Genomic DNA, 72089 nt, shown 5'->3' on the forward strand with positions numbered 1-72089 from the left:
GAACAGGCAGAATTTGTCAAGAAATTAATTGAAAACAGCAGTAAGAGGTTCATGTATTTGTAATAAGATGGCAATTTGCTTTCTCAAGGACAGACTGGGACGGGATGCTCACTCCGTGCCATCTGGGGCCTGCTGACCCAGGGCCCCCAGGCTTCTGGGAAAAGACTTCCTGCCACCGCCAAACAGCTGTTCCTTGGCTAGCAAGGCAACAGAAATGTGCACCCTCACCCCTACACCACCTCTGCGCCAGCCCAGGAGCCAGACACGGACTTCGAGTAGTGTCTAGAAAAGCTAGAAAAAAATGCCTCTTGGTGTCGCGTGGGTCTCAGGCTCCTCATCTATTTATCATGCTTGGTTTGCGTGTTTGTGCGGATGGTTGAACCAAACCAGAGCATATGCACTAACTCACTTGGGGGAAGCACGGAGACTGACCTCAGACCCCAGAGCCTAGCAGGCATTTGGAACTTGGTGCAAGCTTGTCATTTGTTGCAGAGGAGAGTGGGACACTGGGCACTCACAGGACCAGTCAAGGTCACACAAAACAATGGGAACACAGGCCTGCAGTCCATGGCTCACAGCTCTGCTGCTCAGTCTTCTACTTAACAAACCTGTTATGAGTTGAAGAGACAAAGAAGAACAGAAGACACAGCTCCCAGCCTCAGGAGACTAGTGGGGAAAACGGAGCATAAATGACTATGATGTTAAAAAAATAATGCTAATAATCCAAGCCTTGAAAATGAGGCCGTGGGAGAACTGCGTGTGCTGCCAACCTCATCTGGGGCATTGTTTCACAAGCCTACCCAAGGGCTGCCTAATGACCTCGGGGACTGCTTCCCCCCCGTGAGGCCACAAAGCCTCCTCCTTATGAAGCTGCTTGCTACCTTGTAGATCTTGTCCCGCAAAAATGTAAAGTGTCCTGTGACTCGATGATAGAGCAGATAACACCAAAGACCATGTCTTTTCTGATGCTTCAGTTTTGTTTCACCTTTTGAATGTTTAATTGTGCTAAAATGCACATAACACACAAGTTCCCCCTGCAGCTACTTTTCAGCGTGCAGGTCAGCGGCATAAAATGCATTTACGGTCGCGCAACGGTAGCTACCAATCCTCATGGAACGCTTTCTTCTAGCAAAACTGAGACGCCATCCGCTGAATAATTGCTTCCCGTTCCATCCCTTTGGCCTTCTGTCTCTATGAATCTGGCTACTCTGGGTACCTCATATTAAGGGGAACTAGTTGGTGTTTGTTCTCTTTCACTAGTTTATCTTACATAGACCAATGTTCTTCTATGTGACGTATAATGTGAGAATTTCCTTCCACTTTAAAGGCTAAAATACATTCCACTGTGTGTTATTCTTCAATTTTGCTTTTTTCATTCATCCACTGTGGGACACCTGGAGTGCTCCTATTGCTATTCAGTTATTGTTCTGATTAGCATTTTGTCAACTTGACACAAGCTAGGGTCATCCTGGAAGAGGAAATCTTGGTTAAGTAGATGCCCCCATGGGATTAGCAATAGGCAAATCCGTGTGGCAATTTTTTAAACTAATGATTGATGCGGGAGAGCCCATTCCACTGGAGCCAGGCCAGCCCTGAGCAGGTGATCCTGGGTGTATAAGAAAGCAGAAAGAACAAGCCAGTGGGGCGGAAGGCAGCAAACAGAGTTCCTCCATGGCCTCTGCTTTAGTTCCTGCCTTGAGTTCTTGCTCTGCCTTCCATGAATGATGGACAATAAACTGTAAATTGAAATATACCCTGTCACGGGCGCCGACCCCCCTGGGGGGGGGGGACGCGTGCATTTATCAGATCAAAACCAACCTGGTGAGCTCCCTATGCGGCTTTGGTGACTCTAGATAACCTCGGGCCGATCGCACGCCCTCCGTAAAATCAGTTGCCTTCCTATACACTAAGGATAAGGAAGCAGAGAGGGAAATCAGAGAAGCATCACTGCATCACTTTTCAAGATAGCCACAAATAGCATAAAATATCTTGGGGTAACTTTGACCAAGGATATGAAAGATCTATTTGACAAGAACTTTAAGTCTTTGAAGAAAGAAATTGAAGAGGACACCAGTAAATGGAAGGACCTCCCTTGCTCTTGGATTGGGAGGATCAACATAGTAAAAATGGCAATTCTACCAAAAGCAATCTATAGATTCAATGCAATCCCCATCAAAATCCCATCAAAATTCTTCACAGATCTGGAGAAGACAATAATCAACTTTATATGGAAAAACAAAAACCCAGGATAGCCAAAACAATCTTATACAATAAAGGATTGTCTGGAGGCGTTACCATCCCTGACTTCAAACTCTATTACAGAGCTACAGTATTGAAAATAGCTTGGTATTGGCATAAAAACAGAGAAGTTGACCAATGGAATCGAATAGAAGACCCTGACTTTAACCCACAAACCTATGAACACCTGATCTTCGATAAAGGAGCTAAAAGTATACAATGGAAAAAAGACAGCATCTTCAACAAATTGTGCTGGCAAAACTGGATGTCAATCTGTAGAAGAATGAAAATAGATCCATATCTATCACCATGCACAAAACTCAAGTCCAAATGGATTAAAGACCTCAATATCAGCCCGAACACACTGAACCTGATAGAAGAGAAAGTGGGAAGTACTCTACAACACATGGGCACAGGAGACCACTTCCTACGTATAACCCCAGCAGCACAGACATTAAGGGCCTCATTGAATAAATGGGACCTCCTGAGACTGAGAAGCTTCTGTAAAGCAAAGGACACTGTCACTAAGACAAAAAGGCAACCCACTTACTGGGAGAAGATCTTCACCAACCCCGCAACTGCAAAGGTCTGATCTCCAAAATATATAAAGAACTCAAGAAACTAAACCGTAAAAGGCTAATCAACCCAATTATAAAATGGGGCACTGAGATGAACAGAGAATTCTCAACAGAAGAACTTCAAATGGCCAAAAGACACTTAAGGTCATGCTCAACTTCCTTAGCGATCAGGGAAATGCAAATCAAGACAACTTTAAGATACCATCTTACACCTGTCAGAATGGCTAAAATAAAAAACACCAATGATAGCCTTTGCTGGAGGGGTGGTGGAGAAAGGGGTACATTCATCCATTGCTGGTGGGAATGCAAACTTGTGCAACCACTCTGGAAAGCAGTGTTTCGGTTTCTCAGGAAATTCGGGATTAACCTACCCCTGGACCCAGCAATACCACTCTTGGGTATATACCCAAGAGAGGCCCTATCATACAACAAAAGTATATGCTCTACGATGTTCATAGCAGCATTGTTTGTAATAGCCAGAACCTGGAAACAACCTAGATGCCCTTCAATGGAAGAATGGATGAAGAAAGTATGGAATATATACATATTAGAGTATTACTCAGCAGTGAAAAACAAGGACTTCCTGAATTTTGCATACAAATGGATGGAAATAGAAAACACTATCCTGAGTGAGGTAAGCCAGACCCAAAAAGAGGAACATGGGATGTACTCACTCATATTTGGTTTCTAGCCATAAATAAAGGACATTGAACTTATAATTCGCGATCCTAGAGAAACTAAATAAGAAGGTGAATTCAAAGACAAACATATAGGCATCCTCCTGAATATTAACCTTCATCAGGCGATGAAAGGAGACAGAGACAGAGACCCACATTGGAGCACTGGACAGAAATCTCAAAGTTTAAATCAGAACCAGAAGGAGAGGGAGCACGAGCAAGGAACTCAGGACCGCGAGGGGTACACCCACACACTGAGACAATGGGGATGTTCTATCGGGAACTCACCAAGGCCAGCTGGCCTGGGTCTGAAAAAGCATGGGATAAAACCGGATTGGCTGAACATAGTGGACAATGAGGACTACTGAGAACTCAAGAACAACGGTAATGGGTTTTTTGATCCTACTGCACGTACTGGCTTTGGGGGAGCCTAGGCAGTTTGGATGCTCACCTTACTAGACCTGGATGGAGGTGGGTGGTCCTTGGACTTCCCCACAGGTCAGGAAACCCTGATTGCTCTTTGAGCTGATGAGGGAGGAGGACTTGATCGGGGGAGGGGGAGGGAAATGGGAGGCTGTGTCAGGGAAGAGGCAGAAATCCTTAATAAATAAATAAATTTAAAAAAAAAGAAATATACCCTGTCCTCTCCAAGTTGCTTTTGGTCATGTTTCTTATCATAGCAACAGAAAGCAAGCAAGGATACTATTATAAATAATGATTCTATGTACATGGATATATACAAGTATGTGTGCAAAACTGCTTTCAAGTCCCTTGTATATTTGCCCAGAAATGGAATTACAGAATCATAAAGTAATAACCTATGTTAGATTTTTTTGAGGAAGCATTGTATTATTCCCTATGAAGACTTACCATTTTACCAACAATTTTTCTTCCTCTTTGTTAACAATTATTTTCTGATTTTTTTTCATAGCATTATAATGATTCTGATGATTGTGGTCTTATTTACAATTCCCTAATGACTATTGATATTGAACATCTGTCCATAATTTTGGCTATCTGTATATCTTCTTGGAATAAATGCCTACCCAAGTTTTCTGTCCAATTTTCAAATTGAGTACGTTGTTAAATTTCAGGAGTTCTTTGCATATTTTGGACATTAAGCTATTATTAGATTTATGACTTGCAAATGCTTTCCCCTATTACTGGGTTGCCTTTTCACCCTGTTGACAGTGCCCTGTGGTGCACTAAAGTGTTTAATTTCGATGTGGTTCAACGTACCTACTTTCTCTTTTGCTGTTTACACATTGGATCTCACACATTAGCGCAGGCGATCCAACGCCATCACATTTTCATATTAAGGTGTTTTGTCATAGTTTCAGCACATATGTTAATCTTAGATTCATTTTGAGTTTGGTTTAATACCTGGCAAACAGGTCCAGCTGGATTCATTGCACATGGAGACAACTCCCCAACAATACGGTGAAAAGACTGGCTTTTCCACTGATCATCTCGGTATTCTTGTCAAAAACAATGAATTATATATGCGAGGGCAACAAGTTTTGTTTGGGGGCTGGAAATTAATGGCTATAATTTCCTTTTAAATGCCTATAGCTCCCTCAAATGCACTTCAAACCATCTTTACCATCTTACTGAGGCCTTCATCAGCTCCTCAGTCCTTGACAGGTCCTTTTATGTTTGTAGGAGAACCACGCTTTAAAAAACAAAAACCAACTCTCAAACCCTGCGCTTTATCAGTAAAGTCCAGTGTTGTGGGAGTTAGGGTAGGGTCACTTCTCCTTGGAGATTTACAAAGCTTGTCTCTTCTGAGATCAACCTTGTGAATTCGTAGGCTCCTGGAGGGAAAATGGAACACATATTTCAGATGCTGGGAACAGCAGGAAACAAATTTTCCATCTTCTATCTCCTTACCCAGTGGACACTAACAGCCAGCACAGATGAGCCCGTCTTCACGAGAAAGCCCAGGAAGGAGCCCCATGGCTCCCTCTCTGCAGGGCTGCCAGCCCCTCGCCCAGCTCCCAGGGCACACTTGCCCTTCCCCACAAGCTTAGAAGGCCTAGGCCCATCCATCACAGTTCCCTCCGACTCCCATTCAGCTTCAGCTAGGAGTCACATTTCCTGGCTGTTTCTACCCACCACACAGAGCATCTGTGAAATATTTCCTAACAGACTCTAAATGTTACCAGCATCAATCACAGGGTAAGCAGCAAACAAGCATAAGACAGAGCAACCATCTCTGTCAGATCCAAAGTGGTATTCATTAGGAAACGAGGAGACCTGCATCCAGCAGTGAACTGGGCTTTGGCCCCAGCCAGGCTCTTTCTTCAGGAGGCTGTTTCTCCCCACAGTTGGTATGAAATCTCAGGCATGCATATTGTTTAGGCTTTTGAATTTACAACATTGTAGTCCCCATAGTCACGGCATCTCCCGAGGTTCTCAGAGGTCACTTTGGTCAGACACTCATCGTGGCTGGATATGTTGGATGATCAGTTTCCCGTGGCCCATGGGTCTCTTCTCTTTCCCTAGAAAACCATTACAGGAACATCCAGGAGGAAGCTCAACTCATTAAGCCCTGAAAGCTGCTGAAACCCTTGACCTGTGGCTTTCCTGCTGTTACTGGCGCTTTAGCTGTCCAGACACCTGGCCAGGAGCCTCACCCACAGCTCAGCCTTGAAGCTAAAACAGGGTACCTCCTCCTTGATCTGACTGAGGCTGGCTAGAACTGGTCAAGGACAAACGTGTGGGGTGGAAAGAAGGCACAAGGCTCTTAACTTCGGGAGATGCACTCTTTGCATCTCCTGTGTGTGAGGAGTGGCCGGATTGCGGTCTACTATCTATGTCTGATTTTACCCTCTACTAGCTGACCTTGGGCAACTAGCTGCTGAAATTTTCCTATCACCCAGTGGCACCGGTCATCTTAACATTTTAGTATAGCATGCTCGTGCCTGTGGTGATGCTGGTGAAAACAGCCTGCTGTGTTGCCAATCATATAAACACAGCTATAGTTTTTTGTAGCGCTTATTGCTTGGTGAAAGTGATGACCGAGAGCGCCGCTACCTTGCGCTTATACTGCACCTTCTCTTATTAACTTGGCATGTGCTCCGTTTACTTATAAAGATAGCGTGTGTGTGGGGGGGGGATCTCCTGTCCTGCCTATACAGCCTCGTGCATCTGGTTTCCTCCTCACTTTTGAGCACATCACTGCCTCTCTTGCTTGATTCAGTCCCACCTCATGTTGTCCATCATGGCCCCCAAATAGACGAAACTCTGAATATGGCTGGTAAGAAGCCTTACTGTGACAAAATTAAAAGTGACTTAGGACAACAAAAGTGAAAGAGTCAATAGGAATAACTCACCCATCAGGCATATCCCACGGCACCTTAGCCTGAAGAGCAAGAGTGAGTACCACGAGCTGCGAAGAGCCTGCTTCACTGAAACAATGACACAAACAAAATTTAAGAAGGACCCATATCAGAGCTGGCAAAATGGAACAACAGGTAAAGACCTTTGCCACCAAGACTGACAACCTATGATCAGTTCCTGAGTCCCACAGGATGGAAGGAGTAAACTGATCTCTAGTTGTCTTCTGATCTACACACGTGCAATAGCATCTTCGTGTGAGTGTGCATGTTCAGTGCTTGGCAATAATCGACACTTAACAAATATTGGTTATTCCTTTAGTGCAACAGAGTAGTTTTTCTTCTATCTGTATGTGTATATACATTTTAAAAAATCAATGTCAGGCAGGCACGGTGGCTGGTGTAGTCCCAGCACTCTGAAGACTGAGACAATACAGAGAGAGAGAGAGAGAGAGAGAGAGAGAGAGAGAGAGAGAGAGAGCTGGAAAGAAGGGAGGAAGGAGGGTGAGAGGAAGGGAAGGATGGAAGGAAAGGAACAAGAAAAAGTAGCATAATGCCGGAACAAGCAAGTGGAGGAAGGGCCAGAGATCTTGCTGTACGTCTTTGATCAAGACTTTCCCCAGCTCATAAAAGAGGCTGCACTGTACTATTGGAACAGCCAGGCATGTGCTCAACAAAGGAAGCCTTGCTGAGAAACACAACAGTGGATGACTTTGTTCTGTGTTCACAGTGTGAGTATACAAACTGAGATAACACAACCCTGAGAGGATTGATTTATTCCATATTCCCTTGTCCAGAGAATGAAAAACTCTCCTTAAAGTGATTTACACTGTTCTCAAATCAGCCCTCTCCACCGTGACAGAGTATACTCATCTCCCTTCTCCTCTGGCAATGGAAATACCAATGAGACATCAGTCTCCCTGCTTCTGATTTTCTCCTGAAGTAGAATGCCAATGGCCCAGAATTAATGTGGCAGTTGATTTACTGTGTGGTGTCTGAAGGCACCTGCTCAAATCCTCGGGTACCTGGGAAGGAAAATGAGAAGGCAGTCCATGGCCACTTGATGGGACTGACTCACTGGCCTGGGCTATGGAAGCTGGCTGAGTAGACAGAGTGCAGAGAGGCTGACTCACTTGGGATAAACATCCTGATGCGTAGATGGCCCCAGCCTGGGAGTTCCACGGTCTCGAACTCTTTCACATTCTATGACCTTGATGAACCAGTTAACCTTTCCATACCTCAGTCACTTTATCCACAGCACAGAGGTGGAACTTGCTCCTGGGATGACTGTGGGCTTAAAATGAGATAAAAGGTATGAACAGGTCAGCTTTGCAAAAGCTGGCTCTCGTCTCTAAACACAACAGTGAACATCAAGTTTACAGATACTAAGACAGAGATCTGAAAGTGGAAATCTGTAGCAGTTATATGGTATGGGATTCCCCTCTGTGTGCTGTGAATATGTGTTATTACCATTGGTTAATAAAGAAGCTGCTTTGGCCTGTGGCAGGGCAGAATAAAGCTGGATGGGAAAACTAAACTGAATGCTGGGAGAAAGAAGGTAGAGTCTGGCAGACACCATGTAGCTGTTGAAGGAGAAAGACACCAGAAACTTACTGGTAGGTCACAACCTCGTGGTGATACATAGAGTAATAGAGATAGGTTAATTTAAGATGTAAGAGCTAGATAGAAATATGCCTGAGCCATCAGCCAAACAGTGGTGTAATGAATAAAGTTTCTGGGTCTGGGCAACTGGGAAACCAATGCACAGTCTCTGCTTACAGCTAAATACTTTAGGAACAATGTCTGTCTTGCCGGGCCTGTGGTACCCTCTGTAATCCCAACACTTGGGATGCAGAAGCAGGACTGTCAAAAGTCCTAGTTCACCCAGGTCATCCAGGGCTACCTAAGACCCTACCTCAAAAAAAAAAAAAAAAGACAAAAGAAAGAACATTTGTCACCTTCTCTGCTCTTGACCCTTATGGTGGCTTCCCTGTTTCTCCTGGTTCCTGAAAGCTTAGAGAAAAGACCAGGGATGCATGGAATTCTTGGTGTGAGTCAGGAGTTTGTCTAAGTGGCGTACAGGGCGTACTAGCTATTTTTCTCTTGGTTGGGACAAAATCTCAGAGAAAAGTGGCTTCAGAAAGAAAGGAAGGGCTTATTTGGGCTCACGGTTTGAAGGCTCACGGATTGAAGGTACAGTCTGCCATAGAGAAAGCACAGGAGCAGAAGTGTGAGGTGGCAGCTCACCTACATCCTCAGCCGGAGAAAGACGAATGCTGGTGTTTGGCCCTTCCCCTTTTTATTCAGTCTGAGACTTTAGTTCAAGGAATGGTACTGCCCACATTCAGGGTGGGCCCTTCCTGCCTCAGTTAAATCGATCCCTCACAGGTATACTGAGAGGTGTGTCTCCTAGATCGCCTTTAATTCCTGTCAGGTTGACAGTGAAGGTTCACCATCACAGAGAGTAGACAGAACACTCCAGTTCACAAAAGGTCTTGGCCATGATCTTTCTTCTCTTTCCTTTCCCCGTCCTATCCTCATGTCTCCCTCCCAGAAACAGCTCTGTCACTGAAAGGTGTAGAGACAGAGGCCTGTCCATCAAGGCTTCTCCCTAGAACCTGGTACCTGGAAGCAGGAGTGGGGGAGCCAGACTTTGGACAGGAGCACACATGGAGCCTGCTATTTGAACCGCTCTGCGAGGGTTGCTTACTCAGCACTCAGCGTGAGATTTGTTTTCATTCTCATGTGTGTGTGCGCGTGCACATATATGCAGCATGTTCGTGTATGTGCGGGCACATGGGTATGCGCACACATAGAGGCCAGCTGACCTCCTTGGGGTTGGCCCTCAGAAGTTGTGCGTCTTGCTTTCCAACAAAAGATCTGGAGCTTAGCAAGCAGGCTAGGCTGCCTGGGCATTGAGCCCTAGGCACCTGCTTGTCTCTGTGTCCCCAGCACTGTGATTACAAGTGTGCACCACCACTCCCAGCTTTGTGTACGTGCTGGGGGCTGAACTCAGGCCCTCCCATGAAGCGCTTTAGTGACTGAGCTAGCTCCCAGCCCATCTCTGACATATTTGCTGTACGGAATACAAGCTCCTTGAGGAAGAGATCCTTGCCTGCTTTCCTGTTACCCAGCACAGTACTTGGCAAACTAGGGGCAAAGATCCATAAAGTAATTGAATCCACAGTGAGGCCACAGCATGCTGCTGAACACGCCACTCAAAATGACCAGCCCTGCCGGGCGGTGGTGGCACACACCTTTAATCCCAGCACTCGGGAGGCAGAGGCAGGCGGATCTCTGTGAATTCGAGGCCAGCCTGGTCTACAAGAGCTAGTTCCAAAAAAACTACAGAGAAACCCTGTCTCGAAAATAAAAAAAAAAAGACCAGCCCTGCTGAACTTCCTGTACAACAGGCTTCCCCCAGCAGAGAGGGAACAGAGTACTCCTCCCTTTTGCCAGCTGCTGCCCAATAAAGTTGCTCCCCAAGTAGTGGGTGGGCTATGGTGCTGGAGCAGTGGGTGAGAGCTCTGCATCCTGATCCACAGTCCAAAAGCAGAGAGAGACAGAGACAGAATGAACCTGGCAGGAGCTTTTAAAACCTCAAAACCCACCCCCCACTGACACATTTCCTCCAACAAGGACACTTCCTAATCCTTCCCAAACAGTTCCATACCCTGGTGACTAACCATTAAAATATGAGCCTATGGGGGCCATTCTCATTGAAACCATTGTACTCACAGGGCCATGTAAAATGTCCAGGAGGAAGATCTCCTTCCCTACCTCCTTTGCAACCAAAGCTCAGGTTTACCTACACAGGACCTCAGCTCAGAGGCTCTGGTTTCATTCTACTTTGCTGGCAAGGGCAGTAGCCGTGGACATGTGGTGGGTTATGTCTTGGCTGCAGAGTGTTTCCAGTGCTGTGGGCAGACGTGGGCGCCTCCAAGCCTTCAGCGAGGGTATGTTCTTCATGTGTCGTTTGGAGTTTTGTGAGGAAGTGCTCAGGCTGAGCTCTTTAGCGCTTCCTATGCTGCCCAGGCTGCAAGCATCATTTTAGCACTCCTGTTCTGAAAGCCAGGGTCAGCTCTTACTGTGCGCAACCTGGCCTGATTCAGTTTACATCTGCTAGAATTTCTTGAGATCCTAACAACAAAACACAGCTTTCGTCTATTCTGAATTTGTAAAGTGCCTGAAACTGGGTATGAAGTCTCCTTTGGAATCCTAGGGCACCACCAAGGGGCACTGTGGTATCTCCACTTAGAGTGGAAACTCATCTGAGCTATCAAGGTTCTGCAGGACTTGCCCAAGGACTCACAAGAGGATAGTGAGGTGCTGTGGTCATACATAACTCCCTGAAGCAAAATATGGACTGTAGGCTAGGTGGTGGCGGCGCACACCTTTAATCCCAGCACTCGGAAGACAGAGGCAGGTGGATCTCTGTGAGCTCGAGACCAGCCTGGTCTACAAGAGCTAGTTCCACGACAGGCTTCAAAACTACAGAGAAAAAAAAATGTGGACTGTAGGGTAGACTTTGGCAGTCAGGAAGAAAAACATACTTTGTTCCATGATGGAGTGGACAGAAGTGAACAGATGGCAGTGGTGCTCAACCTCCCTAACGCTGCGACCCTTTAACCTCATGCTATAGTGAACCCCGACCATAAACTTATTTCCATTGCTATTAAATAACTGTAATTTTGCTACTGTTATGAATCATAATGTAAATACTTTTGGAAACAGGTTTGGCAGAGGCCTCTGGTTGAGAACCACTGCTCTACAGAATCTTCCTCTCTGCAGTAAGAATCAGTATTCCTCGCTGAAAGTGTAGGTGGCAAGATAAAGACATGGGGATATTTCTCTGTCCATCATGGATTCTGCTAGGGCAAGAGCAGGACTAGATGACAATGGTATCCTTTGCTACCCCATAGAGAGAGTCTCTGAAACCCACCTTGGACCCATGAGGCATTCACTGGGTAGAGTGACGCACAGCCAAAGCAAACATAAGCCCGCTTTTGGCTAAAAAGCCTCAGTGCACAGGCCTGCCCTGAAAATACATTTAACACAGGTAATTTCTTTTCCATTTATTTTCCAGAACTCATTTCACTTGGCCAATTCCAAGCCAATAAATCTTAACATTAAGTCTGATTTGATGTATGATGCAGACAGTCTAATTAAGGCCAGGGTATTTTATCAGCTGCTCTAAACCGTCTTCTCTCTGGTCTGCAATTTTTTTTATGCTGGTGTTGATCATCTTTTTATTCATAAGGGCTTCATTCCCATTTGTCATGGTTGCATTAACTGGGCATCTAATGAAGGCTTGGATATAGAAGTCTGTGTCTCATTTATCCTTGGTAGCAAAATTAATAAAGCAAGGGGAAGATAGCTTCCTGTTCTGAAATGCTTTTAGCCCACCTTGACTCATCTAAAATATATTTCACCGTATCTTCTAGAATCGGGACTTGGCTCAGCTTTAGGATACAGCTCCCACTTTCTCCTTCACTGACTGACAGCCCCATACCCTATTCCCTGCCCACTCCGTGGCTTTCAGAAGCTTGGAGAAGAGTGGCTATCAGCCTGTTTTTCCCGAATACACATTTACTGAGTGCCTTCTGTAGCTGAGGCTCAGATACAAAATGGTTCAAAGGGATGGGGAAATGGCTCACTGGTAAGCGTGAAGAACATGTAAAACTTCTGGGCATGGTGATACAAGCTTGTAATGAGAGACAGAGACAAGAGAACCCCTGGAACTTGCTGGCCAGACAATCTAGCCTAGTTGGTGAAACTTCAAACCAACAAGAGATGCTGTCTGAAAGGACATAGACAAGGTTCCTGAGGATGACACCACACACACACACACACACACACACACATACACCACACACCACCCCCTACCCACACACCACACACACACCTCACACATACACAACACATACACCACACACTCACACATACACAACATATACATAACACACACACCACCCCTACCCACACACCACACACATACACAACACACATACACCACAAATACATGCACAGAACTATACACACATAAGCACATGGCACATATGTCTATAAAAATTTAAGAAGATTCAAAGCCCAACACAGTTAAACAGGTTATGTCACCACTGTTGGCCAATATCCAATGGAAGAAAACTCTCTTAGCCAAAGGCTAACTGTGGGAGCAAGCTGCAAAGTTCATCTGCTCTCTCTCTCTCTTTTGGCCTCTGGGAGGGTGATCTTTCCAACTAAGCCTTCTGTTAAAAAGTCACCAAGTGTCTGTGATTGCTTTGACTTGTGGACTTCCTGAGACATGAATGTACTCATTCCCCAGGGACACCATAATAATGAACCACTAATTAGGTGATTTACCCACAAATCTGGAGGACAAAAACCTTAAATCAAGGCTTTGGTAGAGTTGTTTCCCTTCAAGGGCTGTGAGGAAGATCTATGTTCTAGGCTTCTCTCCTTGGCTTACAGCAGAACCCGTGTCTTTCCCCTGTACATGTCGCTTTATATAAGGATGCCAATTACATAAGGGTAAGACCCGCCCTAATGTCTTCATTTTAACTTGAATGCCCTCTATAAAGGCCCTGTCTCCAAACTAGGCCACATGCTAAGGTACTTGAAGGTGAGGATCCTCACATGTGAATTTGGGGGAGAGAAACACCAGCAATGCTCTGAAGCAGTTTAACTGTGTCTGCACAGCATCTGGCAGCATGCGGGGATGGAATACTGGAGGCCAAGTCAAAAGGAGGTTCAAGCAGGATGACGCTGAACTGGCCAGAGTTATGTTCTGGTTTTGACAAGTTTCTGTGTAGCCCTAGCTGACTGGGAACTCTCTATCTAGAACTGACTAGATTTGAACACGTGGCCTGTGCGTCCAGAGTTCCGGGACTACAGCTGCATGAGACCGTACCCAGCTCACACACTACCCTGATTTCTGAGCTTTGTGTTTCTGTAGCACATAGCTGTCAGCCCCACACACAAACCATGGCATTGATATCATGTTCAGGAGACGAGCTTGCTATTGAGTCTCAGGTCTCGGTGGTATCCACTGCTAGGTGGCACGACACTCTGTCCCCCAGCCCCCAGCTCTCACCAGGGCCCTGTGCTGCAGTTCGGAGTGAGATGCTTGAGCTGACAAGATTTTGCCGAACCTTGTGGCTTGCCTTCCCCATTTCCTGTCCGGTTCTACTTCACCCCTTATGAAAGTTGTTACAGTTAGGGCTGATTTTTCTTTCCTCATTGTATGTTATGATTTTATATAACATGTATAGTTTTAGATATAAAAAACTAACAATAAAATTGATAGAACTGTCTCCCTTGGTAGAGCTTTATACAGCCACGGGAAGCTACGTAGCTCAGCTCCCCGCGGCTGTAGACTGATGTCCACAGCTGTCATTCGGAGCTGGTGTCCCCTCACGTGCGGCACCAACTGGATCAAAATCAACCCAAGGAAACAGATTTTCTTATTCAAATTGACTCTCATAACGCACCAGCCCCTCCTACACAACTAACCATGTAACCATCGCCACACCATGATGAGGCATAAGACAGTGCCCCCTATGCCAAAGGCTCCAGGAGGCTCAGAGAGCCCTTGGGCAGCCAGTGCCCTGACCAGGATTCAAATATACACCTTTAGCACTTGGGAGGCAGAGGTAGGCGGATCTCTGTGAGTTCGAGACCAGCCTGGTCTACAAGAGCTAGTTCCAGGACAGGCTCCAAAACCACAGAGAAACCCTGTCTCGAAAAACCAAAAAAAAAAAAAAAAAAAATATATATATATATATATATATATATATATATATATATACACACACACCTTTGCCTCCAAGGCCACCCACCACATTTGATACTTGACACTCTCCTTACCAGCCTCAACCAACTCAGAAGCCTTATACAGACTCCTCCCATCCCTCACTGTACTATACACACACACACACACACACACACTCCTCTTAGGCTCTTCATTGTGCAGTTTTCTGTGTCCTTGGTGCCCCCTAGTGGCTGATTATGGCTCATTGCACCGGAGGCCTGTGACTAAGCACTTCAATGATAGGAAAGTCAATGTGGGTGGCCCTGGGAGCCTTTCTGCTCCCAGAGGACAGCTCCACCCACCATTGAAGATCTTTCTTTCTTTCTTTCTTTCTCTTCCTTCCTTCCTTTTCTTCTTTTTTTTTTCTGGCAGGATCTTTCTATGTAGCTCAAGCTGTCTTAAACTTATTAGGTCATCCAGGTAGGCCTCAAATTCACAGAAAACCTGAGGGCCCCCGTGGCCCACCTACACTGTATCTAAGTCAGTCCCTCAGGAAGACCTGCAGGGGTCAAGGCAGAGGAAACAGCACCAAGATAGTATGTAACCTCTGGGGCTCCAATTTGGTACCTCCTTCCCACTCTCAGTTTGGATATGTGGGCTTTTTGGAGTTCTCTGCTGTACCCGCCGGGGACTTTTATTTCTCAGAGCTTCTTTGGCAGGATGAGGAGACATCAAAGAAATTGAAGTGAAGAACTTAATAGTTTTTCATACCCAGCTCTCTTCCCCATAGGACACCATCTAGAATCTCGTCTATAAAGGAGAGCGTGGGGCTGGAAGGGATAGGAGTGAAGGGAGGTTGGTAGGGAGGGTGATAGACATGCGTGACACAGAGGAGGCATTGGAATATTGAGGGTAGAATTATACAGAAGATTAGAGCAGGGAGATGGGGGCAGGAACTTGGGAAAGAAGATCAACCAAAACAAAGTGTTGTGACAAGGACACAAGGAAGCCTGCTGTTTTGTGTGCAAACACAGACATTAAAAGTAAAAGGTCACCAGCAATGGTGACACACACCCTGGAGGCAGAGGCAGATGGATCTCTGTGAGTTCGAGACCAGCCTGGTGTACAGAGTGAGTTCCAGGACAGCCAGGGCTGTTACACAGAGAATCCCGGCGTGGGGTGGGGTCTCCCCAGGAAGTGATTAGCCAGCTTCTGCTTCTCTGTGAGCCTTGGGTGCAAAGATGAAGAAGGCATTCTCTCCACTTCTGCAAAGTAAACATGCGAAAAACTCCAACCCAATGAGGCCAGTGTTCAGACATGGGTGTTTGGGATTTTCCCACCATTCCAGAAATGGCTTCCAGCATTCAAAACTGAGACTAGCGCCATCAAGTTCCCTGAATGCTAAAGAGAGTAGAAAACAATCTGCAGTTAGACACCCTCTCTAAGCGGCACCCCAGTTCCCAACCCCAGACTCACGTCTATAGCTTTCCTGCCTCCCTCCCCTCACCCCACCACAGCCACCTGTGCAGGGCAAAAGGGATGCAAGACAGAGAAAGAGACTACAGCCTGTCCCCTGTCACTTCCCACATACCAAATACCCACTCTTCCTGTTTTCTTCTTTCCGCTGAAAAGCCCACCTAAGACCTTAAGAAGTGGCCTAATCTGTAGCCTTCCTGAAAATCCTTTAATATTTATCTGTCTTTGAGATCATCGGAGATACCCTGGAGATATATTCGCCAATACTGGAGCCTGCATTCACCCATGGCTACTGCCTGCTTGAAATGTGGTCAGTCTGAACTGCAATGTGCCACAGTGCAAAATGTACCTCATATTTTTAAGGATCCAAGACAGGAGAAAAATAATATTGTTTAAAAAAATCAATTACATGATAAAATGACTTTTTAGATACATAAATTATTGTCAAAATTAATTTCTTCTGGGGGCTAGAGAGATGGCTCAGCGGTTAAGAGCATTGCCTGTTCTTCCAAAGGTCCTGAGTTCAATTCCCAGCAACCACATGATGACCCACAACCATCTGTAATGAGGTCTCATGCCCTCTTCTGGCTAACTGTATACATAATAAATAAATAATTTTAAAAAAATTAATTTCTTCTGTTTTCTTTATGTGGCTCCCAGGCTATTTAAAACGACAAACGTGACTCATATTGTATCTGTCCGGATAGTGATTGGTGGTTCAGGTTGCCAGAACTGGGCCCAGAGTGGAGCTCAGTGGTAGAGTAGTTACATAGCATAAGCAGGTCCTGGGTAGGCTCCTCAGCACCACCAAACAAAACAGAAAGGCCAAGCTCAGGAGTCTCAACCCAATAACATATTTTACCACTTGGGACAGCAGGAGGCAGACCTGATACTGTTTCCTCAGGCATAGTGCTGGCAAGGAGCAGGCTCTCTCAGACAACTGGGGTAAACTTTGCTTGGAATCATATATACTTTCTTTCATTTTATTTTGTTTTGTTTTGTTTTGGCTTTTCAAGGCAGGGTTTCTCTGTGTTACAGCTCTAGCTGTCTTGGAACCGGCTCTGTAGACCAGGCTGGCTTTGTACTCACAGAGATCTGCCTGCCTCTTCCTCCAAAGCACTGGGATTAATGTCACGCGCAGCCACCGCCACCAACACCACGGGTTTAGGTCCATATTTCTACATGGTGTGACAGCCAGGCTCAGGCCATAGATAGTACCTGAAGTAGTCAGGAACCCTTCCAGACAGGCTGTCGCTACCCTAACAAAAGCTCAGGTATGCTGCTCCTTGCTTTGTAATGATGGAGATCGCCTGAGAAGAGGTGTCAATTCCAAGATAGTGACAGAGCTGTAGATGTGACTTTAGTCCTGCTAACCCGGAAACAGAATGCTAATGAACTTCCACCTCAGTTTATCTAGGGGGATAAAAGGTGTTTGGATAATAAACACCAGTGATCTTTAGGATTTGAATGAACCCTGAGACTCCCTTCCAATATTGCTATGTGAACTGTGTCTCAATTATTCCCATGCGTCCACGCTGGTCCAGAGAGGGAAAAATAGTTTATGTTGGGGCTTTGGACCCCGACAACGGGCTATACTTAAGTTTTTAAACATGAAGTCTTAATATGAATCCCAGCCTGTCCTGGAGTTGTTTTTTTTTTTAAATATTTATTTATTTATTATGTATACATTGTTCTGTCTGTGTGTGTGTCTGCAGGCCAGAAGAGGGCACCAGACCTTATTACAGATGGTTGTGAGCCACCATGTGGTTGCTGGGAATTGAACTCAGGACCTTTGGAAAAACAGGCAATGCTCTTAACCACTGAGCCATCTCTCCAGCCCTGTCCTGGAGTTTATACCTTCCTGCCTCAGCCTCCCAAGGGCTGGGATTCCTGGCATCCCCCAAGGTGTGTAACTCTAATGCTATCTTTTAAGGGTACCTTTAAACTGCTGCTCTAAAATCTGGATGTCCTACATTGTATTACCCATAACTCAGGTAATTTCTTCAAAGCATGCACCCCCCAAAGCCAAAATTACAACACACAATTAATTAATTAATTAATTGGAATCTTAAGAGAGTTAAAACTCTAGAACCCGGAGCAGGGGAGATGGCTGGATCAGCATTCTTACCTGGCTCACATGAAGACCTGGCTTTAGCCTCCAGAGCCCATAGACAACTGCTGGGCATGGTGGCACACACCTGTAATGCCAACACTCGAGAAGCTGAGGCAGGTGCAGACAAGAGGATCGGGGCTAGTTAGCCAGTCAGACTAGCCTAATCAAAGTCTCAGACTAGTGATAGACCCTGTCTCAAAAAAGGGTTAACAGCATCTGAGGACCCAGACATGAGGCTGACTTCTGACCTCTGCCTGTAGGTGGTTAGTTTATTCTGAGGTTCTTTAAATGTCGGTGTGAAGGCACAAGGATCAATAGTTAAGGTCAGCCTCAGATATACGGCAAATTTGAGGGCACGAAGGCTATATGAGATGTTATCTCCAAAACAACAATAAAAAGGAAATACAAATTTTAAAAATTAGTTATTTTTAAAGTAATAATACTTGGTCTTCACTATCACCTAAAACTGGAACCTACCTTCTTCTCCTAAAACTTTCTAAGCCCTGGTTAGTAGAAGTATCTGTGCAAACCAAGTGTGGGGAAGTATGGCAGTAAAATCGAGGTCCAGGAATTCAAGGTCAGCCTCAGTGAACAAAAAAGCTACCAACGCCTTAACATGTTAATATCCTGACACTTTCCCAGCACCCGCTCTGGGGCTTCAACCTGTGTGTGCCACCTCTTCCTTTAGTGCCGCGTGTGCACGCCTTCCCAGCGGTCCTGGGTCTTCTTGGGGATAGCCTTACTGCCTAGATGAGATCCAGCCAAACCAGCCGGGTTACTTTAAAACTTAAAAAAAAAAAAAAAAAAAAAAAAGTCCAGCTCTGGCTAGGGCTAGGAGCCGTTTGAACCGAAATCCAAAGGTTAAAAATAATTAAGACCAAGTTCTGGGGCAGGCACAGAGGTCCTGGGGCCCGCCTAAAGATCTCCCTGAGGATGGGGAGTAATCTGAGAGCCCGGGACTGGAGACCGAACGCAAGTCACGGCGTGGGTCGTGCCACAGCACTTATGTAAAGAACGCGGACGCAGCTCCGCGCTGAATTTGGTCCCTCTGGAGACGCCGTCCGGGGCGCTCGCCTCGCTCAAATCACGTGACCGAGGCTTTCGGTGAAGCAGGAAGCGTTTTGCTGCGGGGTCTAGGACCGGGTCGGATAGCGGGCGGAATGGAGGCGACTTTGGAACAGCATTTGGAGGACACGTGAGTAGTGCGTGCAGCCGGTCCTGCGCTCTGACGGGGGAACTGGGGCGGGACAAGCGACACGGACTGCGAGTGCCCACGGAAGCGTTTGGGGCACTCGGGGCGGCGAGCGGGTGACTTCTGCGGACGCCTTGGCCGCGCGTGACTCCAGATTAAAGTTTCGCCAGGCTCTGTACGCTTCCTTATGGAGAAAGAGTCTTGCGGGTCCCAACGAGAGAGGACTAAATCACCAGTCGCCTTGAAATGGTCCGTAGGGTCCGAGTAGCGCCTCAGAAGTTTGGGGAAGGAGGTACCAGATGTGCTAAATCTGCAGTGCAAATGCACACCCATCTCTTCTCGCGTGTGTAACCCATCAGATACTCAGCGCTTACGAAGTAAAGACATCCGTCAAGTTTTTCAGCTGTCTCTAAAGTTTAAAATTGGGAAGTGTAAAGTGGCTTACAAAGGCGCCACCTCCCCATTTAGCTTCTAAATCCCCCCCCCAGGAGCGAATCCAGTAACTTAAGAATTCTGACAGTTATTTTGAATGCATTGCTATCCCAGAACATACTTTTATACCAAGAACAAAACCCTATAGATAACTGCAGTGTTTGTAGCCCTTATGAAGCCAAGAACAAAACCCTATAGATAACTGCAGTGTTTGTAGCCCTTATGAAGCCCATAGGTACCTGGCACAGTTCGTTGTGAGAAAATGGTTTCTTTATTTAGCTTTAGCGCCATCCTGTTTTGTTGGGGTTTTTTTAAGTTGATTTGAAGCGCTTAATACTTGATGCATAGAAAACTTATTTGTACTACGATAACTTAAGTATTTCTTCACATCATCTGACTCATCTTTCTTGTTCTCCTAAAATTAGAATGAAGAATCCATCCATTGTTGGAGTCCTGTGCACAGACTCACAAGGACTTAATCTGGGCTGTAAGTGTCTCATACCAGCCTCCCTTTGAGAGTCACTGGGAGTTTTGCTTTGCTATTATTTTCTAGCTTTTATTCCTGTTACCTTTTGAACATCTCCAGGTAAGACTAGGTAATTGACGCCTTTCTATTGTTCTTAAAAGGCAGAAATGTTCCTCCTGGTTCTACAACTGTCCCCACTAAAATGGTTTTGAGTAATTTTCAAGAGGTCTAGAAAAGGGCTTTAAGTAAAAACAATCGTCACCGAATGCATTTCATATGCAGGGACTGTTGGGCATATATATATGTGTGTGTGTATATATATACATCCTTAATTGCTTCAATAACTCTGAAAAATGGATGAGGCTGTTAATACAGCCACTCTTAACTTAGTGTTAGTAAAATAGGGACTTCACAGGTGGACATAGCTGACCAACCCCATTCTCCTATTCTGTCTGCTAACATGAGCCCAGAACAGAAAGAACCCTTTGTGGCTTCATTTTCTTCACCGTGTTATTAATTATGCAATGAATGAAGAATTAAGTGTGTTGGACTCTTAAGTATCAGAAACCATTTTTTTCTTACTCTACACTACAGGGACCTGGCTGTCTATGTGGATCAGGCTGGCCTGTAACTCCCAGAGATCCTCCTGCCTCTGCCACAAGTACAAGGAATAAAGATGTGCACCAGCACACCTGGCTAGACACCATTCTTCGTGTTTTACATTGTACATACTCAGATATTCCTCAGAAAAGCCCTTTGTATAGGGAGAAACTAAAACATGGAGTTTAAGTACCTTGCTCAAGGTCTTACAACTCCTGAATGGTTAAGATGGGATTCCTTAGCTGCCTCCAAAGCTTAAAACTCAGTACACAGAACCAAGATGTGATGTTCAATGAACTGTAGCAATTACAGATAAGAAACTAAATCTAGAAAGGTAAATAGCGCCGGGCAGTGGTGGCACACACCTTTAATCCTAGCACTCAGGAGGCAGAGGCAGGCAGATCTCTGAGTTCGAGGCCAGTCTGGTCGAGAGAGTGAGTTACAGGACAGCCAGGGCTACACAGAGAAACCCTGTCTTGTAAAACCAAAAGAAAAGTAAACAGCTAAAGTTAATTAGTGTCAGAAGCTAGTTAAACCCAGGAATTCTTAGAACTATGCAGGACTTTTTAGAGTTCTGAGCTTTTATTGGTTTGGTAACGGACAGAGGTACTACAGTTAGTTATGTCTTATACAAAAACCAGTCATTTGGAACAAAGGTAAATATTTTGAAGCATTTGCCAGGACGCTATGGAAAATTTTAAGTGCATGTGTGAAAATCTCAAGCTGAGTAAGGAAAACCTTCGAGGTCTGAAGTTACTGTTTGCTGTAGACCTTCCGGCTCCAGTTTGGCCTGTTGATTTCTTATGTAGTTATAGTAAATTCAGAACTTCTGCCACGATATTGTCTACCACCTTCGTTTCAGATGTAAGCAAGCTCCCGTTGCCTTTATTTCAGGGATCTGTGGTACCTAGGATCTGATTTAGGCAATAGTACAGAATCCTTGAGACGTTTGAAAATAGCCCTGCTAGCTTACACTGGCAGAAATAATTGCTTACAGATCTTCACATATGCTGACAAGATGATCATACAGCTGAACTTTGTGAGTAACAACTTGTTCTTTGTGATTGAGCTTAGAAAAAGAAAATCAGATTTCCCATAAGGAATTAATTAGCTTCACCAAGTCCCTTATCCACATTGACACACTGTCATCTTTGAATCTTGGTTTTAGCAAAATTCCCATAAAATAAATTTATGATCATCAGATTGACTTGAATTATAGCTTTCTTTTGTGCTTGAGAAGGTGTATAGAGACATATGGTGGTAGGAATAACTTTGAAAAAATTGCATGTCATTTACAACTTTACTGGTTTAAAAACAATTACCAGACTTCCTCACTGATGTAATCAGCTGAGTACCAGGTAGGTAAAAAAATTCATGTCAGTACCTAACCTAAAAGGCCATGAGTTGAGTTTCTTTTTAGATAGTATACTATAGGTTTATATTCTAGACACTTAGGTAACAATTTCATCTCTGTCTTTAGGTCGTGGTACCCTGTCAGATGAGCATGCCGGAGTGATATCTGTTCTAGCTCAGCAAGCATCTAAGCTAACCTCTGACCCCACTGATATTCCTGTGGTCTGTTTAGAATCAGATAATGGGTGAGTGCATATCAGCACATCCCTTTCTTTTTGTTCAGAAAAACTTGATTGGGCGTTCCCCTGTGTCCATCAGCAGTTCTTTAATCAGTGTACCGCAGGGCCAGTGGGCATTGAGGCTCTGACAGACTTCATTTAAATGAGCATAAGAACTATCAAGAACTGCCAGTGTGCCAAAAAAGAAAGAAAAGAAAAGAGTAAAAACACACACAAAAAAAACCAATATAAATGTTAAAGATATTCCAAGATAAAGGTCTTTAGAAAAAATGCTAAATGAAAAAAAAACTGTAGAAGCTGGAGAGATGTCGGTTTTTTGTTTTTGTTTTTTAAATATTTATTTATTTATTATGTATACAATATTCTGTCTGTGTGTATTCCTACAGACCAGAAGAGGGCACCAGACCTCATTACAGATGGTTGTGAGCCACCATGTGGTTGCTGGGAATTGAACTCAGGACCTTTGGAAGAGCAGGCAATGTTCTTAACCGCTGAGCCATTTCTCCAGCCCTGAGATGTCGGTTTTTAAAAGGAGTACTTGGTCCACAGTCCTGAGGACTGGGATTTAGATTCTAGCACCCATGTAGCAAGCTGGGCATCCCCACAAAGACCTGTAACCTCAGCTCCAAGTCAGGAGAGCAGCAGAGACAGGAAGATTGCTGGAGTTTGCTGACTTCCAGTCTAGCAGAGAAAAGGAGTCCCAGGTGCAGGAATAAGACCCACATCAAAGGAATAGCTGCACGGAGATAAAGAACACCCAGCACCTTTTCACCTATACATACACAGGTGTGTGTACCTGCATACACTTGTTTGTGCACACTCACACAGACACAGATAAAGTTAACCTTAAAAATGCATACTATAAGGCTGGAGAGATGGCTCAGAGGTTAAGAGCACTGGCTGCTCTTCCAGAGGTCCTGAGTTCAATTCCCAGCAACCACATGGTGGCTCACAACCATCTGTACTGAGATCTGGTGCCCTTCTCTGGCATGCGGGCATACATTGAGGCAGAATGTAAACAAGTCTGATCTGAGTTCACTCCCTGGAACCCACGTGGGTCAGAGGAGAACAAACTCCCTGAAGATTTTCTCTGACCTCCCACATGCAAGCCATGGCACACATACACATACCAAAAAGTAAGTATCATAATAATAAAAATTAGGGGAGGTGGCTCAGTGGTTAAGAGCATACACTGCTCGTCCAGAGGACCTCATCCGTTTCCACCACCCACATTTGGCAGCTCACAGCCACTTGTAACTCTGACTCCAGATGATCCGACACGTCCTTCTGGCCATCTCAGGCACCCATGCACATATGCCACATACAAACAGAAACCCATAATTTAAAAAAAAAATGTTTTTAATCTAAAAATTGGACCAGGAGACTAGGCTAGTGATTTAAGGTCCTGGATTCTAACTCCAACAATACCAACAAAAATCCAGAAAAAAAAAAAAATCAGAACCATGTTGAGTAGTAGGGATAAAGATTAATTTTATTTCTTGTTATAATTAGACTTCCCTTTAATTCTCAACTGTTTCATTCCCATATATGCTTTTTATTTTTTACTTATTTTTCGTGCAGGGAGATTTGTCTCGTAGTTTGAGAGTGTAGCCCTCTTTATGGATGGGTAAAGCATGGTGGAGATTATGGAAGTAGGGTTCTGGCTGACACTTCCCAACACTGAGTGTTCATATCTGCTTTTACATAGGAAGAAGGATGCAGATGGTGGTGTTTTGTATCTTAAACCATAACCTTACACCTAAGTCCCATGTACTAAATCTGCTGAATATTTTCCTTTTTGCTTTCCAGGAACATTATGATCCAGAAGCACGATGGCATCACAGTGGCAGTGCACAAAATGGCCTCGTGACATCTCGTGTTCTCCAGCCACCCAACACGGGTTCAGTCCTACCCGTGTTAACTTGTAAAAACTAGTAAAGTTCCAGAAGTCAGGCCATTCACCCAATGTCCCATGTGGACTTTTCTTATTTATGACAACCCGTTTCCAAGATATCAGTTAGAAAGGATCGTAGTTTTGTTTGGGCTTTTGTCATCTTGCTCTTTGGGGACAGTTGCTGCAGTCCAGTAGTGCAGCCCAACATTGAAAGAACTGGTCTCAAACGTGTGGTCCTCCTGCTTCAAAGTCCTCATCCTAGGAATAGGCATTTGTCACCAAGGTCCAGGTCCCTTTGTATATAGAACTTTGCTGTGGTCAATAAATTGGTTCAGAGGAAAGTGTGCCTCTTTTCTGATTCTTTGAACTCTTATGCTCATTTTTCTTTTTTCGGTTATCAAATTGTGATTTTGTTTTTTCAGAAAGATCTTTATCTCGAACTGCTTGCTTCTCTTTCAGAAGTTTGTTTATATGTCTGAAATGTCTGTATTCTTATACAGGGGTGCAAGGACCAAACACTTCCTTTAATCCAAGTGACAAAGGTAATATAAGTCCTTAATGAGATAAGAAACTATCTCATTATATAACACAGTAGGTACTCTTACCCTCTCTTTTTTGTGGCTTGTATTCATCTTTTAGTGTGCACAATATGCTGTCCGGATAACACGGTCCTACATGTGATTTGCCCTGTTTTCTGTTTATGGAACTAAAGCTGAGGGATCAGTATAGTCACCACCTGAACTCCAGGGCCTACATTATTTTGGGAGGGTTGGGGAGGGTTCGAGACAGGGTTTCTCTGTGTAGTCCTGGCTGTTCTGGAACTTGCTGTGTAGACTAGGCTGGCCTCGAACCACAGAGATCTGCCTGCCTCTGCCTCCCAAGTGCTAGGATTAAAGGCGTGCGCCATCACTGCCCAGAGGCCCTACGTTCTTTTTTTTTATTTTGTTTTTACCCAATTTCATAAAAATTGTATTACTGGATTTAAAGACACAGGTTAACGCCAATTCATTAATAGTAGGTGATTTCAACACTCCACTTTCTCCAAAAGTAAACAAAAGTTGGACAAAAAGTAAACAAAGAAACATCAGAATTGATATCATACATCAAAAGAACTTAACAGACATATACATAATGGTCTACCCAAGTACCAAAGAATATTCCTCTCAGTAGCACATGAAAATGTCTAATACAATATCCTGGGACACAAAACAAATTTTAAAAGGTTGAGGTCACTCTTTGTATCCTATCTGACCACAATAGAGTAAAACTAAATGAACAGGAAATAAATCTTTAGTAAATACACAAATCATGGAGATTAAACAACTCATTACTGAATGATGAATGGGTCAAATAGGTGAAGGCTCCAGGAGGCCTGAGCATGGCCAGCATGGGCCTGTGTTTGTAGCACTGTCCAGATCAGAAAAGGAGGCCTTTGGAAGAATTTTTTTTTCTTTTTTTAGCATTTGAGAGTGAAGGTAATCTTTAACCTTCAGTGGTTCTCAACGGAGTACTGGACAAGCAGGCACAAAACACTTGTTTTCTGTGTATGTATTATCTTCTTTATGTATGTGTGAGTTCAGATTTGTGTGTGCATGTTGAGGTCAGAGGACAATATTTGGTGGGAGTTTATTCTCTCCTATGGGATCTAGGAATCCAAGTCAGGTTGTCAAGCTTATACAACACTTTTTCTCCCTGAGTCAGGCCCAGTTTGTTTATTTGTTTAAATAGTTTCTACTGCCCTTTGGCAATTTAATAGTTCCCAATATAAAAAAATCTGGAATATTAGTGTAAAGTGCTGTTTACATAATAAGGATTTCGGGTAGGACACACAGCCCTGGAGGTGGTACTTAAGTAAAAGGTATGTAATGTATGTATGTAATGCTCTAATTGAGGCATGCAGTCTGTTTATCTGCACCACTGCCAGATCTGTTGTGAGAGCATGACCTTCGTCTTATATCCTAAGCATCTAGTTCTTAGTGCACCGCAGGCACTGAACAAGCTCTTGCTGCATACATGAGTTTAAAGGTTTTGATCAACTGGGCCTCCAAGAATAGAATGAATGCAAAGAGGGTTTCTAGCAAGAGGAAAGCGATAAGAGGGCAAACCAGAAGGTATACTTATATAACAGCAAATGCTCAATGTTAGGCAGGAAGTGAAAAAGCTAGAAGGCAGATAACTCGAGGAAATGCCTTCTTAAGAATCCTAGACCCAGCTGTGTGGTGGCGGCTCATGCCTGTAATTCCAGCACGAGGCAGGCAGAGCTTGGTCTGTAGAGTAAGTTCCAGGACAGCAAAGGCTACATAAGAGAAACTCTTGTCTAAAACAAAACAACCTAAAACACAATCCTAGACCTAACAGAAACAGGAGGCTAAGACAGGACTATTATGAGTTCAAGGCTAGTCTACCCTACATGGTTCCAGACCAGCCTGTCTCAAAAAAAAGAAAAAAAAAATCCTGGGGTGGGGGGAGGTGGCCCAAATTAATTTTTTTCAATTAAAAAAAAAACTAAAAAACTTTTTTTGCTCATTAATCTCCAATTTCTAGCCTAAATGTAGTGGCCATTAATACACGTACACCCAGGATCTTGTATATCAGGCTAGCCTTAAATATTATTCAGACAAAGATGACCCTGAATTTCTGATCCTCCTGCCTCACTAAAAGTGCTGAGATTACAAATTACAGGTGTGTGCCACCATGCCTGGCTTTTACAACTCAGTTTTTAATAAGATTTTTTTATATTCTAGACATATACTAAGCAATTTCTATGTATTTAGTTTACTTAATCTTCTGTGTTGTCCCAGTTTAGAAAAGAATGGGTTCTGTGAAATAATCCACTTGGTAGTGAATACAAAAGAAAAAGGCAACAGAGCAAACAAAGAATAGGAACAAGAATTGAATTTCCTAGTCTACATAGAACAGAAGAAAGACGGCTGATTTTGATTTTAGCCACATTGAATTTGACAGGGCATCCTGGTGATAATATGCTCGATAACAGGGCAAGTGCTCCCTGCACACCAAGCCTAGTTCCAAACTTTCAGGGACCTCCCATCCATTGCATTTTGAACAAAATTCAGAGTTGCTAACATGGCCTGCAAGATCCAGCTCCTGCCCACTGCTTATGCTGTATATTCTGCTACACCTGCTTATCTCATAACTCCTTTCTGTAGCAGTGTCTGTGAAGCAAACATTTTCCTATTTACTCAGAACTATCCGAGGTAGGAAAAGGTATATCCAGTTTATTAATAGACCAAGACTTCTGTTGGGAAGACCTGGCAACTAGATATGTTGTTACTCTGTGACAAAACACCACAGCCAAGGAAACTTAGAAAAGAAAGCCTTTAATTTCATTTACAGTTTCAGGTGGACAAGAGTTCATGATGGTAGAGCAAAGGCGTGGTATCAGCAGCAGCTGAGAGATCACATCTTGATCCAAAGCAGGAGGCCGAGAAAGGAACACTGTGAATGCCAGGAGTCTTTTGAAATGGCAAAGACTGTTCCCAGAGCACATCTTTAGGCAAGCTTTGCTTGCATCCTTTGTAAAGAGCATCGCCGACTGCAGCCAAATATTCAACCTTAGGAGCCGGTGAAGTTATTCTCATGCAAACCACCACACTGGACTAATTTTCTAGTCCATACAGAACTAAAGCCGAAGTATGGTTGTATGGGATTTCCCAAGCCCATTCCCTATGATAGTTAATTTTGTGTATCAACTGGACTATGAGATCCAAGATACTTGAGTTTGAACCTGGACAGTGTGTTTGTGGGCCTCCTGTAACCCAGTAAAGCCCTGAACAGACTAGAAACCTTAGGTTCTTTCTCCTCTCCACCTGATTCTTTGACCTGGGGCACTGGCCTTCCGTTCCCAGACTGACTGAAATCACAGCTCAGTTTTATTGCCCTTGTTTGGAATGGAATCCTACCATGCAGTTTGCTGACTGCAGACATTGGGCTTCTTAGTCTCTATGATCATGTGAACTATTTCCTTATAGTAAACCTCACTGTCCCCACTTCTACTGCCAACTGTTTCTGACTCTGGAGAACATCATTTCTTGGGAGATGCCAGGTAAATACTATTCATCAGTGAGCTGGACTGTTTTATGTCGACTTGGCACAAGCTGGGGTCATGTGAGAGGAGGGAACCTTAATTAAAATGTTAAAATGCCTCCATGAGAACAGGCTGCAGTCAGGCCTATAAGGCATTTCTTGATATTAGTGATTGTGGGAGAGGGCCCAGCCCATTGTGGGTGGGGCCATCCCTGGGGTAGTCCTGGGTTCTATTAAGAAAGCAGACTGATTTTGGTAAGTGATATTTATCCAGAAAGTTGTCCATTTCCTTTACGTTTTCCAATTTTGTGAAGTACAGGTTTTCAAAATATGACCTGATGGTTCTCTGTATTTCCTCCGTGTCTGTTGTTATGTCCCCCTTTTCATTTATGATTTTGATAGTTTGGATATTCTCTCTCTGCCTTTTGGTTAGTTTGGATAAAGGTTTGTGTATTTTGTTGATTTTCTCGAAGAACCAACTCTTTGTCTCATTGGTATTGTTTTCTTTGTTTCTATTTTGTTGATTTCAGCTCTCACTTAGATTATTTATTTTCTGCCATCTAGTTCTCTTAGGTAAGTTTGCTTCTTTTTGTTTTCAAGTTTTCAAATGTTCTGTTAATTCACTAGTGTGGGGTTTTTCCAGCTTCTTTATGTAAGCATTTAGTGCTATGGACTTTTCTCTTAATACTGCTTTCATTGTGTCTCATAAATTTGGGTATGTTGTGTGGTCATTTTCATTGAATTTTAGGAAGTCTTTAATTTCTACCTTTATTTCTTCCTTGACCCATTGATGATTCAGGTGAGCATTGTTTAATTTCCATGTGTTTGTGGATTTTCTGGAATTAGTATTGCTGCTGACTTCTAGTTTCAAGCCATGGTGATCTGATAAGGTATGTTGGGTTATTCCAATTTTTTGTATTTGTTGAGGTATGTTTTGTTACCGAGTATGTGGTCAATTATTGAGAAGGTTCCATGAGGTGCTGAGAAGAAAGTATATTCTTTTCTGTTTGGATGGAATATTCTTTTTTTTTTTCATTTAGTGTCCAGTGTTCTGCCTACATGTATGCCTGCAGGCCAGAAGAAGGCAACAGATCTCATTACAGATGGTTGAAAGCCACCATGTGGTTGCTGAGAAATTGAACTCAGGACCTCTGGAAGAGCCGTCAGTGCTTTTAACAGCTGAGTCATCTCTCCAGCCCCCTGGATGGAATATTCTATATCAGTGTGGTGATTTCTCAGAAAATTAGGAAACAACGTTCCTCAAGACCCAGTAATACCACTTTTGGGTATATATCCAAAGGATGCTCAATCATGCTACAAGGACGTGTGCTCAACTATGTTCATAGCAGCTTTGTTTGTCATAGCCAGAACCTGGAAACAACCTAAATGCCCCTCGACCGAAAAATGGATAAGGAAAATGTGGTACATTTTCACAATGGATTATTATACAGTAATAATAATAATAATAATGACATCTTGAAGTTTGCAGGAAAATGGATGGAGCTAGAAAACATTATTTTGAGTGAGGCAACCCAGACACAGAAAGACAATTATCACATATACTCACTCAAAAGTGGGTTTTAAACATAAAGCAAAGAAAACCAGCCTACAAATCACAATCCCAGAGAACTTAGACAACAATGAGGACACTAAAAGAGACTTACATAGATCTAATCTACATGGGAAGTAGAAAAAGACAAGATCTCCTGAGTAAATTGGGAGCATAGGGACCTTGGGGGAGAGGAGAGGCAGGGAGGGGAGCAGAGAAAATGTAGAGCTCAATAAAAATCAATTAAAAAGAAAGAAAGCAGACTGAACAAGCCAGTAAGCAGCACCCTCGATGGCTTTTGCATCAGTTCCTGCCTCCACGTTCCTGCCCTGTTTGAGTTCCTGTCCTGACTTCCTTTGATGATAAACAGTGATATGGAAGTGTAAGCCAAATAAACTTGGTCATGGTGTTTCATTGCAGCAATAGAAACCTTAACTAAGACACTTAGTTCTGATGATTCACTAGGGCTCAAATGATTCAATATTTCCCTGTGGTCATGTTTATTATAGTAAAAGGAGAATTAACAAAAGGAAATGGTGTCTGGAAGAAAATACAAGGCACATTCAAGATTCTCCTTCAATCAGGCCACATAGAATTACTCACCTTCTGCAGCACTGAGTTATGATGACGCTTATGAAACATCTTCAGTCAGTGCCCAGAGGAGGCCAATCACAGGAGCATTTGCTAAACTTCCAGGTTCCCAGAAGTGAGCGAAGCCTAAGTCTGATTGTTTGTTCTCTATGGGAACAGTGATCCACTCATGATTTATGAAATGGTAGGAAGGAAGGCTCCTGAAACCTTAACTCCCCAAACGCCAGTCAGTCGGAGGCCAACACTGTAAGCTTATAATAATAATAATAATAATAATAATAATAATAATAATAATATTGTTTTCAAGATAGGGTTTCTCTGCATAGCCCTGGTTGTCCTGGGATTCGCTCTGTAGACCAGGTTGGCCTGGAACTCAAGATACCTGCCTGCCTCTACTTCCTGAGTGTTGTGAGCAATGGCATGTGCCACTGCGTCTGGCTTTGTGAGCCAAAATTTTACAGGTAAGGACTAAACAAAGACAAAAAAAGGTTTGGTTGGATAACTTTCTTAACCTGGTAATGTTGTACTAAACTGAGTCCTACTCACAAGTGGTCTGACAGTAGAACAGTAGTAAGGAATTACAGTAAATTCTTGCCAAAGAGCTTGAGGGCCAAGAGTTAAAAGGTTAAAAGCTGAGAAACTAATCATATGCTTACAGACTTACAACTTTACTCCATGGGGATGGGTGTCGAAATGTTAACTAATATCCCAGATACCTTAACAATTCTTTCTTCTGATTAACAAGAATGACTCATGAGTTTTTGTTTGGCTTTTCTTTTTTTGGTTGGGGGTCAGGGTCTGACTTTAACCCAGATTTGTTCAAATTCACAACAGGGCTCTTTGGTTCAGCATGTGAGATTCTAAGTGTGAGTTGCCGTGAACAACAGTAAGAAGTATCCTTAACCCTTAACCACAATCTTGCAAAAACAGCATTAACCACATTTTATAGTTTCAGAAACAAATTCTAAGAGGTTAATTTGCTCAGAATTTCAAGTCTTAAAATGTAAAGTTGAGATTCTAAGCAAACAGCATCACCCACTATTCCACTATCCCTCAGCAGTCTCTATTAAGGTGGTTATATAAAGGTGTGTCTGAAGGGGTCAACAGTCTCTATTAAGGTGGTTATACAAATGTGTGTCTGAAGGGGTTCATCTCTGAGGACTCAGTCCTCTGAACCTAAAGATGGCTGCTGCACTCCATCTCAGTCTAGTCCCAGGGCTCCAGACAGAGCTGTCAGCACCAAACCCAACTTCATCTCTTGTGACTAAATCAGAGCTTTGCTTTAAAAGACCTTGAAAACAGTTCATGAATGGTCACTAAAAACATTTACTAGGGTACATAATTATCACAGATCTCTCTGAAAAGTATTCCTCTTCCTCTGAGTTTTGCCTTCTGAATGTTTATTTTTTTTTTCCACCAACACCACATAGATGCACCATCTTTCCCATGGATTTGCTGAGCATCCTCCCAAACTAAGCTATCCTACTGCATGCATTTTAAATCAAAAAGTATTGGAGCTGGACTTTAAGAGGATGAGAAGCCCCTTGTTTAAAAAGCAAGCACACAAACAAGCAAAAAGTACAGATTTCAAGATCAAACAACTCACACTTTGGCTTAAAACACACATTGGTTTAAAATCTGGAATGTTGGTGCAGGGAGATCAAAGGCACTTGCTTGTTGATTTTTGTTTTCTTTAATGTGGAAGCTGGAGCAAAGGAAGGAAATTGGACTGGAATGTTGAATTATTGGAATAATTTTCTAGGACTCAGTCTTAATCTTTTTTATTCCAAAATGCAATGAGAAAAAGTTTCATTAAAATTACTATAAGTATACATTTTTTCATGGGAAACATTTGAAATTAAAGTAATTAGGTTCAAAACAGCAATTAAAATGGTACCTGAAACCCCAAATTAGTAATCATACTATTTAGTTAATGAGCACAAAAGAGCACACAGCAGACCGAATTTACTGAAGAATTTTGTGTGTTTGTTACTAGGGACAAAACCCAGGTGCCCCAGTTAAGCATGCACTTTACCAGAGGGCAACATCTTCAGCTCTAACATTGCCATTTGTGGCCCAATAAAAAAAAACAAAACAAAAGAAAAGACTCTCCCAGTTCTGGAAGAATTGTTTCTCTTATAAACTGGTCTTGAGACTTCCTGAGGAACTTTGGACAAGTGTTTCAAAAATCTGGAGGGTTCCCTGTGTCAGTTCTTCTCTCCCCTCCCCCTCTCCCGCCCCCAGCAGGCTTGAGATGTCACTAGGAGGATTTTCTCCTTGGCTTACTCCAACCACTTCTGACCAGTGATGGAAAACGTCTACTTTGTGGGCTGGCTGGAAGGCTGGCCTGAGTTGATCTCAAGTTACACCGCCTTTCCTCCTCCCTCAGGAAGTAAAGTCCACCGGCAGGAGTGCCTGAACCACTCTGCTCTGTTAAGACTACACAAAAGCCTGCTTGTTTTCACCAAGCAGCGGAATGAAAAACCTTAGAAAAAAAAAGTAACATTTTAGGAAAAGTAACTTTTTTTTCCTCCACAATTTTCTTGTCTAAAGAGGATTCATTTGAAGAACACATCCTTAAAGGTAAGGTAAAAATGAACTGGGTGTTGGGTTGGTTTTCTCAGGGGCCTTGGAATAACTGGAATCGCTCTGTCTAGCCTAATCATTTAATGGATGTCTCACACACACGCACAACACGCGCACACACCCTTGGTTATCTTTCTGTCCAGCCTAATCGTCTAACATGTTACACACACACACATACACACCCCAGCCTGCTTTAACCATGGGAAATAGGGATAACACCCATTGCTCAAAACACATACATTCTCCTCTCACTCTTTCTCAATATATAGGTATTTACTTACTCAACTCTGTTTGAAGGTAGCACACTATGACATTCTAATCTTGAATTCCTAGCATCTCTCTCCTAAGGTGGAGACTAGTCTCCCACAGATTATTCCTAAATTCACTATAACACCCAGAATATTTAACCTCTCTACAGTACCCTCTATTTCAGTTCATTCATATTTCCCAAGTGGGCTTCCCAATTTTTTTTCCTGATCTAGTATCCAGTTAAGAAAGAGATAATGTACTTTGTTGGGGTATCTAGTTCTTTAAAATACCTAATGCCATATAAAGGGGCTGGTAAACCCAAGGTATCACTCCCATTTATTTTCCTTTAAAGTCAAGGACTGGTCTGCAGAACTGGAAGGGCAATATATGGCTTCCTCAAGAATTGCCTATAGGTGGTGGAGATTTTGAACATGAGTAGCCCTTATAATCCCAGAACAACTGCTTTTATACCATGGAGAAAAAAAAATAAAATTTGAAAGTTTAACCACATTCACCTACAATCCCAGCTTTCAGGAGAAGGCAGGACTGCCATGAGTTCTAGGCTAGCCAGATCTACAAAGCATGACCAGATCTTAAAAACAACTAAAGAAAGAAAGAAGGGGGGGGGAGAGAAGAGAGAGACCCACGTAAGTTTAGATCACTTCCTTGGCTACTGAAGCAACTGTTTTGAATCTGCCACAGTGATCTGTCTGGAACATAAAGGAAGCACCACAATGCACAGGGGAGAAAAGGCTAAAACCCCGGATGGAGGATGGGGATGGATGATCGTGCTGCATTTTTTTCTGGTAAGTTTCTCTCCCCTTTCAAGCTGCTAAACTGTCTGGAGAAAAGCTTGAAGCCTAACAGATATCACTTAAGAAATAATGAGATTTGAGTAAACAGGCAGCCAGGAACTTTCCCCAAACTACGAAGATCAAAGGCCAACCCAGCTAAACCCAGCTGAGCTGCTTCTCTTGAAAGTAGAAACATTCTTATATTCTTACCCAGTCCTCTCCTCTGTCTATGATCTCTCAATCAGAGAATGCTCCAGGCTTGATTGGCAGTTCTGCCCTGGCAGCATGGCAATTGGGATTTGGGGACACGGCATTTCTTACTACACTAGGGCCATCACTGGGCATTTCTAGAACGTTATCAGTCCTGCCAGTGGGAGACTATCATACTTAAAATTCCAGCATTCAAAGAGACCAAATCAAAATGATTGCTGAGAGATCAAGGCCAGGCAATCACACCTGGCAAGACCTTATCTCAAAATTAAGTGCCCACTCAGCCTAACATGTCCACAGTAATTCTAACAGTAGTCTTTGTGCTGGTTTTTGTCTACCTGACACAAACCTACACATCTGGGAAGAAGGAACGGCAGCTGAGGAATTGCTTCCATCAGAATGACTTGGAGGCAAGTCTGTGGGGGAAATTTTCTTGATTAATGATTGATGTGGGAAGAGTCCCATTCACTGCCACCCCTGGACAGGTGGTCCTGTGTTGTTTAGGAAAGCAAACTGAGCAAGCTGGGAAAAGCAGTATTCCTCCAGAGCTTCTGCTTCAGTTCCTGCCCGGCTTCATGGTAATTTATAAACTGTAAGCTAAAATAAACCCTTTTCTTCTCAAGTATTTAGTCAGAAATAGAAGGTCAACTGAGACAGCTTCCTTCATTGATAGGGATTGGGAACATTCCACCTGCTGCCCACATTCCCCCCCCCAATAACTTAAACTAGAATAAACATTGTATATCTGACACGTATTGTAAAGCTAAGACTCCTTACCCTCATCTCCAAGAACTGTTGGGTTTGCTATGTGAGAAAGTGGTGATGTGCATTGTCAGCGTGCCAAACACTGATGGATCCCATCCACAGCTGTGCCTCAACCTGCGCATCCCTAGATCATTCCAAACACTGATGGATCCCATCCACAGCTGTGCCTCAACCCGTGCATCCCTAGATCATTCTATCAACTTTGAGACACACTCACAAAAACACCTCTTTCTTGACATTCCTCCCCCGCTTAGATTTACAACAAACAGCCCACACAATGGGAGCCCAATGTACCGGTGAGTAACATCTGTATGAAATTGGAGGTGAGAAAACATAATGCATTACCCCTCCCTAATGGTAAAAAAAAAAAAAAAAAAAGAAGGCAGAGATCCTCAGCTAAGGTTTGTGTATTATAAAACAATAAAGCACACGTTGCTGAATTCTGGCTTCATTACCAAAGACTAGCATTTCTCCTCCCCTTACATAGAAACATTACTAACAGGGAAACTAAAGATGCCTTAAGTCTCAGATCCCTGCCTGGTTAGGCCTCCTCTCAAAGCATGGTTTATGGTGCTGGTATTGTTGGGTAGTCTGGTTCTCCCACTTTTTTCTACATTTTTCTCAATGGCTAGCAAGTTATTTGATTAGTTACGGCTAAGAAAAGGCACCTCACAATCAGGTTAATAACATCTTGTTTGGGTAATATGATGATGCTTATTGAAGCACAAAAGATATAGCAAACTGTTAACAATGAACTCGGGCCAACTCACTGCTCACAGTGATAATGTGCATCCTTACAGGCCACTGCGTTTATTTCTGAATGAATTACCAAGACTACTTTCCCATAACACTTAAACTCCTGAAATAGTGAAAAAAATTCTCTGTGTACTTTGTAAGCTCCCCTACAAAGGCATAGGAAGGTTACATTGCAACTTACCAGACTTTATATATAACTGTTTCTGTGTTTAGTATGTCTTACCAGACATATTATATGCCTTCTCTGAATTATACAGCCAGAAACACAGTAGCCATTCATTAAATACCTGCTTGTGGGGGATGAATAATCTGATAAACAGACACATTTGTAAGTAAACAAGAGGGTAGAGGAAGTCAGAGGTGCAGAGAGGCTATAGAAAACACGTTAAGGGACAGATGTGGTGGTGCACACCTGTAATCTCAGCACTTGGGAGGCAGTGGCAGGAGGACCATGGCTAGCCTGGGCAGCACAGTGAGATAATCTCAGAAAAATAACAGATTTTGGTTGTTCTGAGGATATGAAGTTTAAGTGAGGCAAGTTAATCAGGAAAGTATTTTAGAGTTACATCTGTGGTGATTAGTCCATTACTGAATGGACTAGTGAGGATTGTATCTAGACACAGGGTATCTATTGGACAAGCTGCAGCATAGGCAAGAAAACAAATAAGGCCCCAAATTTAAGGAAAACACCAGGAATTACTAAAATACAGATCTGAGCATATCAAGAGGGCAGGCTAAGATGCAGAGAGGAACCTGCACAGCAAAGAATATAAAGAGTCCAGAGCTGTTAGCTGAAGCACTTCGGTGAGTGATGAATGCCATTCACTCAAGTTAGGAGGAACAGGAAAAAACACTCTGAACAGTTGGAATGGCTTAATCTTGAACAGAGTCCAAGGGGCTTATAACCACGAACAAGCTTGATATAGTCTATATGCATCTGAAGTAGAGCAACCTGTGTCTCCAAGAGACACTGTTTAAAACCACCAGAGAAAAGAGGAATAGGACAAATCTTGGGGGGACTCAATGCGGGATGAATGGAATCATTCAGAGATGGGGAAAAAGCATAGAAGTAGGCAGATGTCTAGAAATTATCAGAGAAAAATGATGCATGGGCACTGCTGAGATCACACAATAGAGATGGGAACAATCTGGCTTAGCAATAAACAACTCTCTGATAACCTTGGCCAGAGCTCTTAGATGAAGAGCACTAAGCTACTGAACTTCAGTTTTCAGTGGGCTACTGCGATAAATAGAATCAACAGACTATGAAGAAACTTGTTTGTGAAGGTCAGGACAAGCTAGGCTATTACTACAGGAGGGCCTGGGATAGTAAGAAACTGTTATTAATTAAAAGTGACCCTAACAACTGGCAGTGATTTCAAAATGAGTCAAGGCTGATCTAAAACACACAAACGAGTAAGAACCACTTAGTATTCTTATGGGTCTAATATAACTGTTTTTGCCAGTTGGTATTTGCCCTTGCCTTTAATTTCAGCACTTGGGACGCACAGGCAGGTGGATCTCTGCATTTGAGGCCAGCCAGGTCTACAGAGCGTTCAAGGACAGCCAAGGCTACACAGAGAAAAAAAGAAAAACTATCTCAAAAAACCAAAACCAAAACAACAAAAAACTGCTTTTAAGTTGGAAATTAGGGGTTGGACCATTCCTAGGTTTTTGCTTGATTTGGAAGTGAGACAATTACAAAGGCCGATGAAGACTGAAGCAGGACCAACACCTACCAAACTTGATCCAAGACACAGGATCAAGACTGATATAGGAGTCTGCTTGCTTAATGAAGGGAAAATACAGACATTGGGATAAGTCTTTAGTATTTTTTTGAGTCCCAATAGAAATGAATTATGAAGTTAAAAGTGCTGGCTGGGGAAATGCAGGAGTTCCACCTTTCCTTTCCTGAGACTCAGTGAATACATAACACAGTCTGGGGTCATGCCCCAATGCTAGAGTTAGAAGGAATAAGAAACAATCTAAATAAAGAAACGTTCTTACTGGAGACCAAGAGCAAGCCATATTCAGATGATTAAAAACAGAGGTAAGCCGGTTACGGTGGCACATGTATTTAATCCTAGTATTTGGGAGGCAGAGACAGGAGGACCTTTGTGAGTTCAAGGTCAACCATGCCTACACAGTTCTAGGACAGTCAAGACTACATACATAGACTCTTTCTCAAAAAAAAAAAAAACCACACACACACACACACACAAACCAGGTAAGCATTCTGTGGACATCATCACCACATAGCTCACACACACAGGAAAAAAGCTTACAAAATGACATTTCACATTGGTGGTCCTTGCTCAGAAGAAGTACACTCTATTTTGACATTTACACAATTTGCTAGTTTTTTATTTGGAGGAAAGTTATAATAGACTGCCAGATTGTGGGTGCTGGAGACTGAACCTGGGTCCTCTGGAAGTGCAACAAGTGCTCTTAAACACTAAGCCATCTTTCTAGCCCCAAGTTTTGTTTTGTACTTTCAAATCAGAATGAGAAAACTGTTTAGGACTCCTTCCTGAACTTTGAAAGCCTTCTAACCATTGCCAACTCTCAGTCTCTTGCCTTCAGATAAGAGATACTATTGTGAAATAAGATTGGAAATGTTGATTCAAGTAAGGTGGGTGTTGGTCATGATTCTTTAGGATTCGAGGAAGGGTAGTATCTATCCAAACAGAAAGTCCCCACCAAAGGCATCTGGAACAAGCAACCTCCTGGACTGCTATACAACAAGAAAACAAGAGTAGTGGTGAATCTGGTGTCAGTCTAGGATACAAGCCTCAGTGTCTGGACCATCATTGCCCATTTGTTTTCTCTCTTAACTTCTCATCTATAAAACAATGGTGACACACATCCTTTTCAGACTTGAAATGGGGATTTCAAGTCTATATTTTCATGGCCATGTCCCACCACTTTAAAGAGGAATGAACTGCTTCTCACCCCCATTACGTAACCAGAAAGCACCAATAAGAAAAATAGGTAAGTATTGAAACGCTGGAGCAATAGAACCTCTGGTAATAGCACTAGCCTGCTTTCTACCTAACAAGGACTGATATGCTTTGGTTTAGGTAAATGTGTTTGTGATGGCAATGACCAAGACATTTGCAATATTCTTTGTGGTCTTTCAAGAAGAGTTTGAAGGCACTTCAGAGCAAATTGGTTGGATTGGATCCATCATGTCAGCACTCCGTTTCTCTGCAGGTATGAAACTGGCAACAAGCTTGCTTCCTACAGAGAACGACCACAAAGGTCTTGACAACACCATCATTCCTTTAAGGTTGAAGTACTGTTACATTCAACTTTACTTATTAATATGCATTAATATCAGTATGTAATACTGAAAGAGACGCCAGTGTTTAAGCTCTACTTAATCTGGCAATTAAGTTGGGAAAATTAGGGTTAAACAGGAATTAAAAATCCAACTATTTGATTCATGAATGGAATTTTTCGTCCCTTGTTTCTTTCTAGTCTGGTAAGGCTTTCAGTCCAGTGAGCCAAGTCCTCAACCTGAAAATGAAACCATTCAGTTTTAATTATGTGATCATATTAAAAACAAACATTAAACCAATTTCTCTTCTAGTTCTAATTCAGTAATATGATAATATGGAGATTAGTGATTCAACTTTGCCATTAGTGTAAATAAAATTTTATTGAATATACAATACTTTAAAGCAGTTATACTGTCTTCTTCACATTGATTCAAATCACACATAAGGACTAAGGAGTGCCAGAGAACATTAATGTAGCACGAATTCTAACTGGTAGTAATAATAAAATCCCAAAGTCAGATATAGGGGTTAATGCTGAAGATCAGAGAAGCAGAGCCAGCAGCCACTAGAGTTCTTTTATCTCTACCAATGCTCAGACTGAAGGGGCAATTCTGTCCTCAGACTGCATCTCCTGACTGCATCTGTCTTCACTAAACTCAGACTGAAATGAGTTCCTGTCATCTCCCGCCTTATATTCCTCTCTGCCCAATCATCACTCCCATCTCCACCTTTCTAGTGCTGGGATTAAAGGTGTGAGCCACCACTCCCTGGTTTCTAGTGGCTTAGCTCTGTACTCTGATCTTCAGGCAAGCTTTATTTGTTAAAAAGTATCACTACACGTTAACGTAGCACTCTCTCTTCTCTTAAGGTCCCCTGGCTGCTATTATTTGTGACATACTTGGAGAAAAACCTACCTCCATTCTTGGGACTTTCCTTGTTTCTGGTGGCTATCTGGTCAGCAGTTGGGCCACAAGCATTCCCTTTCTTTGTGTGACTATGGGACTGTTACCTGGTGAGTACTGTGAAGAGACTATCAAAGATGAACAAGAAACCTTTCTACTGCCCAAGGCTCCTAAATAGATTATGTGATCTGGTAACTAATAACCTAATAAGAAAGTAATTTCAAACTTGTTTTTCTTTTAGGATTGGGGTCTGCTTTCTTGTACCAAGTAGCTGCTGTGGTAATTACCAAATATTTCAAAAAACGATTGGGTCTTTCTACAGCGATTGCCCGTTCTGGAATGGGACTGACGTTTCTGCTGGCACCCTTCACAAAATTCCTGATAGATCTTTATGACTGGACAGGTGAGTTAGTCTAAGTTTCTAAACTATCAACACCAAAAGGTTAATGTTTCCCCCTTCCCTTTGATGATGAGTGAAGCTTTGAGACCAATAAATTCTGCTTCCTTGCTCCCTGGCGAGTCCAGATCTTGCTAAGTAGACAAGACTGGCCCCAAACTTGTGGCAATGCTGGGATTAAGGAAATGAGGTACCATACCACACAAAGTGAAAACACTTGCAGATGTTGCTATAGTATTTACACACAAGGTTCTGGGTTTAATCCCTAGCACTGATAATGAGAGGGGAAATAAGGATGATACTGAATGGAAGAACATCTCCTTCCTTAAAAAGCATGAAAGAAAACGGCTGGGAGGTGGTGCAGGCCTCTAATTCCAGCACTTGGGAGGCAGAAGCTGGCTGATCTCTGTGAGTTCAAAGTCAACATGATCTACCAGAGCTAGTACCAGGACAAGCTACAAAGTTACAGAGAAACTCTGTTTCAAAAAACAAAAGAAAGAAGAAAGAGAGCGAGAGAGAAAGAAAGATAGATCTTCCATGGCCTGGAGACTTTGCTAGCTCACTCAGAACTCTCTGGAATTCAATGCCTGAGAGCCAACTGGAAGGCCCTCAGAAAAACAATGCTCTTCTCCTTTTCCTCTAACCCTTCACTAAAATAGATTATATGAAGAAAGTATTTGTAAAAAGATTAGGCTCCGATTGGACAATCATATATGTGTGTGTGTGTGTGTATACTAGAATTTTTCACAAAACCACTTCTGAAGTATTTTCTTTAAAATGTTCATGTCTATTTCTGTCTTTATATTGTTGTATTGACTCTTTCCTATGTAGAGCACTTACTCAGTAATCTCAGGGTGAATGGTAATCTTCAGCTGACAAACCTTTAAGAAAGCCTACATAACTTGTTCTCTCCAAAAACACGTCATAACTTGTTCAGGACACACCAAAACCAATCAAGCACTCAGTATCTAGGGCAAGACTAGCATGTCTTCTTTCAAAAGTGTTTAAAAAAATATCAGACTGAAAGACTGTTTCTTTTCCTAATGTTTCCCCCATGATTCCCACTGGTTAATTCTGTATTTCCTACACCAAAATCCAGTCACTGCAATATATTTAAAATAACCATTAAGAATGTATTGTAATTTTGAGTCATTCAGATTATCAACCCACCTTCAACCCCTCCCCCCTTCTTTTCATGACTTCTTGGTCCAACTTCCTGGTTTTCTATCTCCAAAGTATTTCATTTTTTGTAGCATGTATACTGTTAATAGATTTAAATGCTTTCAGTTAAATTATGGAAGCAGGGAAGGAGATGGCTCAGCAGTTAAAGGCATTTTGCTATTTATTCTTCCGGATGACCAATCTGACATCTCACAACTGCCTGGAATTTCAGCTCCAGGGGATCTAATTCTCTTCTGGCTTCAGTGGGCCACACACATGCACACACACACACACACACACACACACACACACACACACAGAGAGAGAGAGAGAGAGAGAGAGAGAGAGAGAGACAGAGACAGACAGACATAAATAAAATGGATTTTTAAGTAAACATGGGAAGCAAAGTAGTACTTTCAAGAATTATTGGACTAAGTCTGTTGGTCTCTTCTGAGCCTATAAATAGAAAGTACCACAAACTGAAGAGTATTCTTATCTTCTCAATTTCTCTTCCACTTAGGTGCTCTTATATTATTTGGAGCTATTGCATTGAATTTGGTGCCTTCCAGCATGCTCTTAAGGCCCATCCGCACCGAAACAGTGAACAATTCTGGTATCAAAAACAAAGGTAGCAGTTTGTCTGCAACTGGATCCGAGGCATCAAACAGGACAGAAACATCATACTGCAATGAGACACAAGAGTCTTGTATCCAAAGCATATCTATGAAGAAATCTGAACAACTGACTAAAAATTTAACTGTCTTAGAACATCAAAGTGAAGAGTTCGACAATGGACCTCACAGGAACAGACTGTCACTTATGAGCAATGACAAAAGTTACCAAAAAAAGTTTGTTTCATGGAAATGTAAACAAAATCTTTTAGATATTTCTCTCTTTAGGAATCCTTTCTTCTATATATTTACCTGGTCTTTTCTCCTCAGTCAACTAGCCTATTTCATTCCTACTTTTCACCTAGTAGCCAGAGCCAAAACTCTTGGAATTGACATAATGGATGCCTCCTACCTTGTATCTGTAGCTGGTAAGAAAATCTATTTCAAGCCTCCTACCTAGAAGGAAAAATAGCTTGGTAAAATTTTATTTTAAAACTGAAGGAGAGAATGGAGGGAAATAGCAAGAGCAATCACGAGTGGGCTGTGGAAGGCTAGGGAAGCAAGTCCTCTGCGGCTAAGCAGATCTGTCAACTGCGATCGGGGATCTGAGTGGGCCTAACTCACCTTACTCATTTTCAGGTGTCTAACACAGTAGATACCAATTACTTCTCGGGCAGAAAATTTCAGAAAGCTGGTGCTGTCAACAACTAGTCTGGGAAGAAGGAAATCTCAGCTAGAAAACAGTACGGTAACTGGAAAGATGGATTCTGAAGGGTCAGGGTCTTGCCTGGATTTCCTTGCTGTGTGACCTTGGGCAAGACGTTCTCCTCTGTGCCAGGATTTCCTTTCTTATCTATAGGACAGGTGTAAGGCACTGCTTTCTTTCACAGCTGTATTAGGGATGTAATAAGTGCAATTCAGTGTAGTGCCAGGCCCACACTATTGGTATTTGATGTTAAGTAATTTCTTCTTGAAATAATCGTGAGATAAATATGACCCTTGAATTAGTCACTAATCCACAGGTTCATACTTAAAGTAAATTAGAACATAAATTAGAAAAATACAATTATTTTTATGGAATTACAAAATGTTGTAAGATCAAATGCTTAGGTTGTACATTTAGGTTGTAGACACCTAACAAAACAAGGAGTCTGAAACAAATGAAAAGGGGTAAGATCGAATCTTGGTTTGCTCTAACCCAGCAATTCTCAGTAGTTCAACTTTTCAACAGGTTTCTTACTAGCCAAGCCCTTACAAAGCTGGACACCTAGTTTCAATGTACTTCAGTCAAAACTGATGTTACACTGTGCAGAGTAGGCTGGCCTTGAATTTACAGAGCTGCCCTACCTCCCCATGCTACCACACCTGGCTTCATGCTTCTCTTTTGGTATTTTAACTGCTATGTCCTGTAACAGGATAAATGGTAAGAATGCTGAGTGAAAAACTGTGGCTCATTACACCTTACCACCTATGTCCCAAATGACATTTTTAGACTTCTTACATATTTTCAAACTACAATAACCTTTGGAAGTCTTAAATTCCAAAGCTTCATAAACAAATATAAGTTCCAGTGTCTCTTAATATAAGATTTTAATTTCTCCCATGTTTTACCATGACTCCTCTTGACACGTAAGTTTCATATCCTCACTTGCAAGTTCTTTTAAGAAGCTGTAAGATCTCTTCAGCTCATGTCTGTTTTTTAAAGCAGGGATTCCACACAAAATGAGAAAACATATGGGAATTTGATGGTTTCATGTTCTGCTGGAGGCAGCATTTTGTTATTTTATTAAATGTGTTTAGAAGAGGAAGTAACTTATATATCCTATTTCAGTATGAAATCATTTTTCCTTCATGTATTCTGGCCTCAAAACAGAGTGCTACTACTTGGAGAAAGATGTGCTTATACACTGACATTTTTACAAAGGGTGTGAGGAAACAAAGATTGCCTGACTTTGTATTTACTGTTCCAGGTATCACTGAGACAGTCAGTCAGCTTATTTCTGGATGGATTGCTGATCAAAACTGGATCAAGAAGTATCAATACCATAAATTTTACCTCATTCTATGTGGTGTTACTAACCTGCTTGCTCCTTTAGCCACCACATTCCCACTCCTTATGGCCTATACCATCTTTTTTGCCATTTTTGCTGGTGGCTACCTGGCACTGATACTCCCAGTACTGGTGAGTAAACTCATTCACTGATGTTAAACCACTCAATACAAGGCTCAGTAACAGTTTTCCCAAAAGAGAATTCAAATTTTGTATTTTTATGACTAAAGTTACATGAAGCCGGGTGTTGGTGACATCTTTAATCCCAGCACTCGGAAGGCAGAGGCAGGCGGATCTCTGGGAGTTCCAGGTCAGCCTGGTCTACAAGAGCTAGTGCCAGGACAGGCTCCAAAGCTACAGAGAAACCCTGCCTCGGAAAACAAAACAAAAATTACATGAGACCTCAGAAACTCTAAAGCTAGCTATATCCTGTCATTATTTATCTTACCATGTGAGGAAAAGAAGCTGAGGATTAGCTGCATAGAACTGGAAATGGAACAGAGATCAGAAAGATTCCAATGGTCTTCTGTTCACTCCTCCCCTCCAGGCTCCAGGGATGTCTGATTCTTACTAGAACACAAGCATGTAAGTCTAACAAATGTGGCTTCTATGTTAAGGACATTGTTTTGACAAGTTCTTCGTTTTTATTGTAAACTGACTTAAATCCTGAATTCAAATGGAACTGAACTATTTTATAGAACAGTGTATGAGGCTTAGGCAAAATTCCAGCTTCCGAAGGTTGAAATCAGCTCGTTGTGTTACTAAATTTCTTATAAACCTATGGCTGGTAGTCAGTCGTATGTAGATCCAATTATTACTGTAAGTGCAGACTGCCAAAATACTATTTCCTAATGGGAAAATCACTAAGGTTTGGGAGGTACTCTCCTGAACTATATAAATCAAACACCAACGTACCCCACTAATAAACTGAAAACACTACTTTGCCTAGCCAAAGTGCTGTTCCCTAGTTGACTTTTGTTCCCTTTCCTAGCACTGGGAGCAAAAAGTTATTCAAATCATCCCAGGAATCAAACCATTTAGTTTAAGATTTTAAAAAAAAACAAACAAAAATAAACAAACAAACAAACAAAAAAACAAAAACGTTGTCACCCCTTTGTAAACATAAGACACCGGAGATGTTCATCCTTAAAATGATTAACACTGAATTCTAATTGCAGGTCGATCTGTCTAAGAATTCTAGAGTGCACAAGTTTTTGGGATATACCAGTTTCTTTGCTGGAATGGCTGTCCTTTCTGGACCACCGATAGCAGGTAACAACTAAGTCATATTCTTAAGCAAATTTCAAAGAAGAAAATAGGAATCTAAGACCAATGGCAACAGAATCAGGTTTAAATGCTGTTTGACTTCCCTCTACCCTGATCACCAATACAGGAAAATCTGAGAGTTAATTCTGTAGATGTGCTATTTTACTTTACTGGAAATAATCAGTTTGACCTAAATGATATTGTCTGCTTGCTGGTTTAATTAAAACATTGACTACTTGCACAAAAAAAATTATCCCTAGGGCACAGGATTAAATGTTACTGTCACAGACCAAAGGGTCAATATATTTGCTCTTATTGATTGCCAAGTATTTGCAGTGTCCACAAAAAGGAACTTACCTTAAAATTTACTTTGCTATTTTTAAATGGTTTGTTTTGTTTTTGAGACAAGGTTTCATTTGTCCAAGTGGACTTCAAACTCCCCATGAACCCACGGAACCTTAAGGACTTTGTGATCTTCCCGTTCCCACCTGTGATTACAAGTGTGGAATCAATTACTTGGGGTATGCAGTGGTAGGGATGGAATCAAACTCAGGGCATCCATGCTAGACAAATAATCTGCCAACTGAGCCATCCCTCACTTTTGCTACTTTCAGACCATAACTGAAACAGTAATTCTGCTCTATCATTAAAAAAACAAAAACCACTTATATTAAGTTTGTACGTTATTTTTTATGTTTATTTACTTTTCAGGCAGGGTCTCATGCAGCCCAGGCTGACTTTAAACTCACTACCTAGAGGATGCTGCTTTGAAGTCTTAATCCTCCCTCCTGCCTTCATCTCCTAAGTGCAGGAACTACAGGCATGTGCCACCATTCTCAGCTTCTATTATTTTTTTAATGAAAAAGAACAGACTACAACAGAGTAAATTAGAAAACAGAATCACTTTATTGTGAAACTTTTATTTCATGAGCACACCTAATGCATTATAAAATATTTGTTTTCCATCAGTCAGAAAAAAATGTTTATAGCCTTTTCTTACTCAAAGTCTAGGATACTTAGAACTATATGTAAAGATAAACATAGAGCTCCTGAAAGATACTTGTATCCACTAGTCCTAGGGAACGGGCAGAACGGGTAGTAATCAGGCTATTGCTAAAAGCTCATATAGATTTTTTTGTCTCAGAGTTGCTCTTGGTATCTCAAGATTATAAGACACTAAACTAAGAATGTCTCATTGCTAATGATGTTATGTGGCTAAACACCTTGTTAAAAGGAGAAGTTTCGTGGAAGCAAGTCTGGTTTCTTTAAGTCATTTCTCTATGAAATGATAAAGAGGATTTATAAAGACCATTAGATCTCTTCCCAAGTTCTGACTTTAGCAGCAACCAAAAAACAAAACAAAACAAAAACCACACACTACAATGATTGTTTTCAAAGTAACTCAGTTCTCTGGGATGGAGAGGTAGCTCAGTGATAGACTACTTGCTTAACATGTGTGAAGCCTTAGGTTCAATTACTAGTACTTGAAATCCAGAACAGTACCTGACTATTAAGAGGTGTGGGAAATTACATGACTGTGTTCACCGTTAACTCTAAACGTTTACTGGTAATCTTCAGAGCTGTAGAAGTCTCATTTTTACTTACCCATATCTAATATCAAATGAAAAGCTGAAATTCCTATAAAAGAGTATATATATGCATGTTTAAGTAGGAATCTGGCAAACAGTGAATCCTCAGACAAAATGTTTGTTTTAAATTGGTAACAGTGAATACATAAACAATAAACTTCTCCTTCCTGTATGGGAATGAAAAAGAAAAAAACATTAGTTCTATACAACATTTTAATAATTCTAGCAAAGATAAAAACATAGGAAGCTTATAGAACCGATGTAACCTTTTAAAAAAAAATACACAATTTAAAAAAATCTATAAATAGAACACATGGGAAATAAAATCATTTATATACCTTTATCATCATGAATATGAGAAATGTAACAGCAACACAATTCCTTAACATAGGACAAAAATTTGAAGGCCAAAAAGCCAAAAACATATCCTCCTGAACTCCTCCACAGAACACTACCCCTGCCCACTACAGCCAGATTCCTTCTATCCTTTTCCAGTAACTAGTAACAAATCCAACTTTATTTAAGAATATGGCCCAAATCACACTCAGTTCCCTGGCTGGGGGTGGTTAGCAAACTGTAGGATAGAAGTCAAGGCACACCCAAACCTGTCAGTGTCTTGCTGATAGAGAGCCTCCAGGATTCCACCTTAGCACCAAGACTGCAGCTTTGAAAAGTTGTGGGAAAACACAGTATTTGAAACTTTGTTATATTTCTAGCAGACCCTTGCTAAAAAACAAATGATACAATATTACAGATGACAACTTAAGCTGAAAAGTATAATCATATTCTCAAACATAACTCAGACATTAACCATATTACCTAAGATTCCTAATCGTGACTATAAAACATTCGACATGAGCTCAAAATTAAATGCTATTTCATTTAAAATTAGAAGGCTTGATTAGCTACCTACAAAATAATAAAACCGAGTATGGTCCTCCCTTCTCCCACTATTCCCCACTCCCAATAAACAAATACATTATGCACATACATATAAATACTTAAATCAAGCACAAATATCTTAAAAACTCTCCTAAACTTTTTAGTTTGATGATTTCTTATATTCACGCAGTAACCACTAAGCAACTTTAGCTTGCTGAAACTCAGTACATAAGACTCTTCACTCTCTCAAGGCCCTCTAAGGAAACTTTTAAATATTTATTAATCTTTTTTATTTTCTTTTTTTTAATATTTATTTATTTATTATGTATACAATGTTCTGTCTGTATGCCTGCAGGCCAGAAGAGGGCACCAGACCTCATTACAGATGGTTGTGAGCCACCATGTGGTCCATGTGGTTGCTGGGAATTGAACTCAGGACCTTTGGAAGGGCAGGCAATGCTCTTAACCACTGAGCCATCTCTCCAGCCCCTCTTTTTGATTTTCTAAGACAGGGTCTCTCTGTATAGTATAGGCTGCTTAGAACTTGCTATATAGTACAGAGTAACCTTGAACTCCAGATTCTCCTAGCTTTCAAGTGCAGAGATTAAAGGCAAGTATACCATGCCCTGCTTGAAAAAAAGTTCTAATCCTGTTCCCTCTCAGGTATTTCAACCTTGTAAATTAGAAATAACAGGGTAACTGGTTATCTTTTCTAACTCCGAGTATTATAGGAAAAGAAAATGGATAAAATATAAAATCAATCCATCCAAGGAAGTCTCTGCCCCTCTAACAAATAAGCTATGTCATGAACGGATAGGTTAATCCCTACTTCCAGTCTATCATCAAGTACAATACCGAACAAAACTTCTATCCTTGCTCCACCAAATTAACCTTTAAAGTTTCATCATGCCTATTAACAGAGAAGTTCTCTGAGGCCTAAAAGTTTATTAGAAGAAAACAAAATAGCTCAATCTTTTGGTCTGTTATAGATCCACTGTGAAGACTGGGGTAAGTGGAAGACAAGTGAGAAAACATCAAAGTTCCCTGTCTGTATAAATAAACAGGAATACACTAACATTGAAGAAAATAAGTAAACTGTTCATTATTAGGTGGTTAATTTATGTCAAAACCAACCCCACACCCAGCTTTACTCTGATTCAGGGTTCTTAAGATTGATGAATATCTATGAAAACATCAGTAATAAATTCCAAATAGCTCTATTGTGGTTTAAGAGGAGAAAATTATCATTCTGCCCTTGCAAAGACTGGGTGTCCAGACGCTAATCCTCTAATAAAACAGAGCACAGAGAGCCAATGCTTAAGTATCCTGATAAATCTTCCGGCAAGTTTCTATCCTGGGGCCTTTAGTGAGCTCCAACCTTACAAGGCTTGAATTTGCTAACCCATGTTTCCCAAGATTTATTCATATCATGACACATATAGAACACATAAATATTTTACAACACAACCAAAGTAAGAGATAAAACTGCAGTACCCAACCAGTGTCCTCGAGAAGCAAAAGGATCAGGGCCTGTCCAGGCAAGGTGGCACATACCTTTAATTCCAGTACTTGAAAGGCAGAAGCAGACAGATCTTTGTAAGTCTGAGGCTATCCTGGTCTACACAGCCTAGAAGTCTAGGCCATCCAGGGCTACCTGGTGAGATCCACATGTCAACATAAAGAAATGAAATAAAATAAAATCAGTATGTCCATACACCTTTGAAGTTTGTCACTATATCTCCTACCCAACAGAGAAAAGTTCAGTCTCAGAATTCTCAACCTCACAGTTGAAGGACCATCAAGGAATTCTGTGATCAAGGGCTTCCAGGGTCTATTTCAAATCCTAACATGATGATAAGTGGAAACGTAACAGCCAGCCTAACAGATGTTTTTTTCTTTCTTTTTGAGCACTCACTCACTGGGTGAGTTTGTGTGTGTTCATGCACATGCCATACTGTATGTGTGGAGAACAGAAGACAACCTGTGGGGTCAGTTCTCTACTTCCATCATAAGTTCCAGAGATGGAATTCAGGCCATCGGGATTTGTAGCAAGAACCGTTTTATTACCTGTTAAGCCATCTAGCAACCCCTAGCAGGTTTTTTGTTGTTTTTTGAGACAGGGTTTCTGGCTCTCCTGGAACTTGCTTTGTAGACCAGGCTGGCTTCTAACTCTTAATAGAATTCCTAACTCAGTTCGACAATCAAATTCTGAAAGATATAGTAATGAATACCTCTTAGAACAATATATTCCCTTTTAATAATTCATAAAACCACATACAAAGTGTGTTAGTTAAACATCTTTAAATTCAAAACAATAAATATTTGAGGGTAGTGACATGATGTCACAATGGTAAAATTTCCTACCATAAGTTCATTTCATGTACAAAAATAGTAAAAGTATTATATAAAATTATCTTCAGGGGAGATGGAGAGATGGCTCAGCAGTTAAGGCCAAGGTTCAGTTCCCAGCATCTACATGGCAGCTCACAACCATCCATAACTCACTTCCTTGGGATCCAATGTCCTCTAAAGCACCAAGCACATATATGGTGCATAAACATACATACATGAATGCAGGTAAAATACATATATATAAAATGAGTAAATTTTAAAAATTATCTTCAGGCTATGTATATAAAGTATACACAAAACAAGTGAGTTTTCTGTTTAGACTTGGGTCCCAAGCCTAAGATAGCTTATTATACATATGTTAAAATACTTCTGATATTAGGTATCCTAGATAAGATCAATCCTTATTAGTCACAATAAACAAGCTTATATTTAAGTGGCTTTTAGGTGAGTTAAAAATTCAAGTTTGATAGGTCTTAAAACATCTTTTGGAGTAGTGAACCTTTGTCCCATCATTAAAAATTAAGGGTTACATATTTGGCTCTGGATCTCAACTAGAATTTTAAAGATACTGGTATCTCAATTACCAAGTATAAATAGAACATCATCCAGCTTGAAATATGCCAAATGATCCCCTTCTCAATTATAAATATATTTTAATACCTTAATGTTTCAGACATAACATTCTCTTTAAAAGGTGTGTGAAAAGCAAAGTTATAAACAACTCTCTTGAACCCATTTTCACCTTTGCTCTCCTGATAGTTACTAGCACTATTTACTATCAAGAACCCCTAGTTTTTTCCTATAATGCTAACATTTGATACCCATTCAGAAATTCACAGTAAACACATATATATGCATAAGAGGAGGGGTTGCTGTTCCATTTCTCCCTCCTTCCTAGAAAATTCCATAGCTCAGGTTAGTCACCTATTTTTTTAGAAAGTCAGAGGTCAGTCACATCCAGAGAATACAAAGACTCATCCGAGCTGACCTTACTCCACTCCCTCAACTTACCCCCAAGAAACATTTAAATGAGAGAATCAAGTAAGGAACCAATAAACTCCTTAAAGTTAGCTGAATTTAAAAGGCTATAAAATATTCCATTTATACATTACATTAAAAATAGGAAATACAAATTATCAAAACAAAAGGGACTGGGGGGGTAGCATGTATGTACATGAAGCTTTGGGTTCAATCCCCAGAATTAAATAACAAAAACCCCAAACCCTGTCACAGCTAAAATAAGAGAATGAAGAAAAGGCAATAAAACAATTAACCAAATGAGTCGGGGGCAGGCAGAACAGCTAAAACACATAAGCACTGAGTATTCCTACCTCTCTCTTCATCAGTTTATCATCTCTTAACCCAGAACCACACAGGCATATAACACAAAGATTGTGACTGGAAAGATGGCTCAGCAGTAAAGAGGCCTGCTCTTCCAAAGGTCTTGAGTTCAATTCCCAGCAACCACATGGTAGCTCACAACCATCTGTAAAGAGATCTGGTACCCTTATGAGGAAGAGTCCTCATGAAACCCAATATGGACAAGTTCAAAAGAACTACCATATATGGATTGCACATGCATGCTTCAGCATTGCCAGGACATAAATTTCATTCATTCATTCATTCATTCATTCATCCTGGAAGTCACTCTGTAGAGCAGGCTGGCCTCGAACTCAAAAAGATCTGCCTGGCTCTACCCTCTGAGTGCTGGGATTAAAGGAGTGTGCCACCACCATTACATTACAGACTTTTATATGGACATTTAAATGTTCACTTCTTGCTATTATTTTTAAGATGTTTTACTTAAGTTCTAGTATGTGCCATTGATGAGAAGACTGCCAGGCTTTTTACATTCTTAAAGAGCATTCAGTTAAGAATGCAGCTCAATGGCCTACCATGCATCAGGACCTTGATCCAATGTCTACACATGTGTGTGCTCTCACATGGACTATTTAGATTTTAGAAAAATTCCTTCAGCACATTTATCAAACAGTTCCTTCTCAGGTGATATCATAACCCCCAAGTCTTCCCTTCATAGAACTTACCAAATACATAGTTAAAATGGTTAATATCTATTTTCCCACTAAACTGTAAACTTTTATTAGTGCAGGGACCATGTTTATTTGGCTCAGTACTGTTCTTGATGCATAGCCTGTTTTCAGGAACATGGTAAATACTCAAATATTAGCTCAGTAAAGGAAAGAAAGTTCTGATTACTTTCTTGTTAGAAAACAATAGTCTTCTTGTAAGAGTATCATAAAATGAGGTGCTAATTTTCTCCAATCTCCACCCTAAGACATGTTTCTGAGTCCACAATGACTTTTTTAATGATGCAAGTTTCTACTTAGATGAAAGTGATTCAGTTTCAAGTAAGACAAGTGAGAAGCTGTATTAAATCCAGTGGCTCACAATACAGACTGGGAAGATGAGGCCTCTTTCTTCAAAGTCTAAGAGTTGCTTGAGAATCACAAACAGAAAAGTTCACTTCACTAACAGAAACCACTCCTTCCTTACAGGCTGGATATATGACTATACACAGACATACACAGGCTCTTTCTACTTCTCTGGCACCTGCTATCTCCTCTCTTCAGGCTCCCTTTTCTTTGTACCACTGGCTGAAAGATGGAAAAGCCAACAGCCTGACCTTCGAAGGACTACAATCAAGTGAGAGCTTAACGAAAGAAAATCCAAACAAGCCACTGGAAACAAAAGCGCAGAACAAAAATCTCTGTAAAAATGAGAAAGTAAGCCATATAATTTTTAAGATTCCTTCTTGCTTTATTAGCACTGCTAGAAATGTCCAATTGTTGGTACTTAATCAAACAGGCTAAAAACCAAATCAGTTGAAGCAGCTATCTGACCTATTAAATGAAAATCATAATGTATCTATAATAAATACAAACTTTCATTTGTGCTATGGTAATTCTGTCACCAAAATGTGACAACGGTAAACTATTTTTTTTAATATTGTAATTGGTTGACTAGAATCCGAATAAAGCCTTTCATAGTGACAAGAATGGTTTATCCCTCCAAAAATAATGTATCGTTGTTTATTGATTGTAAGTAATCTTCAATTATTTTGTCTCTTAACTTCCTAGTGAAATAAAATTTGATAAAATAATCTTTATTTGAAAATCATTTGAAAGGTATGACTGCCCATCTAAACAGTATTATCTTTTCACTACATTTAATTATCTAAAATATTTATATAAAGCATCTAGATGATTCTTCAGAGCTGTAAGTTCCATATGGAAGTTGAAAAGGAGGCTTTAAGAGGAACTATGTTTGTTCAAAAGGTGTGGATCATTTATAGCTAATTAGTAATGAATGGTTCTTGCCTGTGAATAATGAGCTCTTGGCTGTTTGGGTAGTCTTTAAAAGGATAAAAAGGGGTTTTCTAAGCAGGGAATGGTGGCATATACCAGAAGTCCCAGCAGTCAGAAAACTAAAGTGAGAACAACTGAGTTTGGAGTCCAGTGTGGGCTACGCATTATGAACTGTGTCCAAAATAAAAACCATTTTCTGCAATACAAATCCCTTAACATTTTTCAGAATGTTCCAACTATTTTTATTCCACCCTTCACTCTTCTCTGCTTTCAAACATCTACTGATTCCTTAATAAAGAAAAACCCTAAACTGAAGTTTAAATTTGGTTCCACACCTTGATACTTTTCAAATTAGCCTTTGTGCAAACTTTGCCATCGGCTATAATTCCAGAAGTTTGCCTTCTCTGACCAGGTCTACTCATACTTACCACTTACTTACAATCTGGCTCACTCAATACTCAGATGGAGCAACTTTCCCAACTTGTGGAATTTCCCCTAACTTCTTTTACAGTGCTAGAGACTGAACCCTTGGCAGCACAGGCAAGCACACCACCACTAAGATCCATCTCCAGCTCTGTCTAGCTTTAAACTGAGGACTCTATGAGCTCACATTTCAATTTTCTCTAGTTTGTAATATCAACAAGATGTTTCCAAGGCCTGCTATAAACTTTGGAACCAAATAAATCTGAAATCTCAGCTATCTCAAAGACAGTAAGTTGCTCTTATTTAAAAGGTAGGTTTTAAATAAGACCTATTTAAATGAGACACCTATTTATTTTAAACAGGGTCAGGCTGGCCCTAAATCTACAATACTGCTTTAACTTCTTAGAACTACAGGTTTGTATTACCATAACCAGCTACAGGGTTTTACACTTAAATATACAACATAAATAAAAATAAGAATATCAGGCCAGAGAGACGGCTCAGCAGTTAAGAGCATTTGCTGATCTTCCAAACAATCCAGGTTCCAATATCTATAACACATAGTGGCTCATATACAGTCTCTAGCTCCAAATACAGGGGATGCTACACTCTTTTTTGGCCTCCCTGGGCACCAGGAACACACAAGGTACATAGACACATGTATTTAAAACACCCATACACATAAAAGTCTTTAAAAACATGACTCCCGCCGGGCGGTGGTGGCGCACGCCTTTAATCCCAGCACTCGGGAGGCAGAGGCAGGCGGATCTCTGTGAGTTCGAGACCAGCCTGGTCTACAAGAGCTAGATCCAGGACAGGCTCCAAAACCACAGAGAAACCCTGTCTCGAAAAACCAAAAAAAAAAAAAAAAAACAAAACATGACTCCCTCACACAAAGAGCAAACTAATAAATCTAAGCTCTTTCATTTGCTGCCAAATGACCTCCTAAGTTGCTCAAGAACTGAAACCCAACTTTCTCCTCTATAAAATGAGGATATCACCACCTACCTACTTCATAGATCACTGTGAAGATTAAATGAAAATATACTTTCTGAGCAAAATATCCTTCATAAACAGCAACTAAATTTTATGGTTTTCTTCTGTCTTCTATGTCAAAAGGATAAAACCAATAGGAACCGCTCTAAATTTCCCTTTCCATTTTGAGGAGCAATTATTTTCAAAAGATTTCAACAACCTAGACCTTTCCTATCAAAGCAAACTGTAAGATTAAATAAAGAATTCCAAATTAACTTAACTTAGAAGGAATTTATCAATCTTATACAAGTTCTTCATCCAACTAAGCAATAATAAGGCCCTCAAAATACGAATTGAGAAAGGCTGAATCTCATGCAAGGAACTTGCATACACCTGGACTCTCAGAACCCAAAAAATAGAGGCAGGGAGCAGGAGGGTCACAAGTTAAAGGTCATACTGTTTAATGTTTCAAAGTACAAAGAAAGAAAAAAAAAAGCAAGTTTAAATCCCCAGAATTAGAAAGCTAAAGACTAATATGTAGATTGTACAAATAATACCCTTCTACTATATTTCTGCTCCTTCACTGTACTATCGTTTTAATTGACAATACGATGTCACATAACTACTTTCCAGAAACCTGTAACACAGGACGATCAGCCCCAATACATATGCACTTTAAGAAAAGCACAATATTCACTATTTCCCCTTTCCCTCAAGCGATCCCTATGAGGCACATACACACACAAAATTAGATAGCAGGTATGGGTACAGGAGAAACTCAGTATGTCAACATCTAACAACATAACTGCCACCAGTTAATAATATAGAACTGTCTAGTAATATAACTGTGTGTACTTTTTTCTAAATTTTCAGACAGGTTCTCATGAAATTGTCCACCTTGGTCTAAAATTCTCTATGTAGCCCATGCAGCCTTCATTTTTGCCTCAGCCTTCTGAGTAGCTGGAATTACAGACATGCACCAGTTTTCAACTAGCTGTGCACTTTTTGTATAAAGTATCTAATTTCATATACTTAGGTATTTATATGGTCTTTTGTGACAGGGTCTCATACAACTCAGGCCAGCCTGAAACAACTCTAGTAGCTGATGATGACCCTGAACTTCTGAACCTGGGACTACAGGCATGTGCCACCATGCCTAGCCTCATCTTTTTTAGAGAGGTGGGCTGGGATTGGGGAAGAGGACAGGGTTTCTTTGTGCAGCCCTGACTGACCAGGAAATTACTCAATAGACCAGGTTGACCTTGAACTCAAGAGATCCACTTGCTGGGATTAAAGGCTGCACTACTGACCGCCCAGCTGCCTAGTCTAATCTTAATCTTCACACAACCTTCAGAGGCTTTATCTGTAGTGCCCATTTTCCAAATGAGTATTAAAAAAAAAAAATCAAAGAAACACAATATTCAGTAAATAGTGAAGTCACAACTCAAACAATCAACACAAAACCTCCCCATCTTTCCTTTATGTTACCTTCTTGGCAAGCACCAACAAATTATAAAGAGTAGCTTTATAAATTAAAAAAATTTAAAAAAAAGAGTAGCTTTATTGAAACAGCTATAAATTTGTTTTAGGTCAAAGTTGACCTAAAACTATACTAAGAATAAACCCACTCACTCCCTAAAATTAAAACCACAACCATTACCTATTACCTGCTATAGTGTAACAACAATGCAGCTTCCAGAAGATGACAAGTGAATAAATGAACAGCTTTAATAATTTTCTAGTCTCCCAGTGGCAAATGCCCTTGAGCTACAGGCTAAATACACTTTACCAAAATATTCAATTCAGGTTGACTTACATTTCGCACTAGTGTTCTTAAAAACAACGAAAAATTACCATGCTGATGCCATCTTTCTGGCTTCCTTAGGCATCAGACATACATGTGGTAAACAGAAACACATGAAGTCAAAAAACAACAGCAAAAATAAACACAAATACACAGAAAGTAAAAACAAAATAAAGCAGAAAGACAAACCTATTGCTATAATCTGACACTGTAGGCTCTTCCTGAGTTTCAGGCCAGCCTAAATACTACACAATAAGACTCCCATACATTGATCCTTTCTGGCAGAAGCTATTGTACTATAGAATGTTTCGGTACAAAACAATGAGCAGTGACAACATTGCCCACAACCTCAGCATTCAGAAGGACGAGGCAAGACCGTCAACAACTTGAGACTAGCCTAGATTTTATAGCAAGACCTTGTCTAAAACACAAAAACACCCAAAAGCTCTATTACAAACCTCTAAACTTTAGTGAGAACTTTTTAGGGATGTAGAGAGTGAACTTGGATTAGAGTGATTGTCTGGGCTGGTCAGAAGAGGGTTTCTTAGACTTTTAAAGATTTTATTTTTATGTCTATGAGTGTTCTGCCTACATGTATGTCTGTTGACCACATGTACACAGTGCCCAGGGAGGCCAGAAGTGGGCCACAGATCCCTTAGGACTAAAGTTACAAATGGTTGAGCTGCCATGTGGGTGCTGAGAATGGAACCTGGATCCTCTGGAAGAATAGCAAATGCTCTTAACCACTGAGCCATCTCTCCAGCCTGATGAGCTCCTGGATTTATTTTATAACTAGGACAAACTGACTGTTCTTAAGCAAAAGGTGTGTCTGAATGTTTGACAAGGAGTATGCCAAACTTTCTAGCCATCTTCCCACTCTTGCTTCCCCCTAAAAAAAAAGAAATAAAAATCACAAATTCAATTCTGTACCTTATACAAGCTCCAGCTAGCATAACAGAAACTAATGAAAGTCATATAAAAATTTTAACAATAACCCAATTTCAGAACATGTTTAATAAGTTTACTTTTCACACTGACAAACTTCCAACTTCTTTTTTCCAGACAGGATCTCACTACATAGTCCAGGCTGGTCTCAATCTCACAATCCTCTAACTCTTCCTCCAAATGTTGGGATTAGCCATGTGCCTCCATACTCGACCAACTTTTACAGCACACTGCTTTTACAAGTGACAGATCTAGATGTAAATAAAGCCAAGATGTACTTCTCTTTGGTCTGTACAACTAACACTTATGTTCTTCTAGTGGGGAAAAGATCACTTTATTCGTTTATTAGTATGTAATAATATACCCTTTTGTTTTTAAAAGTGAGGGCTTAGAATGTCTTTCTTTCCATCTCAAAGCTAGTCAGATTTTAAGGTTATTTAAATGTACCAACCTGTAAATTGTAGGAGTTTGCATTATCAAGTAAACCAACTTCATGTCTAAATTCTACTGCTGTCTAGTAAAGCCCTCTGAAGCCATGGCAATAGGATGACTCACCAATTGACAGGTGTCTTAAGATCTACAGATAGGTCCCAGCCTAGATAACACATGCATATGCCCCAAGAAAGACACTCATCCTTTAGCTAAAAGAGAAAAGAGGCTAAGAACTGGTCAGTAGAACAGAACTTGTTTTACAGTGGAGAACAGAACTGGAACTCTACAAAGAAACATAATCCATGCAGACTTCTAGGATGCCCCATCCTGTTTTCTACATGCCGCTCTTAACTTACCAGAAGAGTACAACAGAGGAGGATCAAAAAAAAAAAAAATCAATATTGTGACCCCTTGAGTAAAAAGTAAACTGACAGTGATAATTCTACTGAGTTCATTCCTTTAAGAAAGGTGAAGTCAGAGTCACCAGAAAAATAAATCCATATTTAAACCCTCATTATGTTTAATGACTTGATGTCAGTTTCCTTCGAAGTAAAAATTAGTAGTTCCTATTTGAGAATACTTTACCACTCACTCCACTGTGGAAACTGATACCAGGCCATAACTGGTAAGATATGGGTTTATAATATGGAATTAAAAGAAACTTACCCTTTCCCTCTGTGCAGCTCTGACTTCCAACCCAGTTTCTATAGAAACAGGAAGACAATGCCAGTACCAGAGTCTGGCAATTAGAACTCATCTTTTAGTTGCTGAGCAATAAAGTCATATCCAAAAGTCAGCTATAGGTTTTGTCAGTAGTTCCTAAAAAGAAACCCAGGAAGAAAAAAAAGATGTTTAACCAGTTACTGTACTTAAAAAGCTACCTTTAAACTTGGCAATTAAAAAAGTAAGGGGAGGAATCTAATACTGTTTTTTAAAAAAGTTTATATATGTATGCACTTTAGTCATCCCAAAAGGAAAGCAAACAAACCAAGGGTGTCGTAAAACAAACAACCAACAACAAAATCCCTCATCTACTTAATTCTCCACTAAAAACCAATCTCTGAAAATAAATCTATATCAAAAGCAGATTCTTAAAACTTTTGCGTGTCTGTACATGATGTTGGGGCTCAAACCCAGTGCCTCCCACATGCTAGGCAAGCATCTGCCAAATTTTAATGTACCCATGAGTTACCTGCAGATCTCCACCCCATCAACAGGTCTGAGGTGAGGCGCTACAATTCTACATTTCTAACAATCTTCCAAAAGATACTAATGTAATGCTAGTGGGCTGTGACCAAACTATGGGCAGCAGGGATCATAGAAGTTAAGCAATATACATATTGTACTGAACAACAATTGTACTGATTTTTGTTTTCTTAAAAGTCTGTATTTCTTTTTCTTTCTTTTTCTTTTTCTTTTTTTTGGTTTTATGAGACAGGGTTTCTCTGTAGCGTTGGAGCCTGTCCTGGAACTAGCTCTTGTAGACCAAGCTGGCCTCAAATTCAGAGATCCGCCTGCCTCTGCCTCCAGAGTGCTGGGATTAAAGGTATGCGCCACCAACACCCAGCTTAAGATCTGTATTTTTTGAGTATGTATAAACTTAAGTCGCCAGAGCGGTGGCTCTCAACACTGGCAGGACAGTAGAATCACCTGCACACTTATAACAAAAGAAAAACAATTTCTGAGGCTTTGCAAAGACATTCTATCTACCCCAATTCAAATCAACCTGAGGAAGAACCTTAACTTTGGGAATTAAAATTCCCAAAGTTCCTGAAGGGTTCTTCCATATAATCAGGGCTGAGATACTTTAGAAAGCAGAAACAAGCTCAATTAAGGAGTAGTTTACTGGTATGTTTCTATAAACAAAGATATGATGGCCTATTCCAGCACCTGGGAGGTAGAGACACGAAGTGAGAAGTTCCAAGTCACCCTTGGCTATATGGAGAATTCTAGGCCTGCCTGGGCTACGAGGAACTTTGTCTAAAAACAAAACATTTTACACTAAGCTATAAGATACACATCTTGGGAGACAAGTAAACTATTAATATTCGACTTCTACATACTAAAATGCAATTACATGGGATACTGATTTTTCAATATGCATTAAAATATGTAATAAAAATACATAGCACCTCATCGTAAATTTTATAAGAGTTCTACTTTTAACATAGGTGTACTAACAGGTTCATCTATAAAAAGAAATCATTGAGTCCTTTTCTTGGGTAAAAAGGAAATTCACTAGTTAACTAAGAAATCATACAATAGATTTATACAATTAAAATCTGCTTTGCATAGATGACAGGCATTTAATGGAAAGATTTTTTTAAGGCTTTTTTTTTTCTTTTTAAAGATAGTCTCATTACACATTCCTGGAAGGCCTGGAACTTGCTATGTAGACCAGGCTGGTGTCAAAAATAGAGATGAGATCCACCTGCCTCTGCCTGTGGAGTGCAAGGACAGAAGGCGTGTGCTAACATGTCCAACTACACCCTTTAAATTTCAGAATGAATTTAGCTTGATACCACGAAAAAATTACAAATTTTGAAATACAGAAAGTGTATCTCAGAAACTATATATGAATACAATGAATTTTTTCATGATAGTTTAATGAAACAGAGACCATCAAGCAGCAAATGATGATGATGTACTAAGAAGACCATTCTGAAAGCACAGGGTGGTCAACAGCTAGAAGCCGTAAAAAATAAACCTGAAAAATAAAATATCAAAGAAATAACACTTGTAGAACTATAAAGAAAACTAAGTGAAACTCAATGGTATACCATATACTTGAGCATGCAAGAAGCCTCGGTTCAAACACCACAAAATAAAATTTAAAACACTCTAAAGAGGACTATCAAGATGGCTCGGTGGGTAAATGCACTTGCTATGAAAGTCTGGTCTGGAAACTTGAATTCAGTCATAAGATTTCACATGAAAATATACTAAAAAAGAAAAAACAACTCCACAAAGCTGTCCTCTCACCCTCACATGAATGCCTACATATACATACCATACATACAACACACTTTTATGTAATGGATTTCTGTGTTTACGTCTTTGTGCATGCCTTGTGACCAAGGCCAGAAGAGGGCAGCAGATCCTCTGGAACTGGAGCTGCCTTGCGGGTACTGGGAATGGAAGCTATGTCCTCTGGATCAACCAGTGCTCTTAACTACTGAGCTTTCTCTTCAGTCCCAATTTAGAAGCAAAAACAATTAACAACCAAAACACCAGTAAACAAACCCAAAAAGAATATAATCATAATCTCTATAGGTAATCTGAAATGCTAATTTCCCTTGGCCCATCAAAGCATGCGTGTGCATGCACAGGCACACATACTAAAATGCTTTCAATTTTTAGACTTCAGTCACATTCTTTTCATATTAATATCTGCCTCAAGGATACCTCAATAAGTTTCTTGTTATGTTTCACTTAACCATAATATATAACTTTTCCCAAGTGCTCAGCCACTGGGCTAAATCCCCAATCCTTGTTGATAAGGCAAAATTAAATACTAAGGAAGGGCTACCTTGAAGAAATAAGAGATTAACTGCTACTTAATGACAAATGTTTCATTTTGAAACAGGGTCTTGCTACCTAATATTGAAGACCGGCCTTGAACTCTATCCTGCCTCCCAAGCACTGAGATTAGAGGCATGTGCCATAGTATCCAGCATTTAGGTAACAACTTTAAGTTAGAGTATTTAGTTTTGTCCTGTTTACTCCAACAATTTTGAGCTTATCTTCTAGACTCTTCTCAGCTCTGAAACAGAAGTTTTTGATCTATTTTATAATTCTTTCCAAATACTATATTTTTCCTCATTCCTCAAACATGACCCTTGGTTTATACCTCAGCACTCTATGCTCTCAGTACAGTGTTATTCAACACACAGCCCACTGATCGGAGAACATAAGAGAATTATCTGAAGAACTTGTAAAGGAACAAAATTCCAGACTATGCTGGTCCCAACAAATCTCAAAGTAGATAGAATGGAGGAGCAAAGAACCTATTTTATAGACATAGCAGTATCATTTGCAATTAACTGCCTACACCATTTCTCAAGATAGGATTTACAGCTTCAATCCTATCTATGGCCTCCGTGGGCAGGGTGGGGAGGGGGGAGTAGTGATGATCTTGAGAACCCTAGCCAGGACAAAGGCCTGGTTAGAATCCCTGGGTCCATATATCAGATTAGATAGAATGTAGAAAACTTAAACAAGGCAATGCATATACAGCACTCTGCAGAATGCTTAGCATGAAGTACTTGTATTTAGTAAGTAGTTGCTGTCAATAAGCTGCAACTGATGATCCATCTCCACTCCTGCCACCTCAAATGTTTGCTCTTTAGAATTTCCTATTTCATTTGACCCAATCATCATACTTCTTTTCCAGGAGTTAGTCTGTTTTGTCTTTTCCACTCAACAAGGTACTATATTCTTTTTTAAAAGATTTATTTATTTATTACATATACAGTGTTCTGCTTGAATGTATGGTTGCAGGCCAGAAGAGGGCACCAGATCTCATTACAGATGGTTGTGAGCCACCATGTAGTTGCTGGGAATTGAACTCAGGACCTCTGGAAGAGCAGTCAGTGCTCTTAACCTCTGAGCCTGAGTCATCTCTCCTTTTTTAAGCTACTATATTCTTATTCATGTGTGACTGCCTCGATCATTCCACATACTCTTTTCTTTTTTAGTTAAGCCTTTCCTACCCATCCCAGCTTCAGAAACTTATTCATATTCTTATATCCATTATCACCCACAAAAATTTTTAAAAAATCCTTAGCAATTGAACTGTTACATCTTTCCTATTATCTTAAACACTACTAAACTTTCCCCTGGTGGCTGACATCTCTTTATACCTAGTTCCTTAGTGAATAAACTGTTACTTTATTCACTATCTGATACTTTCTTAATTGTCTACCCTCAGACTCTTGGTTCCAAGTATATAGTCAATATTCACACTTTTGAAAACTTCAACTGGAAGATGAATACTACAGTCACTAGAGTTGAAGAATAGCAAGTCCTTCAAGCTAAAAACTTTTTTTTTTCCTTTGCTGCCAAGCTGAACTTGTCTGAGGTTTGAAGTAATTTGTCATTCAATAAGTCCCTGTTAAGAATTTAAAACCAGGGGGCTGTTGAGAAGAGCACCTCTTCCAGAGGACCAGATTTCAATTCCCAGCGCCTACATGGCAGCTCTCAACTGTCTGTAACTCCAGTTCTAGGGATCTGGCATCCTCACACAGACACACATGCAAGCAAAAACACCAATGCACATAAAGTAAAATAAAAAAAATTTAAAAAAAGAATTTAAACTAGATCCAAGTTAATAATAAGATGCTGTGAAGCCGGATGTAGTGTCATGTGCCTGTACTGTTAGCACTTAGAGAAGCAGAGGCAGGAAGACCTTGAGTTTAGACCAGTCTGGGCTTCATAAGCAAGAAGACTGTCTCAAAAAAGCCTAAGTAAACAACAAGCTTGTAACCAACTGATTTAAGTTATGAAAATGTCAATTTATAAAATCTGGTTGTTTTGCTTATGGCAATACTTATTTTGAATACTTATTTTCAATTTTAACCATCAAGGCTAAGTTTTTAAAAATGAACTCAAATTAATTCAGAGGTGTCCTAGAACAATATGCTACATCTAAATTATTCTAAAGATACTGGAAAACCATACAAATAAATTCAAAGAGCACTTCTACATTTTAAAATCAGAACATTCCATCAATTAACTTTTAGTGAAGAATAATTTCATGAATACCATAGTTTCAACAGTGTTATACTGTGCGCCTTCCCATTTTGCATATGGTTTTATATAATACATTAAAAAATGCTGACCTGAAACTTTTCCCTCATTCTTGAGATGGAAGTCTGAGATTACAAAAAGCTAATCATGTAGAAATGCATAAGCAAAGCAACAGTCTTCCTAAATATCCAGTTATTTATAATATTTGACTACTAATTGATAGACTACTTAAAAGACTAGAAAGAGAGAAAATATAATGAAAACTGGACTCTCCAACAGGTATAAACAGTTAAGATATGCAATGAGAGCTCAATTACCAAAGCCTAAAGTAAATCACCTCAAAAGCACATTTGGGCTAAAAACACTTGTAAAAAACACACCAACAACTTGAAAAGGCCCAGTTTTCTCATTTTTGTCCTTCTCACGCTTATCAATGTTTCTATCAGATATTTAAGCTGTGTTGCTAAACCATCTATGGATCCCAAATAAACCTACGGGGGAAAGTAAGCCAGTACAGACTAGCTACTATAATTAGCAGATTCCCTAAGTCTTATGAAAGAAGTTATGAACAATTCTATTCAAAATTTCTGATCCTATCTAAAGCAAGTAATATACAAAGTGAGCTGTTCTTGCCCACATTTGATTAATGTGCACAGAGGACCCTCAGGCTACTAGAAAAACTGAACAGTGAAAATGGTTTGGGCTAAGTCAGACTTCACTGCCTGTTCATTTCCCTCAAGCTGCACTTGCTTCAATTTGATAATTCTTTGAGGGACCAGGGAAAAAAAATACAAAACCATTTTGGAGAAAATACCTGTAATTCCCAATAAAAAAAATATCCTTGAGTGTTTTGATAGCTGTAAGTCCTCTTGCACCATTAATCACAATAAAAGGTAAACTCCAAGGTTAACAGTAAACGTCAAAAGTTTAAGACACAAAGGCTCAAGTCCATAATCAACATGTTAACAGTTTATCTCCCATGTTAAAATATTTCAGATGATTTTTAAAAATATACTCAAAAATGAAATACAACATAATTATCAAGAACAAAGTTGCCAAATTTCATAAACACGTGAGGGGAAGACAGCTAATAGCAGCAGTAGTGTCTAGAGACTTCCAAGCAGAGAAACATTACTGAAGCATTAAGTGCCCTCACCCTAGGAATTATCATTTTGACCTCTAAAAAACCCTCTTACCTGTTTACAAGTTTATACGGCTGTTTACCACTGGAACACCACCTTGCAGAGTATAACCGTGGCATCCTTGGTTGATAATCACCTGTTGCCTAGCAATCATCATCCCGCATGGAGACAAGACAGCACTAGGGCTCTTCCATCCGAGGTTAAAATTCAAAACAAGCCCAAACAAGCCTGCAAGTCAAGGTGGTCTTCGTCTGCAACTAGTTAAGTTTACAACTGGCAAACAACCATGGTGTCTGAAGCCAAAGGTGCAGAACTGCTGGCTTCCTCTTGAACTCCAGCGTTGTCACTGTGCACTGAAGTATTCTGCTGCAAACAGGGAAGTTTTTTCTCCTGTACTGGAAACAGGCTTCCAAAACTCAAGAGCCCCTGTACAGGACAATGCAGGAACTAAAGGCAAATACTTTCTCCTCCTTAAGGATGCCTCCATTTTTTTCCTCACAATCTGTACTACCAACCGGAGTGACTGGGCCTGAGTGTGCGTTCGTACCTATGAAACCGTCACGATGCATGCACATCCAAGGCATGTGGAACCACAGGTCAAATAAGGCACAGATACCAAGTAACGGTTCTAATTACAAACGCTAGCTCTCAGGAACTCTTCATCCATTCAGAACTAAACCCATCACTGCATAACTCTGGTAAGAAGCCCCTGGAGATGGAGGAGCTCCTCAAATGTGTCAGGAAAGGCTTTATTAACACCATCATTAACATTTAAAAAGCAACCGGAGCATTTCTCCTTCTTTTGGCAATTTGGTGCAAATGTTAAAAGTGCAAGATAATGCAATTTCAAACTTTTCTTCAAATTAAAAAATGAAACTAAAGCCAAACGTGATGGGTGAACAAAATAAATCAAAACTTAAATTTCAGGAACTCCGGCTCTTCAAACCAGCAAAGCCCCCGACTCGTGCACTTTGGTGAGGCTTAGAGTGCTTGCCCCGGCTTCTTGCACGCCAGCAAACAGCAACCTCATCGTGTTGAGGACCGAGAAGCAAAGGATCCCCTTCACTGCAAACAAAGGGGGTCACTGTAACACTATGATCCTTCAGAATTGACACACCGTGATAGTCAAAATGAAATTGATGGTCTCCCTGCTTCTTGCTCAAGACATACAAGATCTGAGCAGCAGCAAGTACCCGCTCCGCTGCAAACAAAGGGGTCAAGGTTTGCCGTCAATTCACTTCCAGGCAGAAAAACATTTTCCTCAAAAGAAACAATTTATTTAGAATAAAACAAAAGCAGCTCAACTGTGAGCCCATGTTTGAGTGACAGCTACTTTTAAGCTGTGTGAGCCATAAAAAGGGTTTTTCTTTACTTTTCCAGAAATCTTGTGTACACAGCACAAAGCAAAGAGGTCATTTTTCCACTTAAAACACCGGCATTGGCATCACAATAGCAGATACACAATGTTAAGCTGCCATTTTAGTAAAATGCACAAAATACTAAACAGATTAGCTTTCTTCCATCAGAGGCCCATGTAAACTCCACATAAGCCACAACTTTTCTTCAAAAAGGTCCATTAGAGCTTTGAATTCCGTATCTTCATCCGCTGTTCACCAGTTTTGCTTGCGGGAGGGGGAAAAAAAGGTTATTCAGTACAAACGTTTACAGTATTAAAAATATATATATTTCCCCTATGCCATTATAGATGAACATAGTATTAACAAGACCTTCCTGGATAGTCCACTTTAACTTCAAAAAGCACCAATAATATCCACTGGCACAAACCTTGAAATGAATTTACTATATGAATACACAAATAACAAGTAGAACAATAGAATTTGATTTGTACTCTTTTAAGACTGTCATCAAGGATTTTAGAACTGGAAATATCCTTTATCCTCAAATAACTGAATAAGCACATGGCCACATGTTCAGGAAAAAGCAAATTTATGACCAACTCATAATTAACCAACATCTGCTCTAAATGTAACTTTAAAAGTGTAACAATAGACAGATGGAGTTTAGACAAACCTTCTACCCCTCTATGTCTATTTTGTAACTTATATGGAGATAGACTACCCCATAACTGCAGAAAGGGGTCGGAGCTACAGAGCCATTGACAAACCACCTTTATCTCTGTCACCAAGGGCAGTAGTGTTAAGAATGCACACACACAGTTTACTAGAACACTTCAGGACTCATACTTTTCAATTATGTTCAAATTATACACAGAAGAACTCCGCATCAACACCTGAAGTCATTCCCCACCATAAGAATATCACTCTAGCAGGGCTTACTCTGGCTTTTCTTCTCATACCTTACTCCTATTTCAAAAATCAGACTTTGTGGCAAACACAGGGGGAAAAAAAAATGCAGAAATTGCCTCCATTTTTCCCCACACAAGTCATTAAGGCCCTCTTTCTTAAAAGATCTCATAATTCTGTTACTAACAGAAGTTTTGGTAAATGGTTCTTCTATGGATACAAACTACAGTTCAAGTTGTACTGCAAAATGAGCAATTTTACTAAGAAAAAAAGCTACCTTAATTTAAAAAAAAAAAGAAAAAGTAGTCAGTGAACATAGTTTTAAATAAATCTGGAAATCTGACTCTGAAAAAACAACTCTTACTGCTTTGCATCAAATGATCTAGGTGAGTCAGCCACAAAGAGTGACTCTAACCTTCAAAATAATAACAAAAGCTTATGTAAGCCAGAGGATGTACATTTTAAGAGGTTAATTCTAAAAAGAAACTCATCTTCAGTTTGGTAGTGTACAAAGTACACATTAGAAATTTAGGTTTCTGTATGAAAAATTCTTTACAGGAGGAATCCCTATTACAACCAGCAAAACAATACCCCACAATTAAGTAGAACCATTTGCTAGAAGCTGAGTGATTGCTTAAGTTTCCATACACTTTGAAGCTGTGATCATTAAGTCTTATCTTATTTTTACCAGTATATTTAATACATAAATAGCATACTTAAGAAATTTTCTTTCTATTCATTTTAGTACTTTCTGGAAAGAAAAAAAAAGTTAAAGTACTAAAGTTATTAAAAAGAAAAAAAAAGGGCTGTTAAAAGAAGTATTCAGAGAGGCCAGAAGAGGGTATTAGATCCCTTGGGACTAGGTGCTGGGAACCAAACCTGGGTCCTCTGCAAGAGCAGCCAGCATGTGGTATAGACATACATGCAGGCAAAACAGACATATGCATAAAATATTTTAAAAATTTTAAAAGAATATCCAATATGGGATTCTGACCCAGCTAATGAGATCTAGAAACAGTTTTAGACTGCTTTCAATCAAATTCTGAAGGTTTAAGTGGCCAATTGACAGGTATTATGAACCTGCACAGGAGTGGGCAACACAAATAAGATGATGGCACTTTGTAGGTAAGCACCCAACTAATTTACATAATACATATATTTGGAAATGGCAGCAAGCCACTGTTTCAAAAACACTGAAGCACTACTTGATTAGATCTAATAAAATGTAGCAGTGTCAGATAAGGGTTCAAACATGGAGCAAAAATCAATATTCTTCAATATGCTATTAACCAACAATGTTCCTAAAAAAGGAAAATCATCACAACACATTTCATTAATAGTAAAATTAGATGTCACAGACTTCACTCTCTAACAGCAAAATCATTTGCCCAACTATCTAACAACAACAACAAAATACTAAAAGGTGAATGGCTAGTGAAATTACTTAAACTGAAAAAAATCTATCTACCTAACTAAAAACTATACTTAAACTCCATGTGCACAGACTACACTTTCATCAGCTTCTGAGTAGACGTCTGTATCACACCACTATTGGTTTTGGAAACAAAAGACAATAAAAGTCTTAGTTGTAGATTTCAGGTATTTTTCCTACAGACACACCAAGGTCCTTTGTGCTCATAAGCCTAGTACATTCTTTTTCTCAAAAGTCTCCAAATTAAAATAAAAATTATAAATACATAGTGAAAAATGAAAGTATGATGTAGTAGGTAATGGGGCTATCAGATTGACATGAATTACACACCCATCACAATGAAAAATAAAAATTATATAACATTTCTCTGGGTTATTATTGATGCCATTTCAAATCTACCAGCTTTGATAACAAAAATAAAACATTTGGGCTCTGCAAGGCTTTGAGTAGGTCACTTTCACAAAATAGAAAAAAAAAAGACCATGATTCAAAAACACAAGTTCCTAATCATAACTAAATACCGGACCCTACCTGAAGTCCTCAGTACTTAAACTGAGAAAGAAAATCTTATTTAATAATGGTCTTAGATATCACAAGTAGCGGCAAGAGGAGCACATAAAACAAACAAAAAATAGTATTGTAAATTAACCGAAGCCCTTATTAAGAACCAGATGTCATATTATCCTCAGCTTTTTATTTTGGGTGAGAGGTTTTGTGGGGGAAAGGGAGTTTTGTGAAAGTAAGTTATATTATTTTAATTACAGGCACCGGGAAAATAAAAAAAAAAAATTTCTAACACTGACACTTCAAACCTCTACAGTTAGACAGCAGTCAAAATATTAAACATTAAATTTCAAAGATATTCAAAACACTGTCAATAATGCAATGCCGCTACTCCTGTTTAAATATGAATATAAAAATTTAAGGAATTTTCTTCAAATATATCAAGGGCATTTTACAATAACCTTTTTTTAAAAAGTATAATTTAGATGTCTGATTAATGTCCACAAAGGGAAATAAAAAGGATTACATATAAGCCTGCAGACAAATCTATTACTGAAATTTCTTAAATGGATAAAAAAAAAACACCTTCATTTTTGATTTAAGTATACACAATTAGATTTGCTACACCTCTCAAAGGCAACAAAAAACACCACTGTGCACCTAACTTACCAAAAAAATTCTCATTTTAAAAGCACTTACTCATTTCTTGCAGACCATCTTAAGATGTAAATGGTTTGTAACACAAGTCTCAACTTTTACCAGTTACTGTTACAAACACAGGATACAAAACTCAAAAACTAATGATATAAATGTTAAAGCAAACTTTCTGGGAATAAACTATTTAAAGAAAAATACTCCAATACCTGATTAAAATAAATGAACTTTGCAATACCTGATCAAGGCTTCTAGTATAGGAATTATCTACATACCAACCAAACTATTTTTTCAGTACAGAAGGCTCTTTTCTCCAAATTATGATTCTAAAAATTGTGGGTTTTATCATTTTGAGGATTTTTTTTTAAACTCAAGACTGAGGAAGAAAAAAAAATCTGAAAACAAAAATAATTCCTAATTAAAGCAAATCCATCTTCTTTCTACCTTCAGGGCCCTTTCACTCAAAATAATAGCTAAACTGCCCCAATATCTATTTTAAAGAGGTTTACAAAAATATAGATATAAAAAAACCAACTAAACTAACTGAAAGAAATTTATCTGATTCTGTATCCCATTACATATCACAAAACAAGGAACCATGTCAAAGTAGTAAATACAAGTTACACATGGACTTTAGGACGCACCACGGACAATGATCATGACCAGGTAATCTTCTTCAGATTTGGCCAGTGCCTTGGCAGGGGAATCCAGGAACTGCTGAGAGAACTCACAAGGTGGGAAGGCATGAAGAACCCCCGTGTTTTCTTTGTCTTTGTTGCCTCCCACAGGGAGGCTGATCACCCCAGCTGCCTGCTTTTGCTTTAAATAGGACACAAGGTTCCTAAGTGGCCTCTGAGTAGAGGTGGCAGTGTCTGACGTGGCTGAGGAAGAGGAGGACCGGCTGTCAGAACTTCCAGGTACAGCCAGAAGTATGGCATAACCATTCGGCCCTGCCACTTTGATGCGACGAGTTACTTCATCCAACTTGGGCTGGTCCAAACGGAGACGCTGAGTGATCTTGAGCTGGGCTACTTTGCCTCCAGTTGAACCCTCCACAAGCAGACTGCTAGCAACTTGGAGGTCACCCTGCAATAGATGCATGTTGGAAGGGAAGTTGCTGTTCTTCAGTAGAAGCATGCCTTGCCAAGCCAAACAGAGTTTGGGAGAGGATGCTGCCACAGGAGCTGTCCCTCCATCCTGTTTCTGGGAAGGAGGTTTCTGCTTTGATGAAGAAGTGCTGGTACTGGGTGCATTGCCATCAGACCGTTCTTCTTTTTTCAGAGGGTTTTTTCCCTCTGTGGGAGCAGCTGTCCGGTGCTTTCTATCCCTTTCAGCTGATGCAGAGTTTTTACGGTCTCGCTTCTCACTCTGGCTCTTCTCCAAACTGCCCCGTCTATCTCTGATTGGAGAAGGCCTTTCCAAAAGAAGAAGACGGGATGATCGATCATTGTCACTGTTGTAGCGATCTCTGTTACTGCTCAGTTCTGGACTTCGGTCAGGAGAAGGAGTGCAGTGACGTTTTCGAGGCCGGTCACTCTCAGGCGATCTATCCAGATGCCGTCCTCCACTTTCCTCAGGCAGCCTTCGCTTCCTCGGCTGGTCCCTGCTACTGGGCAAATCCCGATCACCTCTGTCCCGGTCCAATGACCAGCCATCCCTCCTTCGATCCAAGCTATCCAGGGGCTCATAAGCAGTCACAGCACTAGCTGCAGCACGAGCACTGCGTTCTCGAACTGGTGGTGGGGGTGGCACCCAATCAGAATCAGTATAAAGGTCCCTATCACGATCTCTGTATAGTAAGGGTGGTGTCCTATCCCGAGCACTCCTCAAAGGGTCAGGTGCTCGATGTCCAAAAGTATCTGTGACTAGTTCATAATGAGTCAAGGGCAGAGGCTGAAGATACTGCTGCTGGTAACGGTGCTCTGTGTCTGCAAAGTCTACTCTAAGGCGACGATCTGGGCCACCAAGTGGGAATCCACGCATATGGGTCCAGGCAGCATGAGCTGCATCCAAGCTTTCATACTGTATATAGGCCCAACTATCACCTTTTCGGTAGTCT

The 72089-nt window shown here is 40.7% G+C and overlaps 2 protein-coding genes across 3 annotated transcripts in view; one reads left to right on the forward strand and one right to left on the reverse strand.

The window, feature by feature from the left end:
- Positions 1-32975: 32975 nt before the first annotated feature.
- LOC121437966 (monocarboxylate transporter 5-like) lies at positions 32976-53143 on the forward strand. 2 transcript variants are annotated; one of them, XM_041638115.1, is made up of 9 exons: positions 32976-33113; positions 34068-34171; positions 38971-39103; positions 40040-40183; positions 40315-40476; positions 42152-42670; positions 44213-44424; positions 45471-45564; positions 52898-53143. In XM_041638115.1, the coding sequence occupies exons 2-9, from the start codon at positions 34100-34102 to the stop codon at positions 53047-53049; spliced, it is 1488 nt and encodes a 495-aa protein (XP_041494049.1). In that variant the 5' UTR covers positions 32976-33113; positions 34068-34099; the 3' UTR covers positions 53050-53143. The 2 variants fall into 2 exon arrangements, with proteins under 2 accessions (XP_041494049.1, XP_041494050.1); XM_041638116.1 differs by lacking the exon at positions 32976-33113 and having other exon boundaries at positions 34004-34171.
- A 13288-nt stretch (positions 53144-66431) lies between these two features.
- The window catches only part of LOC121437868 (RNA-binding protein 15), a 7229-nt gene continuing 1571 nt past the window's right edge, over positions 66432-72089 (reverse strand). The window contains exons 1-2 of the mRNA XM_041637972.1: positions 70675-72089; positions 66432-66798 (exon numbers count right to left, since the gene is read on the reverse strand). The exon at positions 70675-72089 is cut by the window's right edge and continues 1571 nt beyond it. Coding sequence (XP_041493906.1) covers positions 66776-66798; positions 70675-72089 — 1438 coding nt within the window. The 3' untranslated portion in view covers positions 66432-66775. The remainder of the gene's footprint in view (positions 66799-70674) is intronic.

Source organism: Microtus oregoni, unplaced genomic scaffold (genome assembly GCF_018167655.1).
Source record: "Microtus oregoni isolate MIOR12 unplaced genomic scaffold, Mior012 000054F_ref0000373, whole genome shotgun sequence".
Lineage (NCBI taxonomy): Eukaryota > Metazoa > Chordata > Mammalia > Rodentia > Cricetidae > Microtus > Microtus oregoni.

Coding starts and splice junctions, on each gene's coding strand:
- LOC121437966 (XM_041638115.1), top strand. CDS start 34,100: ATGCACAGGGGAGAAAAGGCTAAAACCCCGGATGGAGGATGGGGATGG. Junction 39,104..40,039: donor AGCACTCCGTTTCTCTGCAG/GTATGAAACTGG, acceptor TCTTCTCTTAAG/GTCCCCTGGCTGCTATTATT. Junction 45,565..52,897: donor TTCTGGACCACCGATAGCAG/GTAACAACTAAG, acceptor CCTTCCTTACAG/GCTGGATATATGACTATACA.